At 39.9% G+C, this 72,089-nt stretch overlaps 1 protein-coding gene and 1 pseudogene across 2 annotated transcripts; one reads left to right on the forward strand and one right to left on the reverse strand.

The window, feature by feature from the left end:
- The first annotated feature begins 7,263 nt into the window (after positions 1-7,263).
- On the forward strand, positions 7,264-23,409 carry XKRX (XK related X-linked). 2 transcript variants are annotated; one of them, XM_057718770.1, is made up of 4 exons: positions 7,264-7,345; positions 8,698-8,763; positions 13,103-13,371; positions 19,833-23,409. In XM_057718770.1, the coding sequence occupies exons 2-4, from the start codon at positions 8,732-8,734 to the stop codon at positions 20,576-20,578; spliced, it is 1,047 nt and encodes a 348-aa protein (XP_057574753.1). In that variant the 5' UTR covers positions 7,264-7,345; positions 8,698-8,731; the 3' UTR covers positions 20,579-23,409. The 2 variants fall into 2 exon arrangements, with proteins under 2 accessions (XP_057574753.1, XP_057574752.1); XM_057718769.1 differs by having other exon boundaries at positions 7,264-8,763.
- Positions 23,410-31,821: 8,412 nt separating this feature from the next.
- Positions 31,822-33,260, reverse strand: LOC130841276 (cytochrome b-c1 complex subunit 2, mitochondrial-like; annotated as a pseudogene).
- Between the last annotated feature and the right edge of the window lie 38,829 nt (positions 33,261-72,089).

The raw sequence follows: 72,089 nt of genomic DNA on the forward strand, positions 1-72,089 counted from the left end.
TGTTTTTTTGATATTGAGCTGGATGAACTGTTTATACATTTTGGAGATTAATCCTTTGTCGGTTGATTCACTTGCAGATATTTTCTCCCATTCTGAGGGTTGTCTTTCCGTCTTGCTTATAGTTTCCTTTGCTGTGCAGAAGCTTTGAAGTTTCATTAGGTGCCACTTATTTATTTTTGTTTTTATTTCCATTACTCTAGGGGGTGGATCAAAAATGATCTTGCTGTGATTTATGTCGAAGAGTGTTCTTCCTATGTTTTCCTCCAGGAGTTTTATAGTGTCTGGCCTTACATTTAGGTCTTTAATCCATTTTGAGTTTATTTTTGTGTATGGTGTTAGGGAGTGTTCCGATTTCATTCTTTTACATGTAGCTGTCCAGTTTTCCCAGCACCACTTATTGAAGAGGCTGCCTTTTCTCCATTGTATATCCTTGCCTCCTTTGTCATAGATTAGTTGACCATAGTTGATCTCTGGGCTTCCTATCCTGTTCCATTGATCTATATTTCTGTTTGTGTGCCAGTACCATACTGTCTTCATCACTGTAGCCTTGTAGTATAGCCTGAAGTCAGGAAGCCTGATTCCACCAACTCCATCTTTCCTTCTCAAGATTGCTTTGGCTATTCAAGGTCTTTTGCATTTCCATACAAATCATAAAATTTCTTGTTCTAGTTCTGTGAAAAATGCCATTGGTAATTTGATAGGGATTGCATTGAATCTGTAAAAGGTATATGCTCTTGAAACCAGTTAAATACCAAAAGGATTGGGGTCAGACAGTAGAGACTTAATTGTTCAGAAAAAGAGTGATACCCTTCTGGGCTGGAGAGTTTAAGGATTTCAAGTCTTGTAGAGCAGATGAAACTTAGACTACAACTTGAAGGATATGTATAGTGTTTGGATAGGAGGAAAGAAGGCAGGAGGTCATTTCAGATGGGTAGGAGGGTGTGGGCAAAGGTTTTGAGTTAGAAATGCCTCTTATATGAGAAGTTTGAGGACAATGGCCTTTCTAGAATAGAGTATTCATATCAGGAGTTAGGTGGGTTGGGGCCAGGTCATGGACATCCTTGAGTGCTAGAACAAAGCATTTAGGCTTTGTCCACATAGGCCAGTTTGTTTGTTTTTATAAATTTATTTTTATTTATTTTTTTGGCTTTGTTGGGTCTGTTGCTGCGCACGGGCTTTCTCTAGTTGTGGCGAGCGGGGGCTACTCTTCTTTGCAGTGCATGGGCTTCTCATTGCGGAGGCTTCTCTTGTGGAGCACAGGCTGTAGGCACGCGGGCTTCAGTAGTTGTGGCTTGCTGCCTCTAGAGCACAAGATCAGTAGTTATGGCACACGGGCTTAGTTCCTCCGTGGCATGTGGGATCTTCCCGGTCCAGGTATCAAACCCGTGTCCCCTGCATTGGCAGGTGGATTCTTAACCACTGTGCCACCAGGGAAGCCCACATAGGCCAATGTTTTGCAAAGCCTGCTTAAAACACAGATCCCCAGGCCCCACCCTAGCCTACTAAACCAAATTTTCTGGGTTGCAGCTCAGGAAACCAGTATTATAAGTAAGCTCCGCAGGTGTGTATGATGCACATTCAAGTTTGAGGTCTATCAGATACGCAGAAAGGAGCCCTTGGAAGCTTTTTGATCAAATGAGTGACATGATGATAGAGGAATTATAGGAAGCTTGCTAAGGAGAGAAGCTGTAGGATATAGAAACTAGCTAAGGAAACCAGTTAGGTGACTGTTAAAGTAGTTCAGATATGAACTTCACAGATCCTGATCTTCTTTCTGGCTGGTATCCTTGGAATTGTTCAATCGATTCCTAATATTCAAATTTCCTATTCAAATCTTTTTTTTCACTTTTTACATAGAAGACTGTTTCATATCAGTACCTAAAGAGCTTCTTTATGGCTGCGTGGCTGCACAGTATTCCATAATTATTATAGATATACCAGAGTTTATTTAAGTAGTTCTTTGTTGGTGGACATTTAGGTAGTGTCCAACCTTTGGCTATTATAAACATGCTTACACATTTTATATTTCACTTGTGAGGGTATATCTCTAGGAGGAATTGGTTAGGGTACTTGGGTCATTGGCTTGTTCAGTTGCTTGGTGGCGATAAAACCACAGTACTATGTGTGAAATCAAAGATTCTAGGAGGCCTAGCCATGCCTAACTACACAGATGTCATGGGATGTTAAGCTAGACAGACTCTTGGAAATCCTAGAGAGGGCCAAGATCACACAGAGATTTAGAAGCAGGTCCAGGATTAAAACCCACAGTGTTTTATTCCAGTCCTACAACGTAGCTCTTTTTGCTACACCACACTGCTGTGGGTCAGAGAGATCTGGCATGGCCTGGTTTCTGTCCTGACAGGCAAGGCTGTGCATTATCTGGCCCACTGTGATCTCACTACCCTGTCTTTACGTGATTTCTCTTCCCAGGATCTGATTTTGCTAACCTAATTTACCCTACTTTTCCCTGATGCTCTGACTTCTCCCACTAATAATAACTCCATCTTTTTTTTAATAAGTTAGAACTGAAGTCCTTGACAATTGGGGGACCCTTTAGTAGTAAAGCCAAGTAGGAGAAGTAGGAGTACTGGGGAGGATATCTGGTAATGGCATAAGATTTACGATCTTATCCAAGCTTTCTACTCCTAGTTCATCCAGTGAGTCATTGTATAGTCTAGGGGGAGTCCCTTTCTCCTCTTGGCATGGCTGGAATATCTCCTTTCCTTGGCCATAAGACTGAGCACCTTAAGGTCCAATGAGTATATAATGTGCCCAGTAGGAAAGAATATGAAAGTGTGTGCGGATAGTTTAATTCTTACTGAATTGTGCTAGGGAGCAAACTACAGGTGATATTCTTTGTGGGCATCCCAAGGAAATCAAGGACTCATGTGTGGACTAACTCCTAAGTCTGTCTTCATTTTGGCTCAGGCCACAGAGGGGTCAACTGCTGCCAATATTTATGAAATATGCACTATGATGATGGATAAAATTGTTTTAGGAACAGATTGTAGAGCTATCCCTAGGACAGTTTTTCTCGAGTTATGATTCTCTGAGCACCTGCATTACTTGAAGGATGGGGCCCTGGAGTCTGCAAGTAGTCTTCTTCCCCAAATAATTCTTATATGAATGTAACTATGAGAGCTACTGCCTAAGGAATGGTAAATTGAGAGGATGGTTATTAGTCTTTGAATTTGGGGTGGCCTGTAAAATTAGTGAGAAGAGCTGACTAGCAATTCCAGGTAGTATATGGATATTTCATTTGAGAAGATATAAAGACTGGGTGAGGTGCCTCCTATGTGTTTCCACAGACTGTGCTTCTATTATAACCCTTGTCACACTGTATTGTAGTTGAATGTTTTTGTCCCTTCCCCTATAATCCAGAGGATCCTCAGTTGTGAGTAACAGAAATTGATTGGCTAATTGAAGCAGAAAATGCCTGTCTTGAAAGCATACTGAATAGCTCACAGAATCACAACTTGGACTGGAGAACCAGACTCAGGGCTATACAGCCAACCTCACAGCTGTCACCATTACTGCCACCATGCTAGCACCATTAGTGGGTTAAGTCAGGTCCTCGGAGATGCAGAAACCAAGCTGGGACTAAACATGCAGATTTATTGGGGAAAATGTCTGTAAGAGAACATAGGGAGGGAGCTGGAGGAAGCTGGGAGAGGTGTTAAACTGTAGTGTAAGTCTGACCTTTATTGATGAGAGAAGGAAAGAAGGAGGTTAGGTAGGAAGAGTCATAGACTGAAGTGCACTGCTAATAAATTTCGACCAAGCTGATTGGGAGTCCTGTTGCCAAAGTCACAGGCCATATAGTCCTGTGTCTCCCAGAAATGGGCCTGACTTAGTATCCCTGCTGTGCTCAGTCATTGGCTGGGAGCAGTGTGCCTTCAGAACAAAGCAGGAAATATTGGGGTAAATTTAAAGCACAGCAGCTGGGGCAAAGGTCAGTGACACACCCCACACTGGAAGAACCGAGAGACACATTTCCATGACTGTCTGAACTGGAGAAGATTGTCCACTTCTTTGGGTCACTGGCTCCCAATTCAAGGGATGGATCCTTGGATTGAGGGAGCCTAATCGCATGCCTGTGCCCCAACTACAAGGGGGCCCAGCTTCTTAGCAAGAGTCCTATGTCCTCTCCCTTAGATAAAGAGGTTCAAATGCTGTACAGCAACACCCTTAAAAGGACAAATGTCTGTTAAACTATTACACTCTGTGAACCCCTTGAGAGCAGAGATCTTTGTCTTACTCCTTGCTATTACAAATAAATGTTTATTGAAATAACTGAATGAGTGTGGCCAGCTGGTATTCAAATGATCTTGTGCAACACACACACACACACATACGTCAATTTAGCCATCAGAGAAATGCAAATCAAAAACCACTAGGATGGTTATAATGAAAAAAGATAACAAGTACTGTTGAGGATGTGGAGAAACACAGTGCTGATGGAAATCTAAAATGGTGCAGCCACTTTGGAAAATGGATGGTGAGGGAGTGGCTTGGAAAAGAATAATCAAAAGTCTTTGTCCTCAGGGAGCTTAGAGCAAAAAGAGAAGGCCCAGAGGATACCAGACTGATTGTACATTACATATCTTTTAAGGATTCTAACAGTCCAAACCGAGCATTCTATAGACAGAAGCCATTCTTCCATCCTAACTACTGATTCTCCAGGCCTTGCCCATCACCTCCCACCAGATACTGTTCTGTGACTGGACTATCAGCCACTTGCTGCACGTCTCCCTCCTTCCTCTCCTCTTCCCTCGTGGATGCCAGCTACCTCTTACGAGTCAGTTCTGGCTGCAGTGGCTTTTAAAGTTCAAACCTATCCCTGAGCCTTATATAGTTCAGAGGGGTTCTGAAAGATAATATGCCACGAGCTTTTGAGCCAAATGGCTTTTAGACCCGTTCTCTGTTCCTGCTGACTCGGGGGCTGGAGGTAGGGGGAGTAAGGAGTCAAATCTTGGGTCTCCCTTTCTTGCAGAACCAAACCCCTGAACACAGCCTAGCATTCAGGGGGAAGCCCAGGGGTATCGCCTCAGATGATCAGTCCTTGGGAGATCAGTGCTCTTAATGGGGAAGGGGTTCTCGGGTCCTCAGTGGTCTCTAGTCTTAAGAAGAGTAAAGGGCTGGAGTCTAGAGATTACCCAAAAGAGGAAAGAGAGTTGGACAGAAACAGGGCAAATTCTCAGTTTCTCCCAGCAGGGCAAAAGGAACAAGGAAATAAGAGACCAGAGGATTTAGTGACCTAAAGCACCAGAGAGTTCTAGGGCTGAAAATAGAGAAGCTGGTGGGTGAGGGGGATCAGATGGCAGGAGATTTACAGGTCTATACCAACCTTGGGGGAATCCCCCCCAAAATGTAACAGTAAATGCCTTCAAGGAGCTTATAGTAATTTAGTGGTGAAATAAAAATTAGTATACTTGAAATAATTTGTAATTTGGTGCTAAACTATGGGATTGACCAAAAAAAGTGCCATAGGAACTCTGAGAAGACACAGATCATGTGGGCTGACATCCACTGTGAGCTGAATGGCTGACTGAGGCAGTAGCTGTCCCACAGGACTTTATGCTCCAGCTACAGTGGCTACAGCTTTTAGAGATGAGTGTGCCTGAGCCTTGCAAGTTTTCTGGGAGGAAGCAGAGGGGAGGAAGCTTCATCATCTTCACCAGTTGTTAATCAATATCATCAACAAGAATCACAATAAACATTAATTGAGCATCCCTCCCTGAGTCTACGCTTCTGTTTAGGAGGCAGGGCAAACACAGAAAGAGTTAAAGGACTAGAGCAAGAGAGTATATGCCTGTAGCACAAAGACAGAGGGAAAAGTGAGAGCTGGGGAGGGGAGGGAAGGCTTCCTGGAGGAGGTAGTACTTGAACTGACCCTTGAAAGAAGATTAGGGTTTGGACTAATGGAGAAAAGAGTGAAGGGGGTTGTAAATGGCCTCAAAAAGGCACTGAGAGAGCAAGGCAAGTGTGATTAAGTGAGAAAACCTGCTGGACTGGAGCGAAGGGTGTGGCATGGTAACGTGGGCGATGAAGTTGGAGAGGAACATAGTGTGATGATTATAGAGAGCCTTAAATGTCAGACAGAGTCACACTGGAACAAAGGAAGGCAGTGTAGATTTGTATATTTGGGGAGTGACAAGGCCACAGGCAGGAAGGAGGAGAGGCTAAAAGAAAAACATGGAGATTCTATAATCTTCCTTGCTTGTCTCCCAGGTTAGGGTGGCCAACTCATCCCAACTCAGCAGAAAGAGGAGTTTGTCACCCTACTTGTGATCCATCTTGGGAACAGGTTCCAAAGAAGCCCCCAAGAAGTTCTGCACCATATACTGTTGGCAGAGAACCTTGTGCCTTTTAGAAAGTCCCAACCCTTCAACACTATGTGTGAAGTGTTAACCTGCCTTGTGGAATGGAAAGGAGGAAGGATCAGCCTGCTAACCCAGCTGCTAGCACAGGTGAAGACCAAGAGGGGCTGACTGCTTCAAAGGCAATAACCTTTAGAAGCTAATCTGTCCCTGAATCAGCCCTGGGGAAAGGAGGCAGCATTTGCAAGAATCTTAAAAACCAACACAACAGCAAGACAGCCTTTCTCGAGGCCATCCTTTTGGTGGCTGCTACTTGGCCACCCCTCACATAGATTCTTTTTACTGACTTCCTGCAGCAAAGGGAGACTGGCATAGGCTCTGCTACATTTATATTATTACCAGGAGGCAGATGTTTTTCTCTTTTTCCCTGGGGTTTAGAATTATGCAAATAAAGGCACAAAAACAAAAGCTCAGCGAGGTGGGGGAGGATTGCTCTTAAGAATCTAGGCAATTTTCAGAGCTGTTTAAGACACCTCTCTGTTTTTACTAACAGCTCTCTTGGCTCCTCTCCAGTCTATTTAGAATTTGGCACCTCCTCAGAACCTTCCAGCCAAAGACCTGAAAGTTCATTCTAAAGTTCGTATCCTGGCCTCATTTTGCAACTGGAGAAATCAAAGCATAGAATATGGGTTTGTGGGCTGACCTTGAGTCTTGACACTTCCTCTGTCTTTTTCTTTCTTCCTTCTGCTACATACAGTCTCTCTTGGAAAGGAAACCCTACGGCCCAATTGCCTCCCTGGTCTCTCCCAGCCCCACTGTGATAAAATCTGTAGGGCAATAGGACCTAGGGAGATTCAACCCTGAGGCCGAGAGAGACACACCTGCTTAACCGCGTGGGTTGAGCGAGCGTGGGAGCGAGCTAGTTAGGGAGGGCGGGGTAGAAGTGGAGTCTGCTGCTGTTGGGGAAGAGGAATGCTGTGGCTCGCTCCAGGATCCCGGGGTCGTGATGAGAAGTGCTTCTGAAGGTTGGCCCAAGCCCCTTTTTGTCGCGCCTCTATGCACTGAGCCTCTTTCATCTGCCCGCCCTGGATCTCGCAGGCTGGTTTTGTTTGGCCCCAGCTGTCTCTCCTATTTTGCCCACCCCGCCATCGGTGCCTTCGTTCTTGAAGCCACCGACCTCTCACAGCTGGAAGTGCGGGCCAGGCAGGACCCCTGCTACAGACAGCGCCCAAGAGTTTGGCGACATCCGGCCGGCCGGGTTGGCACCCCGCACTTCGTGTTTTTCGCTAGCAAAGTTTCTCGGTGGAAGAGAAGCCCCTCCAGCTTTCTCTTGATCCTGTAGCGGGCGCGCGCTCCGCTTCTCTCCCCTCCGCTTCTCTCCCCAGTGACCGCGCTCCGGAACGGGGTTGTGGCTTTGCTCCTGCTGCTGGCCTGGCTGCCTTGCGGGCGGAGCTTGGGGAATCCGAGGAGCCGGCGCGAGAACCCTCTACTAAGCGCGAGTCCGGAGAGAGCGCCGGCGAGCAGGCGAGCTAATAGCCACAGCCTAGCATTAGCTAGGGTGCCTGCACACTGAACTGAATCCCCGAAGGGACGCTCAGGCTGCGCCCCGTCTTCTGTCCTGGCTCAGTTCTCGGCTGACTTGAGAGAGCATACTGGTCAGGGCTCCTCGAAAGAAGCTGCTGAGTGTCGGTGCCCCCAACAGAGTGGCTACCCCCCTGCCTGGGGGGCTGCGAAAGGCAGAGCCGCCACAGAAACAGCTATTCCCATGGCTCTTGACGCGCCTGGCACTGGACCCCGGGCTGGGCGCTAAGATGCTTGCTTTTGTCTTGTCCAAGTTCCACAGCACGTATGTTGACGATTGGAATCCTGGGCCAATTAAGAGTCAAGTCTCAAAGTGGTACTCCTGGGCTCTTCATTCCAGACTCCAACACGTCTAATTTGAGACTAGAACAGAGCGGTCTCCTGCTCTAACTAGTGGATCTCCGTTCTGGAATTGGACTTGACAGTTCTCTTCACAAATACTTGGACTGCAGTGGCTATAAGGTTCTTTTGGGGGGTGGGGATGGGAGTGCTCTGAAGACCAGCCCACAACACTCAGGACCTCAACAATGGACCGAGTTTTTGAAATTCCTGAGGAGCCAAACGTGGAGCCGATATCCTCTCTGGAGGAAGATGTCATCCATGGGGCCAACCCCCGATTTACCTTTCCATTTGGCATCCTCTTCTCCACGTTCTTGTACTGTGGGGAGGCAGCATCTGCCTTGTACATGGTTAGAATCTATCGGAAGAATAGTGAAACCTACTGGATGACATACACCTTTTCCTTCTTTATGTTTTCATCCATTATGGTCCAGTTGACCCTCATTTTTGTCCACAGAGATCTTGCCAAAGACAAGCCGCTATCATTGTTTATGCATCTGATCCTCTTGGGACCTGTTATCAGGTGAGCAAATTTTAATCTTTTCCCTCCTCCCATACCCCCCAACTGTGCAGCGAAAGATGAATTTAGTATTTTTAAGACTGATACTGTGCCTCTAATCGAATTGATTCTCCCATTCCCTCCCACTCTTAGCTTCCCTGCCTATCATCCAAAATGTCTTATCTGCAGTTAAGTGCCACCACAATGAACATGTGGCATGTACCTGTGTTCCAAAACCTTGTATGGTGCCATTAATAAGACTTCATTTGAGAATGTTTGCTATCTGGATTTGGGTTGTGAAAATTGGTATAAGACCAATTGATGTGGTCACCTTGTGAACATAGGCCATAGCTTCAGAGTGTGTTATTTTGACTCTGCCTTTTAGGTGCTCTTTAAATTGGATGAGAGTTCCTTACCCCCTCCATCCCATCTCACGTTCAGTTTCTTTACCCTGAGCTTCTTGGGCTACTGCTACTGCCATTTTCAAATTTTCTGGAGTAATTTGACATCTGTAAAATATTTTAAGCCATTCGTGCCCATGTGGCACCCCAACCCATTGTAGTTTATTTTTCTCTGTCAGTTTATTGGTCTCCTGTTTATCTCTTTGTATCTTTTTGCAATAAAGGTACACAGTTAAAAGGGGACAAAGGAAGATAGTCTATCTCTCCCTCTGGATACTGTAGCGCAGTGTAATAGTATTGAGTCTTTCCACTCAGATTGCTTTGAAGGGACAAGAATGTGCCTAGGATAGGGATATAGGCATCTGCGTCAGAAGTCTTATCTGGATGCTATGGGATATTCAAAGTAGAGAGATGTTGCAAAACTTATGAGGTCAGTACGAAAGAATAGACCAAGTTTACCTTGATTTCAGGAGAGGCAGAAACTTGCAGTCAGCTGAGGAATATGGGTCAGAGTGCTGATGTTGTAATTGCAATGGGAAGATATTTCGTCCTTAGAGAAATAAACACAGTCTGAAACTAAGAATGGAACTCCCCCCTTAAAATTTTTTTTCATCAATATGTTTAAATGCGGAGGAATTGATTATGCTCCATCAGCGAAAATATGGGACATCAACAGAAACAGTGGCTTGGAATTCAGGAGACCTGGAATCTAGCCTGCCCTCTGTCATTGACTAGTTATATGGCCTTGGTGAAATCCCTGAAGATGCCTTGAGCCTCAGTTCCTTCATCTGTAAAATAAATGGATTGAAACAATAGGTAAATAAATACAAACGGATTGGGCTAGATCGTGGGTCTGAAACTCAAACACTTACAGGGGCCAGGCAGGTGTACTAAATGAGTGAAGCAAGCCAAGTATGAGCAAAAAGAGTAGTTTCATGTGTGATGATAAATAAAAATGAAGTCTCGGTGTTAGAGAAATGATGTAGAGTAGTGAGTACCGTGGCAATCTGGAGTCTGCAAGATCTGCCTAAATGAGGCAGCCGCTCTACAGCTCCAGCCCATTGTTTCCCTGTTGGAATTCAGACCCAGTATCACCAAGGCCCCAACCTTTCAGGAGAAGCTCCCAAGACAGGATTTTATGTGAAAGAGAATGATTTAACATTTTGACAACTGATTTTGGTAATTAAATAAAAGCACTGTCTGGGCCAGACAAGCCACAGCTGTTCGTCAGATGTGACTCAGCTGGCCTATGCAACCTCTGGGCTAGATAATCTAAAGATCCTTTCCAAAAAAAAAAAAAAAACAATTATACTCCAGTAAAGATGTATTTAAAAAAAGTATAAAATAAAATAAAGGTACTTTCCAGTTCTAAATCTTTGAAATTAAGCTGTGAAAGGAAGACCTCATCTCGAACTTGGAACCAAGATGTCATTTAGAGATGTCATTAGAGGAGCAAGGAAACCATTCTTCTCACCCTCTTCAAATGCAATATATTGAGTTAACAGATCAAGCACTCTTAAGATGCAAATTTCAGTAAGCACTGCCGCAGCTCCCCGTTTTGAATTCTCTCTTTGCTTTGTGGCCTCCCAAGCCATCTTTGATTTGGACAGTCCATATGGAGTGTTGAGTACTGTGTTTCATTTCTGTCTTTTAGCTTCCACTAGAAATGGTTGGAAGGCATTTATAATCTCAGTCAGCTGTCCCCACAGCAGGGAAAAAATAATTAAAAGCTCATAAATTATATCCTTGATAATGCTTATTTTCAAGGCAAATTACTTTTTATGTAGGTAGGAACTTGATTAGTTCTGTTAGGCACATGAAGGTGTTTGGAGGGCCTGGCTCCCTTGTATGAAATGCAAAGATACTTCTGGAAACGAAAATGTACTCTCATTTCCTGCCGCTTATAAGCATGGCAAACACGCTTACTTAAACCAGTAAATAGTCTTTAGAATGGAAGCATAAACAGAATTCTTCATGCCACCGCCTCCCCCAATATTTTATTCAGCAAAGCATTGATGGGCTTGAGTTAAAAATCTAAAATCTTTTGTTGGAAATGCACTTATGCATTTTTCCTGAATAAGAAGATAAAGTTGCTTTTTTTCCTTTTCTGTTCTCTCCTTCAATCTTTTTCTCTCCTGGATTTTAGAGTTTTCCCTACAACGTGGATGTTTCAAACTACATGCTTTAGGCTGGTGCACATGCAGCAATCTCCAAGGGATCCCGTGGGAGAGCGATACAAATGAACTTATATACAAAACAGAAACAGACTCAAGACTTAGAAAACAAACTTATGGTTACCAAAGGGGAAAGGGGGGTGGGGGAGGATAAATTGGGAGTTTGGGATTGACACAGATACACACTACTATATATAAAATAGATAACCAATAAGGCCCTACTGTATGGCACAGGGGACTCTGCTTAATATTCTGTAACAACCTAAATGGGAAAAGAATTTGAAAAAGAATAGATATATGCATATATATAACTGAATCACTTTGCTGTGCACCTGAAACTAACACAACATTGTAAATCAACTATAGTCCGATATAAAATAAAAATTTTTTGAAAAAGGGATCCTGTGGAGAATGGCAACCAGCACATGTTCCAGACTTTTCTATTGGGAGCCAAAGGCCTAGAGAGCATATAAATCTCTGAGCTTGTATTTGGTCTGTTTTTTTGTTAAATTACATTACCATTATTATTATCTTCTCCTCCCATCACTTCTCACTCTGTATTCTTTTCTTCCTTCTTACTCTTTCATTTACTCAGCAAATATTTATCGAATGCCCACTATGTGATAAGGGTGGTGGGTAAAATAAATACAACCCATGCCCTCAGCCTGTCAGGAAAGACGGCTTAATTTTCGACACAACCGTTCTTACTTATCATAAAAAATAGTTCACTTTTTCCATTCACTTCAGTGTGAGTGGGGGAAGTGGTAACTCAGGTGTTCCAAAACAAGATGTTCTAGTTGCTTCTCTTTTTACCACATCAGAACTGCTGAAGACTTCTGATTTATAGGGGAGATATGGGACATACAGCAGGAAATGTGGTCTTAGTATTATTTCAAGGGTCATAGGCTTTCATAAGGATGTTTTATGCTTTATAGAGAAAGAACGACGTTTAAAAAGCTATTGTTCTCAAACAGGTCAAGAGGACCCCAGAACAACTTTTAAGGATATCTTTTGAGGTTCCCTAGGTATATAGTACATTTGGTTCTGAGTTGTCAAGGTTTTTTCCAGATCCCCTCCAAGACTTTTTGGCTGAGACAGTGATAGTTGTGGGCTTTGTCTTGAAAAAGCAGAGCTCAAAAGCCCTGATTATGGAGCTGAAAGCTTTGAGTAAGGAATGCTTTACCTCAGGAACTTGAGGTGTTATGAAAACCAGAGCCTTTTGGAACCTTCATCATTTTCTCTCAACACATTACTAGTGTCTTTGTGTTCAAGCCATTTTTCTGTCACAGGCTTATTCTTTTTTTTTTTTTCTTTAAGAACTTTTATTAAGACACAATTGACATACAATAAACTGCATATATTTAAAGTGTAGAATTTGATATTTTTTCTTATTAGTAATGTATGTATGGCAATCCCAATCTCCCAATTCATTCCCCCCACCCCGCCCCGGCTTTCCCTGCTTGGTGTCCATATGTTTGTTCTCTACATCTGTGTCTCTATTTCTGTACAGGCTTATTCTTAAAAAGACAAAGCAATTTCTTAAGTCCTCAAATACTTCTGAATTGGTGTTCTTAGGTTGGTCAATGACCAACAGAACACAAAGGATTTAGACTCAAGTGACATGTAGAAGGCATCACCAACTCCTTGACTCATGAGAAATGAGTAGAACAAGAGATAAGGAATGGCAAAAAGCAGCACAGTCCTCCTGAATTACTTTTCCCCCCCTCGTTATAACTTTCCTTCCTAGGACAGCTTTAGTTAAGTTCCCATGATGCTTTACTTCTGCAGATGTTTGGAGGCCATGATTAAGTACTTCACACTGTGGAAGAAAGAGGGGCAGGAGGAGCCCTATGTCAGCCTCACCCGCAAGAAGATGCTAATAAATGGCGAGGAGGTGCTGACAGAATGGGAGGTGGGCCACTCCATCCGGACCTTGGCTATGCACCGCAATGCCTACAAGCGTATGTCACAGATCCAAGCCTTCCTGGGCTCAGTGCCCCAGCTGACCTATCAGCTCTATGTGACCCTGATCTCTGCAGAGGTCCCCTTGGGTAGAGGTGAGTGGGGTCAGGAGAGGGGAGGGCTCCACTGAAATCAGGGGGTCTTAGAAATCTAGACCTGAGCTGTGCAATATACCGGCCACCAGCTTCATGTGGCTATTTAAGTTAAAATGAAAAATGAAAAATTTACTTTCTCAGTCATACTAGCTACACTTCAAATGCTCAGTAGCTGTGTGTGCCTAGTGATTACTGTATTGGTATTATAGAACTTTCCACAGAAAGTTTTATTGGACAGCACCGATAGTCAACTTGGGGAGCCGGACATCTCAGGCCTGCCAGATTTCTTAGACTGGGGTAAGGTATTTAGACTAAAAATGCCACAAATAAACCCTCTCTGGGCCCAGAAGAAGTGAGTAATACCAGCAGCCAGTAGGACATTTTCCCCACCCACAATGTTTAAATTGTACTGAGGGTGTTTGGTCGGTTGGTTTTTGGTTTAGGGATGGCTACCTTTAAATAAGAGGTTCCCAAATATGAGGGCGAGTCAAAAATTATTCACACTCTCGCTGTAGAATTTATTTTAATTAACTTTTAGAAAAGACAAATACATTATTTTTTGACATAATCTCCTTGCTTTTCAATACACTTTGTCCATCTGTCAACAAGCTTTCGTATTCCCTCATTAAAAGATGTTTTAGGCTGAGCTGTGAGCCACAAATGCACCACTGTCTTTGCTTCATCAGAAGTGAGTCTTTGTCCTTGTAGGGCTGCTTTCAGGGGACCAAACAGGTGAAAGTCCAATGGAGCAACTTCTCTCTCCATTCATACACACTTCTTCATGACAAAACACTTTCTCCATACTGTGCACAAAGTCTTTGATAAATAATGGCACCAGGTACACCCTCAGACCACAAAAAAACAAATCACTGCACGCTGCTCTTCTTTCATGCAGATCACAATTGGGGCATCCATTTTTGCTCACACCGCAGTTACAAATGAACTGATGTAACTTGTTCTCACCTGCACAGCAGAGACTGGGGAGACAGTAGCCTTGAACGGAAAGTGCTGATGAGACAGTGCGGCCAACAGAAGTTTCAATATAACTGGAGTGCGGATAATATTTGACTCACCCTCATATTATGGATCATGAGAAAATATAATTACTGGATGAAAGCTCCTTTTTTTTTTAATTTTTTTTTTATTTTTTGGCACATGGGCTTAGTTGCTCCGCGGCATGTGGGATCTTCCTGGAGCTGGGATCGAACCCGTGACCTCTGCATTGGCAGGAGGATTCTTAACCACTGCACCACCTAGGAAGCCCCAAAAGCTCCTTTTAAAACTTACATTCCATACTCAGACCTGAATCAATCTGAGTGTGAGGAGGCCAGGAGTCTGTATTTTTAAACATACCCCAGTTAATTCTGATCAGCCACTTTTGGGAACCACTGATTTAATTGTTCCTTCCAACTCCAGTGGGGAGAAAGAAAAAGGGGTGTGGAATGAATATTGATGTGAGTCAGACCTAGTCCCAATTCTGACCTTCTCTGTGATCTTTAGAGGAAGTTACCAAAGAGGTCACTGTCTTAATTTCCCACTTGTAAAAAATCCTGAGATGATTAAGCCTCTAGCTTGGGCTGGAGCTGGTACAGCTCTGTGGTATTGCTTTGGACTATTTCCTTACTATTAGGTGGTGACCCTGCTTGGCAAAGCTCCATGTTTCAAATAAATATAAGGAGGAAATGTGCCCTTTTTTCCCTCTGCTAAGAATTGGTCATGAAGTTCTACTGGTCTTGAAGCTTTTTACATACCTAGAATTGACAGTGTGGGGAGAAAAATCTCTGGAAATGACGATGCTTTTCCATGAGAATTTTGCAGGTAATTAAATCGTCTAATTAAAATATGTATGCATTGTAAAAGTAATACATGCACAAACCGAAGGGCCTGCGGGTAATTGTATATGCACAGACTATTTCTAGAAAGATATACAAGAAACTACCTCTAGGGAGTGAAAATGAGAAGTCAGCTAGCTTTTAGCTTTTGCTTTATATTCTTTTATATGGTTTGAATTTCTTTTTACCATGGTCATGTATTACTATTTTTGGTCCTTATTTTTTTTAATTATAAAAATTAGACATGGTTATGGTAGAGATTCAAAACTGTACAGAATGTATGTAAAATGGGAGATGTAACCTCACTTCTCAAAGTAATCTGTATACCATTTAGTGTATATCCTTTCAGACTTCTCCATCCTTCCCTCCCTCCCTCCTTCCCTCCTTTCCTTCCTCCCTTCCTTCCTTCCCTCCCTCTTTCTTTTTTTTCTTTCTCTTTTTCTTTTTCTTTCTTTCTTTCTTTCTTTCTTTCTTTCTTTCTTTCTTTCTTTCTTTCTTTCTTTCTTTCTTTCTTTCTCTTTCTTTCTCTCTCTCTCTCTCTCTCTTTCTCTCTTTCTCTCTTTCTCTCTTTCTTTCTCTTTCATTATTTTAGAATTCCCTGTGCTATACAGCAGGTTCTCATTAGGTATCTATTTTATACGTAGTAGTGCAGACTTCTTTTTACTATGTAAATATACATACAACTTATGTGTATATATATTTGCTAAAAAGGGCTGTATTCAGCAGCATGTTTTTTTCAAAAGTATGCCAATATTTCTTCAACAGTTATTTATATTTATATATTAATGATAAATATCTATATATTTCCTTTATATGAATTGGACCATTCTTTCTTATTTCCCTAATCTTCTGTTGGTAGGATTAGAGTTTGTTTATAATTTTTCCATGCAAAAAAGTTTTTATCTGATTACAGTCTATGCTCCTATGAACCTCTTTATAAGTACCTGTGTACTGGAATGGGACTTTGTAGAATAATTTCTAAGTTGCTGGGAGAAAAGATATGCATGTTTAGAATTTTATCAGTACTGCCAGAAGGTTGTATGAATTTGTATTCCCACCAGCAGTGTATGAATGTGCCTGTTTCTTCATATCTTAAACTAAATATCTGTATAATTATAAAATAACTGTTTTAATAATTTGCTTTCTTTATGAGTAAAGCTGAGCATCATTTCATGTTCGGTCATTTGGTTCTTTAAATATCTTATTTATATGTTACTCACTTTTTCTAGTGTGTTGTTTGTCTTTTCCTTATAAATTTGGAGGAGCTATTTACTTATTCTGGCTATTAATCCTTTCTCTGCTGTGGATAAGTGTGTATGTATACATTTGTATAATGTTCTGTATGTGTGTACATACACACATTTTAAATGTGCATATACATGTCATGTAACAGATGTGCAACACACTACATGTAAGAGACAATATGCTTGTAGTATTTTCTGGCATTTTGAAGTATTAAATTTTTATGCATTCAAATTCTTTATTGCTTTTAGATCTTGTGCCTTTCTTACCAAGGCCTTTCACAGCTCACATCTGATAGAGCAATTTAGCCTGATCTTGCAATCAGAATGAATTTTCACAATTAATTTGTCAATTCACCCACCAGAAAACCAAACAAAGCAAAACAATAACAACGAAAGAAAAAACATTTTATTGAGACTGTGATTGGGATTGCAGTCAGTTATTCAGGTAATTTTGGAGGGAGTTTACATCTTTATAGAGTCAGTGAGTTTCATGTTAGAAGATAATTTAACTCTCCATTTCATTAAATATTTAAAAATCACTTTATTGAGGTATGATTGACAGACAAAAAGCTCTACCTATTTAATGTGTACAACTTGATGAGTTTGGAGATAGATATACATCCATGAAACATCACTACACTCTGTACCATAAATTTGTAAGACCTGTAGCAAGAAAATTGCAGTCAACCCTGGGTATCTGCAGGGGATTGTTTCCAGGATCCCCTGCGGATACCAAAATCTGCAGATGCTCAAATCCCTTACATAAAATGGTGTAGTATTTGCATATAACCTGTGTACATACTTTACATCATCTCTAGGTTACTTATAATACCTAATACAATGTAAATGCTATGTAAATAGTTACGAATATGATGTAAATGTTGTGTAGATAGTTGCCAGTGCATGGCAAATTCAAGTTTTGCTTTTTGGAACTTACTGGAATTTTTTTCTGAGTATTTCCTATCCATGGTTGGTTGAATCTGTGGTTGCAGAGGGCCAACTATATACAACTTTACTGAAGTACATTTCATGAAATGTTTTAAAATATACTTCAGTAAAATTGTATCATTTTCTTGTTAAAGGTTTTTCACATTTTTGTAAGGCTTATGTCTAGGTGGTCTATCAGTTTTGAAATCACCTGATTTCATAAGTGTCAGGGTAGCATGTAAAGTAAATGCATCTCCTGCACTTCTGGAAGTAGAGAATGGTGATGATGGTGATGATAGGAGCTAGCAGATAGCATTTACTATGTTCCAGGCATTTCTCTAATGTAATTATTTCATCTAAATCTTCACAACAACGCTATGAGATACTTGTTGTTATCCACATCTTACAAATGAGCAAACAGAGGCACCGAGAGGTTAAGCAAATGCCCCAAGGTCCCATAAGTAATAGATGGCAAAAAGGATTGGAATCCAGGACATCTGCCTTTAGAACCCGTGTTTCTAACTATATCACTAGACAAAGGATGTCAGGGAAGCTTTCTGCAAGGCCTTGTTTTCAATTCTTCGTGATTTCTCCTATTAAAAACTTTCTGACAATACCCTCTCTTTTAAGGTTTTGTAAACTACTTTTTGGTTTTAGTTTTCCTCATTTTCAGCCACCTTCCTGTCTGCTCCTTGCTACTCCTTTTCTTATTCCCTTTTCTCTGGGAGGCCATCTGGGTCAGCATAGATGAACAAATTCACTAGCAGCATTATGACCTCTTATGGCAAGAGTCTGTTTGTAGGGAGACAGATGGAAGGTGTTTTTACATTTATTGGAAGCATCAGGCTTTCTGCCTTTTCTTACACTACTATCAATAAATGAGTTCTAAATTTAAGGGAAAGCATCACCACACTTGGCTGGCTGTACATATGCCCTGATGTTCCAAACTCCACAAGGAGCATCAACTTTTGAGGATGGGACTGAGAGTGGTTTATAAAGCTAAGAGTATATCAGATCATTATGTTGTACACCTTAAGCTAATACAATGTTATATGTCAATTACATCTCAATAAAGCTGGAAAAAAATAAATAATAAAAATAAAGCGAAGAGTAGATGCTTTAAGAGAGTCTTCCATTCCAGTCTTTGAGACTCCAACCCTCTACTTAGAGCCGGAAAAGACCTCAGAAACAAAGCTGTGCTTCTTTTTGGGTTTCCATGGGAAGGTCTTTACTTCTCTTGCAGATGAAATTGACATTTCAATGGCTGTAGTTCCCTGCATCCAGTGTTTTTATGGGAACAGAAAGCTCCGGCTTTTCTTTTCAATGGGTGCACTCAGGCCTCTCACTCTCCTTGAGAGCACTAGATTTTTCTTAGTGATTGGTATCCTCTGACATAAAGAAAGGAAGAAAAGGAAAGGACCACCGTGTGACCTATAGTTGAGACTTAGGATAGAAGATTAGGGGGCATCATGATCCTTCAGGGCCCCTATCTAACACACAGTGGTATGGATGTTATGGGCTAGGAAATGGGATTCTTAAATTTTTAAACCACTCTGCAGAAGTTTGGGGATTTCTAAAGTATACCAAAGCATGGGGAAATTGGCATTGCTGATGAGTAATACAAGCAACTCTAGAATATCTCAGTGACCTAGGGGACTGAGGCACATAGATATTCAGTGAGTTGCACAAGGTCCCACACTGCTGAACTAAGGACTTCTAATTGTAGGTATGTCATGCTGCCTCTCTAAACTCAGAATTCGTCATTAATTCCACAAACATTTGTTGAGCACCTACTGTACTACAGGCAGTGTGCTAGGCTCTGGTGATACAGGAGTGAACAAAATAGACATGGTCCCTTCTGCTCTCATGGAATTTCCAGTATACATTTTACATTCTAGAAGCATACACAGGAAAAGATTAGTTCCTTAAAGAAGATGTTCATCAAAGCAGGGACTTCTATAACCAAAGGCATTCTCTCTGAGTCTCCTAAGACTGGATTGTTTTTCAGATCAAGTTCTTTCTGCATCCATGGTTTTCTCAGAAACTTGTTTCATCAGGTAGATGCTGCCTGTCCCTTTAGATGTACTTTTCTTGTCTTAGTGACCTCTCAATGCTAGTTCTGAGACCCACTTTTTAAAAAAGTTTATTTTGTATGTTTATATGATTATTAAAGTATTACCAGTACATGTTCACTTCTAATTTCATGGGAAATTTAGAAACTAGAAAAATGTAGAAAAAATTTAAAACTGCTACAATCCCTATCACACAAAAAAATTAGTTTATTTCCATTTTCTTTCTGTGTGTGCTGTTTGCTTACATAACTGTTCATTCATAGGTTTACTCTTAACTTGGGCCCTCAAGTCTTACCTATCATATCCCTGGACCTCTGGGTCAGAGTACAGACTTCACCAATATTGACCAATTGTCTATTTTTTTGTTTGTTTTTGTTTTCTTACAGCTGTGCTAATGGTCTTTTCCCTGATATCTGTCACCTATGGGGCTACCCTCTGCAATATGTTGGCTATCCAGATCAAGTACGATGAATACAAGATTCGCCTTGGGCCACTAGAAGTCCTGTGCATCACCATTTGGCGGACATTGGAGATCACCTCCCGCCTTGTGATTCTCGTGCTCTTTTCAGCCACCTTGAAATTGAAGGCTGTGCCCTTCTTATTGCTGAACTTCCTGATCATCTTCTTTGAGCCTTGGGTTAAGTTCTGGAGGAGTGGTGCCCAGATGCCCAGTAACATTGAGAAAAATTTCAGCCGGGTTGGCACCCTGGTGGTATTGATTTCTGTTACCACCCTCTATGCTGGCATCAACTTCTCTTGCTGGTCAGCTTTGCAGTTGAAGTTAGCAGACAGGGACCTTGTTGAGAAAGGTCAGAACTGGGGACATATGGGCCTGCACTATAGTGTGAGATTGGTAGAGAATGTGATCATGGTCTTGGTTTTTAAGTTCTTTGGAGTGAAAGTGTTACTGAATTACTGTCATTCCTTGATTGCCTTGCAGCTCATTATTGCCTATCTGATTTCCATTGGCTTCATGCTCCTTTTCTTCCAGTACTTGCACCCATTGCGCTCACTCTTCACCCACAATGTAGTGGACTACCTCTGCTGTGTCTGCTGCCACCGGCACCCTCGGGGCAGGGTTGAGAACTCAGAGCCATCCGTTGATGCTGAAGCAAGGGAAAGCACTGTCTGATTCTATCTGTTGGGTATTTGGGGATGGGTTGGGGGTTGCCAAGAACAACTGTGAAATTGAAGGAGGTGATGAGGCTCATGGGTGAGTACCCACCAGGACATCTTTATGAGTTTTATGTAAGCCTATCAGAAGAAAGAGCAGCCCCCAAATAGATTTGATTTCCTTAAGATTGACTGCTATGTTTGGATACCAAGGTAACCACTGGGTACCCGGAAGGGTCAGAGATATCATTCACATTCCTCCCACACAGGTCAGCTGTCTGGCTGCCCTATGAGATAACTTACCTCTATGCACCTAAGGCTCTCTGTGACCTTTAAGCTCTGCTCATTTGCTTGAGCATTACTGAGCTTTCTGTGGGCTGAACTGAATGGCCCAGAATCCCACCAGAATATATCCTGACTAATCAGAGGATGTGACTACTTACCAGCTATGGGTACCTCCCAGGAAACAGTCTAATGTGAAACATGTAACTGTGAACGTGGCTGGAGTCTTTTAATTCCAATGAGAAACACTGATTAAGCGGAAAGCCCCCACTATTAAAAGAGCTGCTCCCCAAATGAGTTAGCTCTCCATTAGGACTTTACTAGTGATCATTCATCAAGGATCTTTGTTTTCAATGGCCCTTCAAAGACATACTCTGAGGAGGGAGTACAGAGTAGGATTCCTTCAAGGCATAAAGCAGAATGACTCTTTATCTCAGGGACCTGCAGGGGCCTCCAGTGTGTTGAGTGGAGTGGTTGAATCAAAGCTCTCACTTCATGCCTCCTTATCAGGGATTCCCTCCAACCTGGCTTTTCTGTGCTCTTTGACCAACATTGATGGAAATCTCAGAGAAGCTGAACTGTGATTGAAAATGCTTCTAATGTGTGGAAGAAATGAAGATTGCTTTGTGTCTCCTACTATCCTGAGTATTCTGTTGATTTATTTTTTTTAGGGGAGAGAGATGTAGTAATAGCTAGGACATCACCTTTATGTTGCTTGGGGTTGGGAGAGTGGCTAACACTCCAAGGTAGAGTGGAGGCAGAGGGGGGAAACCAGGTCATGTTAAATCATCATCTGCCCACAGGATTTTATTTTCTAATAAGGAGCATGTCCTTATCAACCATCTGCTCATTCCCACACCTCCAGTGGGTGAATGCAGGTCTCCCTTCCTTATGTATCTTAATGTTTATATCTCATATGAGTTGGATATTTTGATGAGAATGTCAGCTGCATGTCTCTAAAGTCACCAAGGAATTGAAGTTACTGTGGCCACTGCCTATTGGGACCGAGTATCCCAGCATTTACCTAACTAATGCTTGCCTGTTACAGACCAGGAAAGTGAGAAAAAGTCCTAGTAGCATGTACCAGTTGTGCCCACCACGATGCTGTGAGGAATTGTTAACAGTCTAACCTAAGGCTTTTCATTCTCGTCCAGTTTTACTCTTGGGATCATGTTAAGAATTCATCTTTAGCCATTTCCCCTCCTCTTATCCAGTGTCAGGACATTATGGTGGAAGAGCTCCCTCTTCTAACTAGCAGGGCTATGAGCCAGAATTGTCCTAGTTCCTGACATGCCTAGTGTGGTTTTCCCATCTTCAACCACTGTTTGGGGCTAAAAGGATTGGATACTAATTTGGGGGAGAGTAAAGTGACTTGCTTTGGAGCAGTGGAGATTTCCTTTTTCAACCTAAGTCCCTCATTCCTCATCCTCATTTTTCATAATGGAGATGTAGGTTGTTATCATAAAAAGCACACACTGCTGTCCTCTGACTGTTATTCAGGTGAATCTGAAAGAAATAATCTACCAAACCTCCAGAAGAACACACTGCCTCTTTGGAATTCAAGCAAGAATTTCTCCCTAGTGGTTAATGTGCCTTCCATTAAGAGCAAGAGCAGTGTGGAACTATAATTTGGTCCATAAAAGCCATGTGAGTCAGCTACTTAAGGGTCAGGTGCTATGAGAACATAGAGACACACAGTGAGCAAGGCAAGCCAATTAGAGCTGGAGTGGAGATACACATGGCAGAAAAATGTGCCTCCCGCTGGACCAGGCATATTTTCCCCCACGTATCCTCTCCAGCCTCAGTGACTTAATATCCCAGGAATGCAGGGAGTTTAGGGTAAGGAGTGTGGACCAAGTTCCACCTGAAAAACCTGCTGCTCTTACCTACAGAGAAGAGACACTAGTGATACATTATACAAATGAAGCTTCAGAACCTCCTATAGGTGGTGGCCTTTCTGTTCCACAGCAATCTTACGGATACACACGAGATGAAGAAATTGTGGGATATAGGGGTAGCGCAGAGAAAAGTGCTCCTTTCCATCCGCAGACACTTCATTAATTGACTGCTCTCTTTTTACCTTCTGAAATCTTAAAGCCACACAGTGTACATTTGTAGGGGCAAGTCTAACTGAGTGGCAGAGGAGGCAGAAATGGGGCCAGCAAATGGGTCTTGGAGTGCAGAATCACAGTGTTTGGGGGCAAATGCTAGGCTGTTGTAACAACTATCCTCATGTCATTAGAAATTCAGTAGGCTAAGTATGGGCAAATGAACGTATTAAGGAAACGTATTAAATAAACTAATGGTTGTCAATTTCATTTGCTTCACAAATTCTTTAAAGACTATGGGCATAGAACCATGAGACACTGTAGGATAATTAAATACTAGCTAATATTTATGAACACTATATGCATTATTTCATTCAATCCTCACAACAACTCTTATGAGGGTAGGTACTGCTATTCCGCATTTTATACATGAAGATTCTAAGTCATAGAAAAGTGAAGTGACCTACCTAAGGTCACAGAGAGCGTCAGAGCCAAGATTCAGTCTTGATATACTCTTGATCTTGATGTAAACCTCTAAGTCCTCTTAAGTCCTTTGTGAAAATTATTTTAATATGTTAATGGTTTCAAGAATATTTTATGGGCTCTGGCTGGGTTCATATCAAGCATGCTTTCTCACAAACACTCCTTATCAAGGGGTACCACTCAGTTCACTCTAGGGAAGGGTTAAATCCTAAAAAGCCTAGGATGAAAACCGAGCAGGTGTTCACATGCACTTGTAGGCTGGGGACTGGGAGGGTTGGAGGGGAGGGGAAGGATGGTGAAGGGAATCATTTCCTTTCTAGTTTCAGGATTTTGTCTCCTGTGTGTTCTTAGACATATACTTTCCAGACCCTGGTTGTGGGAATAAAACTGGAGGGAGCAGTTCCCAGTCAGGTTTATATGAATACTTCCTCCAGAAATAACCAATCATAGCAGGGCAGTGCTGAAGCTCCTTCTCTTATACTTTCTCTTGCCAACACTGCTCTTACTCCTGCTGAGAAGCTGATTCCCAGAGCAGGCCAGGGGATAGGGATGGTACAGAATAATGCCCCTCTGGGAGCTGTCACAGTCCTGAGAGCCTAGGTCAACCTTGAATGCTCTTTCAGCTAGCCCCCTCATGCCTGCACCTCACAAGGTCACAGTCCCTAGCGTTACAGAATTGATTGCTACTTCCTGGGGTAGGGCGAGGTGGGCCGCTGTAGGGTTGGGTACTTCCCAAACATTCCATCTTAATCTGGGAGCCTCTGTCTATGAGAAATCTTTTAGTACAAAATCAGTTGACTCTGGGGATTTCCTAGGTGGTGCAGTGGTTGAGAATCGGCCTGCCAATGCAGGGGACATGGGTTTGATGCCTGCTCCGGGAAGATCCCACATGCTGCAGAGCCTCTAAGCCCGTGTGCCACAACTGTTGAGCCTGTGTGCCACAACTACTGAAGCCCGCGCACCTAGAGCCTGGACTCCACAACCAGAGAGGCCACCGAAATGAGAAGCCCGCGCACCACAATGAAGACTAGCCCACTTGCCACAACTAGAGAAAGCCCGTGTGCACCAATGAAGACCCAACACAGCCAATAAATAAATACATACATACTGTAAATTTATAAACAAAACAAAACACAGTCAGTCGACTCTGGACCCTCCAAAATATTTACCCAAGAGTGGAGATCCTCCTTCTCTAAAGCTTTTGCTATTGGGCTTTATTTCTGTTGGGAGGTGGTGATTTGAGCAATATCCTCCGAACTGAGAAGGAACTTTAAGACTGAAAAGTGAAGCAGGCAACTCCATAAAGTGCAATTAGGAAGTTTATTGTGGGTAACATATATAGACAGGATCAGGTACATAATGATCCAGAGGTATTCACAGCTGTGCTCTGTGCCCCCGAAAGCAGTGTGGGGGAGTTTAAAGAGGCCAGAGCTAAAAGTAGAATCTGGCTACCAAGGGAGAAGCAAGTATGCATGTATGGGAACCAGGGTTTTTCCTCCCCCACCCCAGGGGTCTCATTACCATTACCCATCTATGTCAGTAAAAGGTATTCTTTAGTTTTCATATCAGATGGAAGCAAGGGTAAAAGTTGATAGGGAACTTACCTGGCTTGGGTGCATTCCTAGTGAGTAGGCTAAAGCTCAGTCATGCAGAGAGGGGAGGGAGTAGGACTGCGAGCCTAAGATGGAGCTGCCAAAATGGAGTCAGAGTGGTTCAGCTGGAGTCAGTGCGGTTCAGCTGCACAATTACTATCTTCAGAGGGCACATAAGCCCATAATCATATCATGCCTTTCCTCCTGAAAGACTGGCACCATCAGTCACACACTTTAGACCTTAGGGCCTCTGGGGTGCACAGTGAAAGTATGTTATGGGCCTTGGCAACAAAGCATATACCATGTGAACCCGGAAAGTAGCAAGGCCGATCTGTGTGAGATATGAGAACTACCTGTGAAAACACATTTCCATGTGTGGAAATAACTACATTTGAATAGCACTTTATAATATTCAAGACATGCTTACACATGTTACCTCTCTTACCGACGTGTCATGGTTAGGACAAGCCCTCTGAGTTGTACACATGGATTTACATTGTTCTAATGGGAAGGATAAATTAGGAGGATGGGATTAATATATACATACTACTATATATAAAATAGATGAACAACAAGGTCCTACTATATAGCACAGGGAACTATACTCAATATCTTGTAATAACCTATATTGGAAAAGAATCTGAAAAAGAATATATATATATATGTGTGTGTGTGTGTGTACAACTGAATCACTTTGCTGTTCCCTTGAAGCTAACACAACACTGTAAATCAACTCTACTTCAGTTAAAAAAAGAAGCCTGTTAAGAAGGAGGATATAATAAGGACAAATAAATTTAGCCATGAGTGTATTAAATAAATAAATACAATAGCTAACTTTCAATTCAATTTATCAATTATTAAATTCTTATTTTGTGCCTGTAAAACCTATGCAGATACCTCAAAATGCTACACAGTTGCTGAAAGACAAGTGAATCCAAGATATTGAGTGTAAGTGATGTTGGAAATAAATAGGCACTCTCATATTACTGGTATGAGAGTAAAGTATTTGCACAAATTTTCAGAAGGCAGCTTGTCAGTATTTGTCAAAATTAAATGGGTATACTTTGTCTCAGAATTTTAACCTCTGAGAATTTTTCCTATGGAAACATAGCCACAATTGTGCAGAGAGATATGTACAAGAATGTTCATAACCATGGAAAATTGGTAACTTAAATTTCCATCTACAGGGAAATGATTAAATTCTGGCAATTCCATAATTGGAATACTGTCCAGTCATTAAGAAGAATGGGGCAGATGTATACGGCATGTGCTAAGTGAGAAGACAGGTGAAAAAAGCAAGTTGGAGAACAAAATATATAGGATAAGGTTACGAAGACAAAATTTGGAAAGAAGGGTATGATAGAAAGAATGATGCCCACCCCCTCCCACCCTACCCCAAAGATCTTCTTGTCCTAATTCTCAGACCCTGTGAATGTCATGTTACATGGCAAGGGAGAATTAAGGGGGAATTGAGGTTGCTAATCAGTTTGCCTTAAAATGGGAAGTTACCCTGGATTATCCGGGTGTGCTAGATATAATCATAAAGGTCCTTATAAGATTGAAAGTGATGTGAAGATGGAGGCAGAGATATTTAAAGATGTTATACTGTTGGCTTTAAGATGGAGGCAGGGGCCACAAACTGAGACATGCAGCTCTAGAACCTGTAAAAAGCAAGGAAATAGATTCTCCCATAGAAACTCCAGAAGGAGAAGGGCCCTGCTGACACTTTGATTTTGGCCCCATGAAACTGGTTTTGGATTTCTGTCAGAACTGTAAGAAAATGTTCTTCTTTCTTTGTTTTAAAAAAAAATAAAACTACCTAGTTTGTGGACATTTATTAAAGTGGCACTAGGAAACAAATACAAAGGGAAAAGATGATTACTTGATACTTTAATGTCACATTGAGAACATTTTCTGACAGGCCTAAGTGACATCTGACTCTCTAGGTCCAGAGGAGTGTAATTTAGCACAATTGATAGGGGTTTTGTCATTTTACAATTCTATAAGATTGATGCAATGACATTTTCTGTCCACCTAAAGAAGACACCATGATTTTGGTTTTTATTGCCCTTTTGGACATTAATCAGCTTTGATTCTAACTTGGCAATATTATTTTAGCATTCCTTTGTTTTTTAACTGACTATATATAAAATACCAGTTCTCACATCCTCTTTTGAGTTAACTTTGCCATCCTGCTGGTTTCCTCCTTCATGAGTTAAAATTAAACTTTGACACATGCTCACACTCTTTGTATAAAACTTTTTTTGAACATTTTGAGAATCATACTTTAACAATGATCCCATTTTTGTAAAAACAAAGCGAAAACAACAGTATGGCGGTGGGAGGAGCTGGAGGAAAATGCTCCAAACTCTTTATAGCAGTTCTCTGGTTGGGGAAGTGGGGGAGATGATTGGGGATTTCTTTTGTGTTAAGTAGTTTCCAGTATTTGAATTTTGTGATGTTTGTAAACTGAAAAATATATTACTTTAAAAAGTAAATATATGTAAAAAATTATTCACACACAGTGTCTGCTCCCAACAAGTTTAAGATCTGGTTGGAGAGGGAGAGATGTACTGCATACAACTAACTAGAAATATAAGACGAATTATGATAGGTGCCCATGAAGGAAGTGGGCTATCATCTAAAATTGAGTGCTTGTTAGATACCAAGTTTCATGTTGGATCGTTTACATCATTTTATTTCATCACAACAATCCTCTGAGGTAGATGCTATCTATCTCCATTTTTCAGATGAAGAAGCTGAAGCTGAGAGTGACTTGCCTAAGGTCACACAACTACTAAAGGAAAGAGGCAGAATTTGAATCCTGGCCTTTTTTTTATTCCAAAGCTCATATCCTTCCCATTCTACTATACTGCCTCCCATAGATGTTCGGTCCAATGGTCTGGACTGGGTAGGACTGAAGTCAGTGGGTATTTCACACTCAGCTTTGGCTCTTTAAATGGGGCAGGTGCATTCACAGAAGGGAACAAAGGATGCTTATCTCTAATACATACCCAAACTAGCCTATGGCTTAGCCAGCTCTACATAGTTTCCTGACCACCATGTGCTTCTCTGGTTTACCAGCCTCTACCTACCTCACTTGACTCTTCAATTTGCTCTTTCCCATTGGATTGGCTCACTGCAATCAGGACACAGAACAATTTCAACACCCCACATAATTTCCTTATACTACCCCTTTATAGTCACATCTGCCCCACACCCCTAACCCCTGTCAACCACTGATCTGTTCTCTTTCTCTATAGTTTTGTCTTTTTGAGAATGTCATACATATGGAATCATACAGTACACAACCTCTTGCATTGAGGGTTTTTGAGCAGAGGAGTGTAGTTAGGGCTATTTCAGGAAGACTACTTTGGTGTTGTGTGAAGGGTGGATTACACGAGGGTAAAACTAGATGTCAAGAGACTGGCTGCAAGAATTTAAACCATAGATGACCACTGAGTGAAGTAAGTTAGACAGAGAAAGAGAAATATCATATGATATCGCTTATATGCGGAATCTGAAAAGAAATGATACAAACGAACATATTTACAAAACAGAAATGGACTCACAGACTTAGAGAATGAATTTATGGTTACCAGAGGGGGAAGGGTGGAGGGAAGGGATAGTTAGGGAGTTTGGAATTGACATGTACACACTGCTATATTTAAAAAAGATAACCAGCAAGGACCTACTGTATAGCACAGGGAACTCTACTCAATGTTATGTGGCAGCCTGGATGGGAGGGGAGTCTAGGGGAGAATGGATACATGCATATGTATGGCTGAGTTGCTTTGCTGTGCACCTGAAACCATCACAACATTGTTAATCAGATGTACTCCAACATAAAATAAAAAGTTAAAAATATAAACTAGAGATAACCATATGTGATACATATTCATTAAAGAGCCAATGGTAATTAATCAAAGAGTTTTAGGGGAAAAATTAAACTAGGTCATGTTCACATATGTAATGCTTTGATATATTTTAGTTTCCATTGATTACTCAAAGCGTATAATAGTAACCACAGAGGCAAAAAACAAAACAAACAAAAACAGGCCACAAAAAGACACATACAGAATAGTCCAAATCCTTTTATTTTTAAAGACGTATGTATAGGTAGTAAAATGTCTGGAAGGTATATAAATATACACTAAGATCTTAATGTGTTATTTCTGCGTGATGGAATTAGAAGTGATAGTTTTCTTCTCTATAATAGTCTACATTTCCAAAAGCCATATTTCTTCTCCCCCCACTCCCACACCCCAACCCTGATGCCTGGAGAATAGGTAGGATATATACAGTTCTCTTTTCCTTGTAATACTTGGTATAATTCTAGGCACACGTTAGACAAAATAAATTTTATCATCACTTTATCAGTTATAGTTTCTAAGTTTCTAAGGAAAGAGTCAAGGTGCTGTAATGAAGTGCCTTGGCTAGGATCACACAACTAATTAAGGGTAAATCAGAATGGAATCTAGGGCTCATACCCTTAGGCTATATATTTTTTTTTAAATTTCTTATAAAAGTGTTCAAACATACATAAAAGAGATAATATAATATACTCTCATGTACCACCACCCAGCTTCAACAATTATCATTTTGCCATTCTTATTTCATCAAGCTTCCAATCATTGTTTCTTTTCATCTGGCTGGAGGATTTTAAAGAAAATTTTATAATAATTAATTTGGTGTGCAATCTATAACTAAGACATTAAGAAATACACGTAAGCAGTATGCCATCATCACATCCAACAAAATTAACAATAATTCGTTACTTTCAGTCCATATTCAAATTTTCTCAATTGTTTTCAAGATGCCTTTGTACTATTGGTTTGTTCTTATCAGGATCCAAACAATATCCATGCATTGCACTTGGGTAATAGGTCTCAAGTCTCTCTTATTTTGTAATAGTCCATACTCCCTTTTTTATGTCACTGATTTGTTGAAGAAACTGGGTCATTTTTTCTGTAGACTGTCATGCACTCTGGATTTGGGCAATTGCTTCCTTATGATATTAACTTGCTCTCCTGTCACCTATATTTCCTATGAACTATTAGATCTAGAGATTTGATTAGATTCAGCATCAATTTTTTGGCAAGGATACCTGATAGATGGTGCTAGTGCTTCCTACCATATCACTTTGTAAGATGCATTATGTCTGCATATCTCATTTTGATTGATGCTAAGGTCAATTAGTGAGTTTAGATGATGCCAGCTTATCTCTCCTATTATAAAGATCTCCATGAACCTTTGCCTAGATTATTATGGAATTGCAAAATGGTGATTTTCTGTATTAGAAAACTTCTAACAATTCTTCTGTATTTATTAGCTGGAATTCTATAAATAATAACTTTCATCAGCTATTTGCTTACTCTGAGACACCATTTATACAAGGAAATTCAGGATAAATGCTTCATTCGTTTTCTCTTTATTGGTTTTCTGAGTAAGAAGTTGTTGCCTTAGCAATCTCCAATGATGCTCAAAGGTATTTTGCTTTTAGCATCATTACGAATTTATGTATTTTTATACGTTTATTGTGCTTCTATCCAATGCAGGCATTATTCTTTGTTTAATAAACTTTTTATTTTAGACTAGTTTTAGATTTATAGAAAAGTTGCAAAGATAATACAGAGAGTTCTCATGTATCCCTCACACAGTTTCCCCTACTCTTAGTATCTTACATTACTATGGTACATTTGTCATAACTAAGAAGCCATTATTGATACATTGTTATTACTCAGATTGATACATCGTCTACACAGATTTTACTAGTTTTTCCCTAGCCCACACCCCCCTCCTTTTTTATTTACTAGTTTTTCCCTAGGGCCCCTTTTCTGTCCCAAGATCGCACCCAGGATACAACATGACATTTAACTGCCATGTCTCTTTAGCCTCCTCTGGTCTGTGACAGTTTCCCAGACTATCCTTATTTTTGATGGCCTAGACAGTTCTGAGAAGTACTGGTCAGGTAATTTGTAGAATTTGTGTATATTTTTCTCGTGATTAAACTGGAGTTATGTGTTCTTGGGAGGAAGACCAGAGAGATGAAGTGTTGTCATCATATAATATCAAGGATATATGCTAGCAACATGACTTGTCACTAATGATGCTAAACTTGATCACCTAGCTAAAGTAGTGTTTGCCAGGTTTTTCTGCTGTAATATTATCTGCCCCCCAACTCACTCCATACTCTAGTCTTTGGAAGCAAGTCACCAAGAGCAGCCCACACTCAAGAGGTGAGGAGTTAAGCTCCATCTCTTTGAGGAGGCATTGTCTACATAAAGTATTTGGAAATCATCTGTATGGGAGATTTGTTTATTCTCCCCAATTTATTTGTTCAATCTTTTACTTGCATCATGGATATTTATTTTATTCTTTGGGCTATAATCCAACCCTTCCTTCTTTCCTTCCTCCTTCTCTCTCTCTCTCTCTCATTCATTCATTCATTCATTCTGTGCCTTGCTACAATCTGGTGATAGTGAAAATCTAGGTTTCCACTCAGCCTTTGCTGGCATAGGTAGGGTGGGACCACATTTTTTTCTGTGATGTTTGGCTGGAATAGAGCAGTTGTTTAAAAGTTTTCTGTCTTGCTAGGCTGCCGCTTTCCTAGTCCATTGGCTAAAGACAGCAGACTTTTGTTGGAGTTTTTGTTTTGTTTTGCTTTGCTTTGGTCTGCACTCATTGGTGTTTCCAAATTGCTTGCTTTTTTTTTTTTTTAAACAGAATGTTTTATTGACTTTACGTCAGCTGGGAACAATCACCTGCCTTTACGCTTTATGATATTTCATCTCACTGGAAAAAAAGATAAATATTACATTAGAGACTTTTCACTTTCATGTCTTCGCTGCTCTGGACTGAGAAAATGTTCAGTTCTTTCCTGCAACATGTGTTTCAGTATTACAACTCATCAACGAAAGGTGTATGCACCAAATTTCCACTTGCTGCCATCGACTTCTGGCCAGAAACAAACTTCTTTGCAGCATTTATGACATCAGCATCAACTACCGAGTCAATGTCTTGAAGGACTGTGGATGGCGGCACGTACAAACCAGCAGCTAGAGCCTGGGACCCAACTTCATTCAGGAAACCCTCAGAAGACTCCACTGACATTAGGTACCCAGTTTTCAGCTTGTTCTTGGCAGCTTGGACATCTGTATTAGAAAGGTTTCCTTGAGCAATTGTTTTTACTTGGTTATAGGCAGCCTTGATAACATCTCCAGCAGCTGCAGCCTGCGAGACAGCGTAAATCCCAAAGAGTCCAGAATCTGAGTAACTGGCATTAAAAGCGGAAACATCAAATGGCTGGTGAGTTCCCTTGGCAACAGCCTGGTATAGAGAACTGGTGGCATTGCTGCCCCTCTTAACATGTGGTCCAGCACCGAGGACATGCTGGAGAACACTAAATGCATTTGCTTCTGCACTTCCTGTGGCAGCACTTTCTGCTACAAGAGCAGCATGGACGAGACTGTCTCCATTCTGTTCTCGAATTTCACCTCCACGGTACTTGGCCTTCGCACCAAATAAACCAAGCCCACCCCTTATGTTGAGAAACTGTTCAGCAACTTGCTTTAAAACAGGATGACAAAGCCATTCTTGCACTTGTAAAATGATTCTGTATGTATTCATGTAACTGATCTGGTGTCACTTTTCCAATCCTATAATCAGGACAATATAAGGAATTAGCCAAGGCATTTCGGTAAGCTGCAGCATGCAAATTTTCAATGACATGAGCCTGCGGATTCTGAAAAGCCACAGCTTTGTCAATCCTTAGCTGAGATTGAAGGGCAGCTACCTCCCAGCGACGAAATTCTGGTGCTGTGGTGACGTTGAGCAGGAACTCCATTAGAATATCAACATCATCCCGCAGGCATTCCACAGTATAAGCCATGTTTTCCCTGGTCGAAGTCACACTTAATTTACCACCAACTGCTTCAATTCCACGGGTTATCTTGAAAGATGAAGCTCCTTTTGTAGTCAAACTGGATGCAAGATGAAGCAAATGAGAGGTTCCTAAATTGTTAGAGTCCTCATATCTGCTGCCTGCTTTAATGAACAAACCAATTCTTGATGCAGGAGCGTAGTTTTCGAGAGAAGCAATCACTAAACCATTTGGTAATTTGGTAAACTCAAGGTCCTGAGGATGTAGAGGCACTCCTGCAGGGGCAGCTGTGGCTTTAGCTTTGGGAGCAACTTTGAGGGAATAAAATCTCGAGAGGGACCCGGCCCTGGTTATCAGCTTCATGGCTCAAGACTGCTCTGACCCACGGCCACCGCCGCCTTAGAGGAGAGCAAGATGGCCTCCAACTTGCTTGCTTTTTGAGATCCAAGTCTATGATATGTGATGCAAAAAGAAAATCCAGAGAACTCACCACTGTGTACTACCTTAGGTCCTGAGGTCTCTAGTCTGTCTGCCTTCTTATCTCCATCTTTCAGAGGCTTCTTATGTTTGCTTGTGTCCAGAGTTTTTAGCTCTACTTAGTGGGAGTAACAGGGAAAAGTATATCTACTCCATCTTCCCGGAAACTGAATTACAGCAATGAACTTTTGGACATTGATCTTATATCCTGCTGTCTCACTAAAGTCACTTATTAGTCCCCGGAGTTTTTTGTAAATTCTTTGCAGGTTTTCTACATAGTTTTACTCCCTCCATTCCAGTTAGCATGCTTTTAGAAAATTAAAAAAACTTTATATATTCTGATTCTTTAAATGCCATATCATTGCAAGTTTCTTTATCTTTTTCTTTTTTTGGTTTGTTTTTATATCAAGTTCATTTTTTACTGAAGTATATTTGATTTGCAATATTACATTAATTTCAGTGATTCAGTATTTTTACAGATTATGCTCCATTAAAAATTATTACAGGATAATGCCTATAATTCCCTGTGCTATACAATATAGCATTGCTGCTTATCTACTTTACACATAGTAACTTGTATCTCTGAATTCCATATCCCTAACCTGTCCCTCCCCAATTCCTCTCCTCACTGGTAACCACTAGTTTCTTTTCTATATCTATGAGTCTGGTTTTTTTTTGCTATAAACATTCACTTATATTACTTTTTAGATTCCAAGTATGATACCATACAGAATTTCTCTTTCTTTTTCTGACATTTCACTAAGCATAATACTCTCTAAGTCCATTCATATTCTTGCAAATGGAAAAATTTCATTCTTTTTTATGGCTGAGTAATATTCCATTATGTATGTGTACCACATCTTCTTTATCCATTTGTCTGTTAATGGACACTTAGGTTGCTTCCATGTCTTAGCTATTGTAAATATTGCTGCTATGAACATTGGGGTGCACATATCTTTTAAAATTAGTGCTTTTGGGACTTCCTAGGTGGTGCAGTGGTTAAGAATCAGCCTGCCAATGAAGGGGACACAGGTTTGAACCCTGCGCCAGGAGAATACCACATGCCACTGAGCAACTAAGCCCATGTGCCACAACTGTTGAGCCTGCAGTCTAGAGCCTGTGAGCCACAACTACTGAGCCCATGTGCCACAACTACTGAAGCCTGCATACTAAGAGCCTGTGCTCTGCAACAAGAGAAGCCACCACAATGAGAAGTCTGCACACCTCAACGAAGAGTAGTCCCCACTCACTGCAACTAGAGAAAGCCTGTGTGCAGCAACAAAGACCCAATGCAGACAATAAATAAATAAATAAATAAATAAATAAATAAAAAGTTAGTGCTTTTGTTTTTTCTGGGTATACACCCAGAATTGGAATTACTGGATCATGTGGTAATTCTATTTTTAGATTTTTGAGGAACATTCATACTTTTTTCCATAGTGGTTGCTTTTTTTTCTTTTGCCTTAGTAGACGGATCCAAAAAAATATTGCTATGATTTATGTCAGAAAGGGTTTTGCCTATGTTCTCTTCTATAAGTTTTATGATTTCAGGTATTACATTTAGGTCTTTAGTCTATTTTGAGTTTACTTTTGTATATGGTGTGAGGAAATGGTCTAATCTCATTCTTCTACATGTATTGATAGCTGCCTAGGTTTTCCAGCACCACTTATTGAAGAGACTGTCTTTCTCCATTGTATATTCTTGCTTCCTTTGTTGTAGACTAGCTGACCATAAGTGCATGAATTTATTTCTCAAAATAGACTAAAGACCTAAATGGGATCTCTATCCTGTTCCATTGATTTATGTGTCTGTTTTTGTGCCAGTACCATACTGTTTTGATTACTATAGCTTTGTAGTATAGTCTGAAGTCTGGGAGCATGATACCTCCAGCTCTGTTCTTGTTTCTCAAGATTATTTTGGCTATTCGAGGTCTTTTGTGTTTCCATACAAATTTAAAAATTTTTTGTTCTTGTTCTGTGAAAAATGGCATTGTATTTTGATTGGGATTGCATTGAAACTATAGATTGCCTTGCATAGTGTGGTCATTTTAACAACACTGATTCTTTGAATCCAAGAACACAGTGTATCTTTCCATCTGTTTGTGTTGTCTTCAGTTTCTTTCATCAGTATCTTATAGTTTTCCAAGTACACGTCTTTTGCCTCCTTAGGTAGGTTTATTCCTAGATATTTTATTCTTTTTGATATTATGGTAAATGGGATTGTTTTCTTAATTTCTCTTTTTTTAAAAAATTATTTATTTATTTGGCTGTGTGGGGTCTTTGTTGCTGCGTGCAGGCTTTCTCTAGTTGTGGTCAGCGGGGGCTACACCTTGTTGCAGTGCATGGGCTTCTCATTGTGGTGGCTTCTCTTGTGGCGTATGGGCTCTAGGTGTGCAGGTTTAGTAGTTGTGGCACATGGGCTCAGTAGTTGTGGTACATGGGCTTAGTTGCTCCATGGCATGTGGGATCTTCTGGTACCAGGGATCGAACCCATGTCTCCTGCATTGGCAGGCGGATTCTTAACCACTGCACCACCAGGGAAGTCCCCTTAATTTCTCATTTTGATACTTGCTTGTTAGTGTATAGAAATGCAACAGATTTCTGCATATTAATTTTGTATCCTGCAACTTTACTGAATTCATAGATGAGCTCTAATAGTTTTCTGGTGGCATCTTTAGGATTTTCTATGTATAGTATCATGTCACCTGAAAACAGTGACAGTTTTACTTCATCCTTTCCAATTTGGATTCCTTTTATTTCTTTTTCTTCTCTGATTGCTGTGGCTAGGACTTCCAATGCTATGTTAAATAAAAGTGGCAAGAGTGAGCATCCTTGTCTTGTTTCTGAATTTAGATGAAAGGCTTTCAGCTTTTCACCACTGAGTATGATATTAGCTATGGGTTTGTCATAAATGGTCTTTATTATGTTGAGATATGTTCCTTCTATACCCACTTTGATGAGAGTTTTTGTCACGAACAGATGTTGAATTTTGTCAAATGCTTTTTCTGTGTCTATGGACATGATCATATGATTTTTACCTTTCTTTTTGCTAATGTGGTGTATCATGTTGATTGATTTGTGAATATTGAACCATTCTGTGTCCCTGGAATAAGTCCCACTTGATCATGGTATATGATCCTTTTTATGTATTGTTATATTCAATTTGCTAATATTCTGTTGAGGATTTTGCATCTATATTCATCAAAGATATTGCCCTGTAATTTTCTTTTTTGGTAGTATCTTTGTCTGGTTTTGGTATTGTGGTAATGGTGACCTTGTAGAATGAATTTGGGAATAGTTGAATTTTTTGGAATAGTTTGAGAATGATAGGTATTAGCTCTTCTTTACATGTTTTGTAGAATTCCCCTGTGAAGTCATTGGTCCTGGAGTTTCGTTTGCTGAGAGTATTTTTTTAATTACAAATTCAATTTCACTGCTAGTAATGGGTCTATTCAAATTGTCTGTTTCTTCTTGGTTCAGTCTTGGCAGGTTGTATGTTTCTAGCTCAGGCTTGACCCTCAGGACTTCTGCTCAAGCAGCTTGTGATGAAACCCCATCCTTGATAAGGCACTGACAGTCATTGAGCAGAAGGGGAGTTCCACCTCATACCTAGTGCCAGCTCTAGCCCTTCCTTCTCTAGCCCCACCCCTACCAAGGTGATAGCCACCGGCACAGCCTGAGGAAAGAAAGGACTTAGGCCCATAGCAAATCCAGCCCTCTCACCAAAGACACTGGGCATAAGCAGTCTATAAAGATTTGCTCCCACATAAGAACACCTCTTCAAGACCACAATTGGTAACAGTTTCACCTAAATTCATAGAAACAGAGAAAGTTAAGCAAAATGGAAAGGCAAAGGAACTGGTCTCATTTGAAAGAGAAAACCCCCCAAAAATAAACGATGAAACAGAAATAAATAATTTACCAGATGAAAAATTCAAAACATTTATAATAAAAAATGTTAACTGCATTAGGGAAAATAATTGATGTAAACAATGATCATTTCAACAAGGAACTAGTAAATATAAAAGAAATCCAATCAGAAATGAAGAATTTAATATCTGAAATAAAAAAAACACACTAGAAGAAATGAATAGTAGACTGATACAAAAGAACACATAAGTGATCTGGAAGATAGAATAATGGAAATCACCCAATCAGAACAACAAAAATAAAAACAAATTTTAAAAATGAAAGCAATTTAAGAGCTCTCTAGGATAACATTAAGCATGTCAACATTCACATTATAGAGGTCCCAGAAGGAGAAGAGAGAGAGAAAGGGATCAAAAATCTATCTGAGGAAATTATGGCTGAAAACTTCCCAAACCTGAAGAAGGAAACAGATATTGAGGTACAGGAAGCACAGAGGGTCCCAAACAAGATGAACCCAAACAGACCCACACCAAGATATATCATAATTAAAATGGCAAAAGTTAAAGAGAGAATTCTAAAGGCAGCAAGAGAAAAACAGAGTCATGTCCAAGAGAACCCCCAGAAGGCTATCAGCTGATTTCTCTACAGAAACTTTGCAGGCCAGAAGGGAGTGGCATGATATATTCAAAGCGCTAAAAAGGAAAATCCTGCAACCTAGGGTACTCTACCCAGCAAGATTATCCTTTAGAATGGAAGGAGAGATAAAGAACTTCTCAGACAAGCAAAAACTAAAAGATAGTTCATTGATACTAAACCCACTCTAAAAGTTGAAGGATCTTCTTTAAACAGAAAAGAAGTAAGAATCTATAGGAAAGGGAAAATCCCACTAGGAAAAACAAATAAAAGTAAAACTAAATAACAACCACTTAAATAATTCAGTATGAAGATTAAAAGACAAAAAATTGTAAAAGCAACTATAACTAGAATAAATAGTTAAAGGATGAACATGAAAATGTGAAAAATGACATGAAAAAAACACAAAATGTGGGGGATGGGAGTAAAAATGTAGATATTTTAGAATATGTTTTCACTTAAATGATACCAGTTTAAAATAAGTAGATATGGTTATTGGTCAACATATATGAACCCCGTGGTAACCACAAATAAAAAACCTACAATATATACACAAAAACTAAAAAGAAAGGAAATATGCAGTTTCTTCCCTTTCATGTATTTGTCCTTTTAATTTTGCCTAAGATGTCCTTTGCTATAGGTAAAATGTTGAATTTTGTTTTTACTGCTAAACTTTATTTTTTAGAGGAGCTTTGGTGTCACAGCAAAATTGAGTGAAGGGTAGAGTTCCCATATACTCCTGTCCCAACACAAGCACAACCTCCCCCATATCAATATCCTGCACCAGAATGGTACATTTGTTATAATCTATAAACCTACCTTGACACATCTTTATCACCCAAAGTCCACAGTTTACATTAGGGTTCACCCTTGGTGTTGAACATTCTATGGGTTTTGACAAATGTATAATGACATGTATCACCATTGTAGTATCATATAGAATAATTTCACTGCCTTAAAAATCTTCTGTGTTCTGCCTGTTCACCCCTCTCTCCCCCTTAATCCCCAGCAACCACTAATATTTTTACTGTTTTCATAGTTTTGTCTTGCTCAGAATGTCATATAGATGGAATCATACAATATATAGCCTTTTCAAATTGTATTCTTTCACTTAGCAATATGTGCTTAATTTTCCTACATGTTTTTCCATGGCTTGATGGTTCATTTCTTTTTATCTATTAATCAATCAATCGATCTATCATCTACCTTTCCAGTGAATAATATTCTGGGTCAAGCCATTAAAAAGATATAACAATTGTAAATATTTACATGCCCAACATCACAGTACCTAAATATTTAAAGCAAAAACTAACAGAGCTAAAAGGAGAAATAAAAGGTAGTACAATGGTAGTTGGGGACTTTAATACTCCAGTCTCAACAATGGATAGATCATCCAGACAAACAATAAGGAAGCATCCGATTTGACAGGTCAAAATACACATTCACAATTCTTTGAGAATAAGGTCTATGTCATCATTTCCTCTGGCACAGCAACCTGCACCAGGAGTATAGGTTGTTATCTTCACAACTGCTGCCAATCTGGAGCGAGGGATAGCAAGCACACAATTTAAAATGCCACAGTCCTCTCACCATAATGCAGCATCTTCTTCATTAAGCTTTCCCTTGGTTGCTATGAGTTTTTACTGTGTTCCAGAGATCCCAGAAAGCTGATTCTGAAAGTTTGATAGCTTCTTAGTTGCTTTTGTGGAGGGATGGAACCCTGGAATTACCTACTTACTCCACCATTTTCGGTGACCTCCATTTTAAAAAAAATACTTTTTGTAAGGATGACAGTTCCACTTCTAAGCTCTTAATATGCCTGAGATAAAGCCAGATGTCCATTCATTAACTTTCATGCAGAAATTGTCTCATCATTGGCCAGTGGAATCCCCTTCAAAGTGGCTTGTTGTCCTTTTGACAGAATCCTAGTAATCTTTGATAGCTTCCTTGCTTTTTGCTACAAGATATCTCGGGCTCATCTTGCACATTTACTAACTCAGACCTGGATATATGTTGCCATTGAGTTGTCATTGCTCCTAGGCTTTTCACTGGACAGAGCTAGGAAAAATATTTTTAAAAACAAAAAATATGAGTTTGTAATGATATTTCCAATTCAAATTTAATAGTGCAGGGTTTTACCTAATTTCTTAATTTTGTACTTATATCTTTTTTCTCTTACCCTGATAATCTTGGTTTATAACTACATTAACATCATACTTATTCGCTTTATTCTAAATAAGCCAATAATAATTTTAAAATAACAATGCCAATATTATGATTAACAGTAAGACTACTGAAAGTGGTTTTAAGATTTCTTTTTCTTTTTTTTTGACCACACTGCATGGCTTGTGGAATCTTAGTTCCCTGACCAGGGATCAAACCCGTGCCCCCTGCAGTGGGAGCTGGAGAATTCCCATCTTTGTGGTTCATTTTGTTCTTAGATCATATATCGCTAAGGATGTACAGCCAAAATACTATCTTTTAAAGTCACTTGATGTGATTCTCTTCTTTGTGTGATTATGCCACCAACTTGATATACAGTGAGGTTCCTTTGTTTCAGTTTGTTTTCAGTTTTTAAGGATTGATTTTTATTTTCTTTTTGATTTAATTTTATTTTTTAATTATGCTTCCAACATGAAAACTAGATAACAAGGTACATTCAGAGAAGTTTAGCTTCTATTCCTATTACTGCACTCTTCTCTCTTTCTCCCAGTTTTTTTTAAGAGTTTGGTTTATACTATTGATGTTTCTTGTTGAAAAATATAAGCAAATATGTATATGTATTTCTATCCTTTTTGTACACAAAAGATGGCATACTACAGAAACTGTTCTCTACCTTGCTTTTCACCACTTAGTATATCCTGGAGGTCAATATATGAAGAGTATCTTCACCCCTTTTTGTAACTGTATATTCCATTTCGTGAATGTACTGGGTTTCTTTCAGTCTTTTGATATTACAAATAACGTCACAATGAATACATTGGAGATATGCCATTTTTGCATTTTTTTCCAATATGCCTTTGAAATAGTTTCTGGAAAGTGAGATTGTTTTATGTATGCACATCTAATTTTGCTAGATTTAGACAAATTCCTCTCCATAGGGGCTATACCATTTTCCATTCCCATCACCAGTGTGTGAGAGTTCAGTCCTCTTTATATCTCTCCACAGGGTCAGTGTGGATCAAATTGGTATCTCTGGTCTTCGTGGCACAGGAGACACTTCACCTTCCTTACCACTCATCCCACAGATACATACCAGAGCTTGCATCCCATTATTTTCCCTATTACATACCCTGTGCTAAAAACAATTGGGCTGCCTGGCAGTAATGAGGAACAAAGTAATGTGGCAAGCCTTGGAGCCATGTCACAAGCTGCCTGAGGCTGAAGTAGTTTCTGAAACATGTTAAACAGCCCTGACAGCCTGATTGCAGATGAGTCCACATTGTCTGCTGTCTATGCCAACCATGTGATCTTGTCTATGGCCCTGTGACTAAAGGGCATAGACCAGTACGTACAAGGCAGAATGGGACATTAGATGTGCATCATTATACTTCCCTGAAGTACTTGTTTTCTGTTCACTATTGTCAACTTTGAAATAAACCCATTGGAGGCATCCAAAAGACAAACACATCATTGTTATCGTTGTTGATATTTCTTTCATCTGAGGCACTTGTCTTCACTTCCATTCACTGCTTCTTCAAGCATCTCCTTGGAGCTCTTGCCATTATATGGCATGTCAGCAGGCTTAAGAACTGAAATATTGACATTTCATAAATGTGAAGAAAGTGTTTTCTAAATTATAACAGGCTGAGGCACCACCCCCCCGCCCCGCCAGCTTTGGCAACACTGTGAGGCAGAAAATGTTAATTACCAATGTTCTGAGGTTTTCTTTTCAAGACCTCCCCCTTATTCTTGTGTTCCCAGCCCTTCTTCAAGGTGCGCTCTTTCTAACCTCAAATATTCAGAGCCCTGGTGGTCTCTGCACCTATCAATAGCCTCTTGTGACCATATGTCATCACGTTCCTCTCCTGGAGAGTTTGTCCTCTAACTGTGAAAAGAAAGGCTCTGTCTTTGGCTAAAAGGGGTTCAGGCACCAGGGAGCATGGCAATGGCAGAATGAAGGGAGGATACAAACTTGAGAGTGAGACCTTTTCCTGAAATCATGTCATGCAAACATCATCTATTTCAGCCACTGCAGGGACCCTAACTTAGCAAGCTGAGAGAGGAACTGAAAGCACGATCTGATATAATGGCGAATTTTCAGTGTCCTATCAGTTACTTCTATCCATGGTACATGCTGGGTACTGCAGCTCATTAAAGCTTTTCTCCAGAGCGGACTTGATGTTTCAGTGGTAGTATAAAAGGCATGATCCAAAGGGTTCTGGAAAGACTCTGGGGCCAAAAAGATGTTTTCCACTAGACTTTTACTCTTCTGGAAATTTTCACTCTTATGTGAAAATATGTGTTTTAAATTATAAAAGCAGGAGGAAAAAGATGGTAGCGAAGTAGAAAGGACTGCAAAGATCCTTATGTCGGGACATAACTGGGTAGGACAGAGGAAAAAAAAGCAAAGGTGAAAGAGGAGGAGAAGAAAGGAAAGGGACAGGTCCTACACCCTGGGGCCGGGGGAGCTGAAACAGAGGAGAGGCTGCCGAAGTCAGGGAAACTCCCCTTATCTGATGGGGAAACCCCCTCTCCAATGGGGAATTTGATTGGGTCAGAAGGGAGGCATTAGGGACTGTCCAAAGAGGGTGAAGTGGCCGATCTGTGGCAGACGGGAAAGAGTGAGAAACACACAGAGGGTCTGTACCACAACTCTGCCTGTCCCAGACTGAGACATGGGTTCACAGCTGTACAGGGGGCCTGGGAGCTGGAACATGGGAATCAGAGAACTGGTTCAGGGTGAGAAGCATTGTTGGCTGTGGGGAGACAGCCTGAGGGGACAGAAGGGAAGAAATCCACAGTGGAGAATGCCTACCACGGAAAGCTGGGTGGCTATGGTGGCGGGGTGCTACTGCTGACTCACAATAGGGGGGAGGAGCCACTGTTGTAGACTCTCTTTCAGCACCTGCGACGAGCAAAGGAGGCCCCCCTGGGCCTGGCTGTCACAGTCAACAAGGGATAGAAAAAGCCCCCTGGCGGGGCCAGCCTTGTGTGCCTCCTACTGAGAGCCAGAAGAAGTCTACAGAGTGGGCCACCTCTGGATACACTCCACTTATACCCGAGCCCACCAGCTTCCCTCTGCAATTGGCACTGCTGCTGCCAGGGCTCCCGCAAGCCAACAAGGGCACTACTGCTGACTGACATGCAGGGGAAGGAGCCACAGTTGTAGCCTCTCTTTTGGCACCTGCAACGAACAAAGGGAGGGCCCCCTCTGGGCCTGGCTGTCACAGCTGACAAGGGATAGAGGAAGGCCCCTGGGGGGAGCTGGCCTGGTGTGCCCGCTGCCAAGAACCAGAAGAAGGCTGCAGAGAAGGACATCTCTGGAAACATTCCTATTACACCTGAGCCCAACAGCTTCCCTCTGTAATTGGCACCACCACCAGGGCTTCTGCAACCCAGGCTGGGCACAACTGTGGCTCACACATAGGGTAAGGAGCATCTCCTTCCCACTCTCTCCCCACACACCGGTGCCTACAGACAAACAATAAAGGAAGCTCTGCTGGTTGCAGAGTAATACAAAAAGCCCCCGAGGGCTTCCCATCAGGTGCCTTGCACCAGGCACCAGTAAAGAACCACACTAAGGCCAGATTTCCTGTACTCATGCCGCCAGCATCCCTGCTCATTTGGCGTCACCCCCAGGCTCCCACAATCCAAGCAGGGTGCTACTGTTGAGTCACACACAGGGAGAGGAGCCACTATCAAAGCCTCTCTCTCCCCACACACCTGCGTGTGCAGATGAACAATAAAGGAAACCCTCACTGAGGCAGGCCCAAAGAGCTCCAAGGCAGCCTCAGGACCAGACTCTGGCAGTTAGACCACATGCAGAAGCAGGGACAAAACCAAAGCTGAACACCAGGGACAGAGGGACTAAGGAAGAGGTTCTAAATTCTTTCCATCAGATATACATGCTGCAGATTAAATCCCCGTGATCAGCTTGGTAGACCTTATGTCTTTGGAATATCTGAGTAGACAATGAATGTTCTCACAAATAAAGGTCTAGCTCTGGCAGCTGCGGACAGTGGGAACAAGCACACACAGGAATTGGGCCATATCAGAGCCTAAGTGGACCCCATAGGTCCCACAGCAGGTCCAGAGTCCAACCCAGAGGCAGAAGAGGGCCTCTTGGGGAGGTGAAGGTGGCCTGAGGTTCAAGGCATGTATAAGGACATTTACAGCTGAGACCCCAAGGAATTATTATTACTAATTCTATTCATCTGATCCATTCTGTGGTCAGTTCTAGCCTTCTTTTCATTTTTTTTACTATCTTAGTCCTAAGGGATCTTCACGGTTTATAACATATTTTTAATTCTATTTTTTACTTTTATTTTTGTTTTTAGCCTTTTTATATATTTCTATTTCTAGCTAGCTTTTTTGTAGTGCTGCATTTATCTACCCATCTTCTCTTCTGCTTTATCTTTAATATATTTCTATTTTCTTTTCTTCTCTTTTCTCTCTTTTTTATATTTCCAGTCATACTACACTCTTCTGTTGCTCTATGTTCTATCCCTTTTTATTTTATTTTATCATATTATACTTTCGTAAATTTTTTTTTATAAATTTGCTTATTTATTTTATTGGCTGTGTTGAGTCTTTTTTGCTGTGCGCAGGCTTTCTTTTTAGTTGCAGTGAGTGGGGGATACACTTCATTGTGGTGTGCAGGCTCCTCATTGCCATGGCTTCTCTTGTTGCAGAGCACAGGCTCTAGGCACGTGGGCTTCAGTAGTTGCAGCACATGGGCTCAGTAGTTGTGGCTCACAGGCTCTAAAGCGCAGGCTCAATAGTTGTGGCACGTGCGCTTAGTTGCTTTGCGGCATGTGGGATCTTCCTGGAGCAGGGATCTAACCCATGTCCCCTGCACTGGCAGGCAGCTTCTCAACCACTGCACCGCCTAGGGAGCCCCATATTATACTTTCAATCATTATTATTGGTCTGCTCTGTTTCCTTGCTTTACTCCTCAAAAGACACACTGCTTTGGTTTTTGTTATTAGGTTTTCCCTTTATCTTAGTTTTAATTATAGTTGTTTGATTTTGTTTTGGTGATCTTCAGTCTACCTGGTTGTTCTCTTGCTCTTTGTTATGTTTGCTCCTGGTTTCTATTTGGTCCCTATTTTATTTGGTCCTAGTTTTCACAATTTCCCTGGTTTTTTTGTTTGTTTGTTTGTGTTTTTTGTTGTTGTTTTTCTTTTGAATTTTTGTTGATTTTCTCTTTAATTGATTGCATTCTGGGGTTCTTCTGTGAGGTTGTTCTACTGCTTTATGCTATATTGGGTTCTGTTTTTGTGTTTCCTGTGCATGTACATGTTTCCTTGATTCAGTATTTGTTTGTTTGACTTAACTTTTTACCATTAGTCTGGGGCTTGGACAGTCTTTTTTAATCCCCTTTACTGCCTGGACCAGCAACCTCTGGAGTCTGGATTCCTTGACAAGAAGTCAGGTCGGAGGCTCTGTAGAGGGAGCACCAAGTCCAGGACACACTAGACCACTAAAGAGTCCTCAGCCACAGGGAAGATTAACCACAGAGAATTCTCATGGAGGCCTCTATCAGAGTCTAAGGCCTGGCGTCACCCGACTGCCTGCAACTGCCAGTGCTGGATACCTCACACCAAACTACAAACAAGACAGGAACACAAACCCACCCATCAGCTCACAGACTACCTAAAGCCATATTAAGCTCACAGATACCCTAAAACACACCACCTGACATGGCCCTGCTCATCAGAGGGAAAAGACTCAGATCCACACACCAGAAAACAGGCAGCAGACTCTCCCATCAGGAAGCCTCCTCAAGACACTGGACCAACCGTACCACATGGGCCAGAGAACAGAAACAAGAGGAATTGCTATTAGGCAGCATAGGGAAAGAAGACAGCAAACACTATAAACGGCAAAATGAGAAAACAAAGAAACACCTTAGGGGCAAAGGAGCAAGATAGAAAACCCACAAGAGCAAATAAATGAAGAGGAAATAGGCAAATTGCCTGAAAAAGAATTCAGAGTAATGATAGTAAAGATGATCAAAAATCTCGAAAACAAAGTAGAGAAAATACAAGAAACATTTAATAAGGACCTAGAAGAACTAAAGAGCAAACAAACAGTAATGAACAACTCAATAACTGAAATTAAAAATACTCTATGGAAGATAGTCTCAGAGACTTTGGTGACAACATTAAGTGCACCAACATTTGAATCATAGGCATCCCAGAAGAAGAAGAAAAAGAGAAAGGGTCTGAAAAAATATTTGAAGCGGTTATAGCGGAAAACTTCCCCAGCATGGGAAAGTAAATAGTTAATCAAGTCCAAGAAATGCAGAGAGTCCCACACAGAATAAACCTAAGGAGAAACACACCGAGGCACATAGTAATCAAACTAATGAAACGTAAACACAAAGAAAAAATATTAAAAGCAGCAAGAGAAAAGCAACAAATAACATATAAGGCAAAAACCCATAGGGATAACAGCTGATCTTTCTGCAGAAACTCTGCAGGCCAGAAGGGAGTGTCAGGATATACTTAAAGTCTTGAAAGAGAAAAACGTACAGCCAAGAACTCTACCCAGCAAGAATCTCATTCGGATTCAATGAATAAATCAAAAGCTTTACAGACAAGCAAAAGTTAAGAGAATTCAGGATGACCAAACTAGTCTTACAACTATTGCTGAAGGAACTTCTCTAGGCAGGAAACACAAGAGAAGGAAAAGCCCTATAAAAACAAACCCCAAACAATTAAGAAAATGGTAATAGGAACACACATGTCAATAATACCTTAAATGTAAATGGATTAAATGTTCCCACCAAAAGACACAGACTGGCTAAATGGATACAAAAACAAGACCCTTATATATGCTGTCTACAAGAAACCCACTGCAGACCTAGGGACACATATAGGCTGAAAGTAAAGGGATGGAAAAAGATATTCCATTCAAATGGAAGTCAAAAGAAAGCCAGAGTAGCAATACTATATCAGAAAAATTAGACTTAGTAAAGACTATTACAAGAGACAAGGAAGGACACTACATAATGATTAAGGGATCCGTTCAAGAAGAAGATATAACAATTGTAAATATTTATGCACCCAACATAGGAGCACCTCAATACATAAGGTAAATGCTAACAGCCATAAAAGGGGAAATCAACAGTAACACAATAAGAATAGGAAACTTTAACACCCCACTTACACCAATGGACAGATCATCCAAACAGAAAATAAGGAAACACAAGCTTTAAATGACACATTAGACCATCTCGGCTTAATTGATATTTATAGGACATTCCATCCAAAAACGACAGAATACACTTTCTTCTCAAGTGCACATGGAATATTCTCCAGGATAGATCACATCTTGGGTCATGGGTCACAAATCAAGCCTCAGTAAATTCAAGAAAATTGAAATCATATCAAGCATCTTCTCTGAGCACAACGCCATGAGACTAGAGATCAATTACAGGAAAAAAAAAACTGTAAAAAATACAAACACATGGAGGCTAAACAATACATTGTTAAATAACCAAGAAATCACTGAAGAAATCAAAGAGGAAATAAAAAAATACCTAGAAACAAATGACAATGAAAACACAATGACCCAAAGCCTATGGGATGCAGCAAAAGCAGTTCTAAGAGGGAAGTTTATAGCAATACAATCCTACCTCAAGAAACAAGAAAAATCTCAAATAAACAACCTAACCTTACACCTAAAACAATTAGAGAAAGGAGAACAAAAAAGCCCCAAAGTGAGCAGAAGGAAAGAAATCATAAAGATCAGATCAGATCAGAAATAAACGAAAAAGAAATGAAGGAAACAGTAGCAAAGATCGATAAAACTAAAAGCTGGTTCTTTGAGAAGATAAACAAAATTGGTAAATCATTAGCCAGACTCATCAGGAAAAAAATGGAGAAGACACAATCAACAGTATCAGAAATGAAAAAGGAGATATAACAACAGACACCACAGAAACACAAAAGATGATGAGAGACTACTACAAGAAACTATATGCCAATAAGTTGGATAACCTGGAAGAAATGGATAAATTCTTAAAAAAGTACAATCTTCTAAGGCTGAATCAGGAAGAAATAGAAAATATGAACAGACCAATCACAACTACTGAAATTGAGACTGTGATTAAAAATCTCCCAACAAACAAAAACCCAGGGCCAGATGGCTTCTCAGGTAAATTCTATCAAACATTTAGAGAAGAGCTATCACCTGTCATTCTCAAACTCTTCCAAAAGGAGGAAGGAGGAGGAATACTCCCAAACTCATTCTATGAGACCACCATCACCCTGATACCAAAACCAGGCAAAGATGTCACACACAAAAAAGAACATTAAAGGCCAAAAACACTGGCGAATGGAAATGCAAAAATCCTCAACAAAATACTAGCAAACAGAATCCAACAAGACATTAAAAAGATCATACACCATGATCAAGTGGAGTTTATCCCTGGAATGCAAGGATTCTTCAATATATGCAAATCAATCAATGTGATACATCTTATTAACAAATTGAAGGGTAAAAACCATATGATCATCTCAATAGATGCAGAAAAAGCTTTTGACAAAGTTCAACATCCATTTATGATAAAAACTCTCCAGAAAATGGGCATAGAAGGAAGTTACCTCAACATAATAAAAGCCATATATGACAAACCAACAGCCAACATCATTCTAAATGGTGAAAAACTGAAAGAATTCCCTCTAAGAACAGGAACAAGACAAATGTGCCCACTCTCACCATTATTATTCAACATAGTTTTGGAAGTTTTAGCCACATTAATCAGAGAAGAAAATGAAAATAAAAGGAATCCAAATCGGAAAAGAAGTAAAATTGTCACTCTTTGCAGATGACATGATATTATATATACAAAACCCTAAAGATGCTACCAGAAAACTGCTAGCGGTAATTGATGAATTTAGTAAAGTAGTAGGATACAAAATTAATGCACAGAAATTTCTTGCATTCCTATACACTAACAATGAAAGAGAAGAAAGAGAAATTAAGGAAACACTCCCATTTACCATTGCAACAAAAAGAATAGAATACCTAGGAATAAACCTGCCTAAGGAGGCAAAAGCACCTATACACAGAAAACTATAAGACACTGATGAAAGATATCAAAGATGATACAAACAGGTGGAGGGACATAGCATGTTCTTGGATTGGAAGAATCAACATTGTAGAAATGACTATACTACTCAAAGCAATTTACAGATTCAACACAATCCCGATCAAATTACCAACGGCATTTTTCACAGAACTAGAACAAGAAATTTTATGATTTGTATGGAAATGCAAAAGACCCTGAATAGTCAAAGCAATCTATTGAGAAAGAAAGACAGAGCTGGAGGAATCAGGCTCCCTGACTTCAAACTATACTACAAGGCTACAGTGATCAAGGCAGTATGGTACTGGCACAAAAACAGAAATATACATCAATGGAACAGAAGAGAGAGCCCAGAGATAAACTCATGCACATATGGGCACCTTATCTTTGACAAAGGAGGCAAGAATATACAATGGAAAAAAGACAGCCTCTTCAGTAAGTGGTGCTGGTCAAATTGGGTAGCTACATGTTTGAGAACAAAATTAAAACACTTCCTAACACCACACACAAAAATAAACTCAAAATGGATTAAAGAGCTAAATGTAAGGCCAGACACTATAAAACTCTGAGAGGAAAACATAGGCAGAACACTCTATGACATACATCAAAGCAAGATCCTTTTTGACCCAACTCCTAGAATAAAGGAAATAAAATCAAAAATAAACAAATGGGACCTAATGAAACTTAAAAGCTTTTGCACAACAAAAGAAACCATAAACAAGACAAGAAGACAACCCTCATAGTGGGAGAAAATATTTGCCAATGAAGCAACTGACAAAGGATTAATCTCCAAAATATACAAGCAGCTCATGCAGCTTAATACCAAAAAAGCCAATAACCCAATTCAAAAATGGGTGGAAGACCTAAATAAACAGTTCTCCACAAAAGACATGCAGATGGCTAACAAACTCATGAAAAGATGCTCAACATCACTAATCATTAGAAAGATGCAAGTCAAAGCCACAATGAGATATCACCTCACACCAGTCAGAATGGCCATCTTCAAAAAATCTAGAAAAAATTAATGCTGGAGAGGGTGCGGAGAAAAGGGAACTATTTTGCACTGTTAGTGCGAATGCAAATTGGCACAGCCACTATGAAAAACAGTATGGAGGTTCCTTAAAAAACTAAAAATAGAACTACCATATGACCCAGCAATCCCACTACTGGGCATATACCCAGAGAAAACCATAATCCAAAAAGAAACATGTACCACAATGTTCATTGCAGCAGTGTTTACAATAGCCAGGACATGGAAGCAACCTAAATGTCCATCAAGAGAGGAATGAATAAAGAAGATGTGGCACATATATACAATGGAATATTTCTCAGTCATAAAAAAGAATGAAATAGAGTTATTTGTAATGAGGTGGATAGACCTAGAGTCTGTCATACAGAGCGAAGTAAGCCAGAAAGAGAAAAAGAAATACCGTATGCTAACTCATATATATGGAATCTAAAAAATTGGTACTGAAGAACCCAGTGACAGGGCAAGAATAAAGATGCAGATGTAGAGAATGGACTTGAGGACACGGGGCAGGGGGCAGGGGGGCAAATGGGAAGCCGGGACGAAGTGAGAGAATAGCATTGAGATATATACACTACCAAATGTAAAATGGATGGCTAGTGGGAAGCTGCTGTATAACAGAGAGATCAACTCGATGATGGGTGATGACTTAGAGAGCTGGGATAGGGAAGGTAGGAAGGAGTCACGGGAAGGAGGGTATATGGGGATATATGTATAAATACAGCTGATTCTCTGTTGTACAGCAAAAACTGGCACAACAGTGTAAAGCAATTATATTTCAATAAAGAGCTTAAGAAAAGTATAAAAGCGAAACATGTTTCAACTTAAAGATAGCATATTGAACATATGAATTTGGTTTTGCTCCTTCACTAAGCCCCATTTAAATGACAGTGAAAGTAAACCTCCAAGACTTGCAAAATAGTAACAAAAGGATTAGTATCCAGAATATGTGTGTTTAATATATAAAAAATGACAATGAAGGGATTTTTAAAAAAGGCAAAACCCACAAGAACCAAGCCAATAGGAAAGAAGATAGCATAGATCGTATTTTGAAAGCTGGAAAGTAAATGGTGAACTGGGTAATTTACTCAGCAGATCTGACAAAGTTGAACCTTATAACAATAGCGAGAAAAAAAAAATTTGTACTGTCTCCCAAAAGGGCTCAGGAATTGACAGCACTTTTGAAAGTGGGAATGAAGATGGGGCTAAAAACAGGGTGGTTGGTTGAAAGTCTGAGAAGAAAATCCCCAGAATCCATCATTCATTCCATGCATATAGCAACTGTCCTTTTTCCTGGCAAAAGATTGGAGATTTATTTTGTGGAAAAGGTAAAACAGAGGATCTCTGGACAGGAGGGATAGTAGATACAACTGAGGACAAAGGTATCCAACCAGAAATAGAGAGATTAAGTGAATGTTTACATACCAAACGCTGATATTTAGGCCTCTTCCCCACTCAGTTCCCAGAAAGCTTGTGGCCAGGTATGTATCCTCCAGATAGGAGACTGGAAGACTCTTCTCTGAAGAATCAGAAGAGCCCAAGAATAAAGACCTAAATGTATTGACATCAAGTGTTACCCAATGAAATGGCCTACATTATCCTACAGTGAGTGTCACAATTGACAAACACCAACTACAGGCTTTGAACTTCCAATTAGCTTTTTAGTTTTCCATTGTTAGTTATAATCAGATGGCCAAAGATCAGTACACATTTGAACAAAGTTTCTAATATGAAAGATAGTGGCCAACATAAACATGGCAAAAGTGGTTAATGTAAAGTTTTCAGTGTGTTTCCTCTACCCCAAAGCAGAGCTTGAGGTAAAGGCTTGCCTGCAGGTGATTTATTTTGGGAAGTAATCCCAGGAAACAAGAATGAAAGACCTGGGATAGTAAAACAGGGAAGGAAGGAAAGGATGCATTATCAAGTAGTCACTGCTGTTGGCGTCTGGGGTTCTATCTTGCCAGTACCTTCTGAAGAGCCTGTGTTGAACCTACCTCAAAATTATCCTCCTGAGATATGAAAAGGGAGAGCATTAATCTGCTGGCTCCCATCGCTCAGTGGTCAAGGATGTCAACTACCCTGCACTTCTGCGTTGTGTAGGCTGCAGTGCAGAGCTGATTTCCCCAAGCATAACTTTGTAGATTAGAAGAGCTCTAGGGTGTAAAGAAATTCTTAGTGCAGCTAAAGGGAGACACTGTCAGATTACTCCTGCAAAAAAAATGGTTGCCACAGCAATGGCTGGGCTAAATTGTGGGCTGAGAGAATGTGAAGCAATGAACACCAGGTGTCTGCTACATAGGGAGAATAAAAGACTTAAAAAGAACTATTTTTAATATCCCTAAAGTTAAGGAAAGCCATAAACAAGAATGGGTTGCACTTTTTTTAAAGGAAAAATCAGAATAACAAAGAGCTCTTTGGAAATAAAAATATGACAGCAGGAAAAATTCGATAAGAATTGAAGGTAAATTTGAAGGAATCTCCCAGAAAGGAGAGCAAAAAGACAAAGATTGAAATAGGAGAATGAATATTTGAAAATTAGAGGACCTGTCCAGCAGGTCCAATATCTGAATAGGAAGCATTCTAGTTAGAGAGAAGAGAAAATGAAGGGAATAAAATGTTTAATACAGTCAAGAAATTTCCCCAAAACTGAAGGTTTCCAGGTTGAAGTACCCTTGGCTGATGAAAATGGACCCACACCAAAACACAGCTTCATAAAATTTCTCAGTGTTGGGTTAAAAAGAAGACTTTACAAGCTCCCAGAGATAAAAACAGGTATAGTGGATCAGGAATCACAATGGCTTTGGATTTTTCAATATCAAATTGGAAAATAGGAAATGAGAAAAAATGCCTCCAAAATTCTGAAGAATAATTATTTTCAACCTAGGGTACCTAGCCAAGCTGTGAATCAAGTGTGAGGATAGAACAAATACATTTTCAGACAAGCAAGGTCTCAAAAATTTACCCCTCATACACCTCTTGAAACCAAGAAAGAAATCTCTTCAAACCTCTTGAAACCTCTATTTAAAAAAAATTTTTTTTCCTGAAGTATGGTTGATTTACAATGTTGTGCCAATATCTGCTGTACAGCAAAGTGACTCAGTTATACACATATTTACATTATTTTTTATATTCTTTTCCGTTATGGTTTATCACAGGATATTCAATATAGTTCCCTGTTTGAAACTTTTCTTAAACTAAGAAAGAGGAAGGACTTGGGTTAGTGGGGAGAGGATCCAAGGGAAGCGCCAGAAGAGGGTAAAGGTAGGTTCCAGGATGACAGCTGCACACCAAGAAGGAATAGAGGCCAGCTAGCTCATACAGGTCAGAAGACTTCAGGAGAGATATCTTCAAGATACCTGATACACTTAAACACATGGAGAGGAGCTGGAGGTAACTGATCAAGAGTTTAAAGTTGAATTCCTGCTAAGTACACAGAAAATTATTTAAAGAAAAAACAAAATAATTATGAGCTCTAGGAAAACACAAAAAGTGTGCAAGTAACGAAAAGTATTTGTGACACTTCACGGCTGTGAATAATGTTTCCTTGGTCACCATATTGTAAACATTGAATAGTGATCTAACCAAAATTATGATATGCCTATATTGGAAGAATGTAGGGATAGGAAGGGTCTTTGGGTGAATTAGGGGAGGCAGGGTGGGTGTAGGTAATGCCAGTAGACAATGTCAAAAACTTAAAATTCAAGAAGTAGCAATAAAATAATGTTATTTAGAGAACCAAGGTAAATACCAAAAGAATCAGCTAAAAGAGTTGAAAACTCTTGCCTCTGGGGAGTGGGAAATTATGGGGAAGGGCAAAGGGCACTGTTTTTCATAACAAAACTTGTAGAACTTTTATTTGTTTTTTTGTTTTTTAATATTTTTTGGCTGCACCACGTGGCATGTGGGATCTTAGTTCCCTAACAGGGATCGAACCCGCATTGGAAGCATGGAGGCTTAACCATTGGACCACCAGGGAAGCCCCCCCAAAACTTGTAGAACTTTTAAACTCTGTAAACTATGATAATGTATAACTTTGATAAAATTTAAAAAAATAAAATATAAAAGCAATGCATGCCCATTATAAAAACATAGAAAATTCAGAAAATAAAAAAATATAGCACAAAGAAACATTATTTATCAACTGCCACATTTAATATTTTGTTATATTTCCTTTCAGGCTTTTTACATGCCAAATTATACATTGTTGTGATTATTCTGATATCTTGGTTTTTTTCTCCATTAACTTCAAATCATACACATTTTCCTGTTACATTCTTTTAAATAGTAGTGTAGTGTTCCACTGTGTAGATATGCTATAATTGATTTGAATATTCTCTATTATTGAGCATTTAGATAATTTCCTTTTTTTTTTTTTTTTTGGCCACTCTAGATAATGCTGCAATGAACATCTTTATTCATTTTTTTTTCTGTACTTCAAATTGTGTCCCTAATATATTTTGAAGAATGGTACTCTTATGGACTAAATTGTATGTCTCCAAAATTCATATGTTGAAGCCCTAACCCCTGATGAGACTGTATTGGAGATAAGGCATATAAGTAGGTAATAAAGGTTGAGGTCAAAAGGATTGGGCCTTAATCTGATAGGGCTGGTGTCCCTGTCTGCCTGTCTCCCTCCCTTTCTCCTACTCTCCCTCTCTCCTCATCTCCATGCACACAGAGGAAAGGTAATGTGAGGAAACAGCTAGAAGATAGCTGTCTACAAGCCAGGAAGAGAGCTCTCACCAGAAACGAACCTGATGGTGACCTTGATCTTGGACTTCCAGCCTTCAGGACTGTGAGAAAATAAATTTCTGTTGTTTAAGCCACCCACTCTGTGCTATTTTCTTAAGGCAGCATGAACAAACCAATACACATACTTACTTTGTATTTTAAAGCACCCATATGAGAATATCGATGTCCCTGGGTAAGACTCACACAAGGGGCTTTTGTCACTCTTTCCTGCCCTTGTGCTAGTCATTCATGCTTTCTCATTTACAATGAAGTGAAATACTGGCACCTGGAGGTGGAAATTTAGCTGCAGCTAATGAAAGATTGGCAGAGCTTCTGAAAGTCAAAGAGATTCAGTAGTACTGACTTAATAAATGCCAAAACAAGAGTTAAGAATTATTTAGATTTATAGCAATGTTTTCTTCTTGCTCAGTGAGTTGTGTACATTGTTTATCAATAAGAGTGAACATTACTGGTCCTCTTCCTCTTCCAAATATATCCTAAATTTACCCTTTCTTCCTACCTCCACTGCTCTGACCCTAGACCAAGCCTCTCTGGTCACATCCATCTCTCCCATGATCTGTTCTTTGTACCACTACCAGAGTATACATATAAAAAAATGAAAACCAGATCACATCTCTTCCCTGCTCAAAACTGCTTTGTATCTATTCTATTTCTATTCTATCTATTCTCAGATACATATTTTCCCACTTTTCATCTCCTCTGAAAATGGGATGAATTTTACCATTAATGGTACATCATAGTTTAATTGAGAGCAATTTTTCTTTCTTGGTGCATAAGAGCTTGATGGATCTTACAACCTATGGACATCTTGGATTCATAGAATCAATGATTTAATGAAATGGTGTATCGGTCTAAAAAACAATCTTTTGAAATACTGGTCTAGGCTGGGGGCAGTGGAGGCAGGAAGAAGGGATGGGTTAGTGTATATTTTGAAGTGGAGAAAGAACAGGCAATGTTTATTCATATAGACAAACAATGTATTCAACTCTTAAATTAGTTTTAATCCACACTCTGGAGTGGTTAGTTAACATTTGAATTACCCTAATGAGATATATAGACTCAGGAGTGGTAAGTTAGCATTTGAAAGATCCTACTCAGGTGTCCTTACCCCAAAGGTAGTTACACCCCTGGATGTTCGCATTTTCCTATCTGAACCTGTGCTAAGGCAGGAATTCTTTTTTTTTTTTTTAAAGCTACATTGGGTCTTCATTGTTGCACGTGGGCTTTCTCTAGTTGTGGTGAGCAGGGGCTACTCTTCGTTGCAGTGAGCGGGCTTCTCAGTGTGGTGGCTTCCCTGTTGTGGAGCTCGGGCTCTAGGCATGTGGGCTTCAGTAGTTGCAGCACGCAGGCTCAGTAGTTGTGGCACACGGGCTTAGTTGCTCTGCGGCATGTGGGATCTTCCTGGAGCAGGGATCGAACCCGTGTCCCCTGCATTGGCAGGCAGATTCTTAACCACTAAAGCAGGAATTGTTACACTTTCTTTGTGCCATGGGCCCCTTTGGCCAACTGCTGAACCTGTTTCAGTCATGTTTTTAATGCACAACAAGATAAAACACATAGGATTACAATTAAAACCAATTGTGTTGAAATGCAATTATCAAAATATTAAAGATACAATTTTGACATATTAATATATATATTTATCAGCCCAGCAAATAACAAGCTTAGTATCAGGTCTAATAATCACCATAATTTTCAAATAGTGATGAGTTTAATGATCTTTTAGGATATTCGCAATAGCTATCATGTGATATGAAAGCATCTTTGATATGTGTTGGTGACAAAGTCATAGGTACTGCTAATAAGACTGTGGTTTTTTGACTACCTTCAGTTAGAAATTGATAAAAATAAAGGCATGTTTTTTTCCCATCAAAGTCCCAGACTCCCCTGGATTCTATCCACAGGACCCAAGCTTAGGAAACCTTGCACCACAGGCTCCACTTATCAGCATCAGAGATGTAACAAATATATTGCATTGGTGAAATGAATTGTGTTCAAAATATGTGAAGTGGCTAGAAATATTGTCCAGGTGCTTCCATCCTTGTGTGAATAGAATATAACAATCTCGCAAGCCAGCCCAACAGCTCAGTACTTTTAGGAGTGGCATTCTAGGCCTCAGATTCTGTGTGGTCCTATATCCTACTATGTGATAGCCAGCCTGCCACACAGTCCCCAGTGATTCTTTCCTTGTGTAGTTACTCCCTTCCCACACTGAATAGGGAGGAATATAACCACTGTAACATAACCAGTAGAATATTATGGAAATGACCAAATGTGACTCCCAAGGCTGGGTCAGCAAAGCTTCTGTCTTGTTTTGTCTTGGATCATTGCTCTGAGCTTGCACGTTATGAGAAATGGAGAGGGCCAGGGGGTAAGGAACTGAGATCTGCGAACAACTAACCCTAACTTGCTAGGCACATGAGTGAACCACCTTAGAAGAAGGTCTCCGGGCCCATTCAAGCCTTGAGATGACCGCAGCCCTAGCCAACATCTTGACTGCAACCTCGTGAGAGACTCTCAGCCAGAACCAGCCAACGAAGCTGCTCCCAGATTCCTGACACACAGAAACTGTGTGAGATAATAAATGTTTTGTGTTAAGGCACTAAATTTGGGGGTAATTTGTAGCACAGCAATAGATAACTAATATATACCACTTAATGGAAGATTTTCCTGCTCCACCCAGAAGACAGGCTGATCCTGTCACCGTATTATTAGACCACCTGTTTCAGGTAAATCTTTCATGCAAGCGACTTGCTGGAGTTCCTAAAGTCAGACAGAGAGTATGTACTTCACCCAATTTACAAGAAGAGGCTATGTGACTGTTCTGATTGCTAATTTTGATTGCTTCTGATTGCTAATAACCGTATTTGTCATAGAATTTAGTCTAACAATTACTTTCACTGTAATGTTCTACCTAGTAAGGAGGTTGTGGGAGAGGAGACCTATAGCCCTTGCTTACCTCTAATCTTCAGAGGCTCCCTAATTCTACGAAAAACAATGGGTCTAGGTCTATTTGCATCCCATTTGCAAAGGCCTGCAAGGCCCTAGATAATCTGAACTCATTTCTTACCCCATTCTCTCACTTGTCTCCAGCAACACTGGCTGTATTCATTTGCTAGGGCTGCCGTAACAAAGTACTGTACCTCACACTGAGTGTCTTCAGCAGAAGTTTGTTGTCTTGATGAGGAAATTGAAACTTCCATACTTGTAATTTCTTATTCTCTATCTTGCAAAGGCCTGCTCGCCACTCTCAGTTAAACAGTAAAATGAATTACTAAGAGTGATCAGATAAGGGAAGAATGTCTAGCTCTCAGGCACCCACCCCAAGCCTTTGTTTGAGACCCTTTGCTGCACATAGACTTGTTAAGTGACCTAACTTCAACCTGCAACCAATGTGAGAATGCAAATTGGGACCTTAGTCCTGATAGGAATGGAATGTCCGGCTCCTACAAGTTGCTGTTAGGACCCCCTACTATGTGTGTAACCCCTGGCAACTCCCGTGCTCTGTAACTGCCCGTGACCTATAGTAATTTGTAGCCAATCAGTTTGTACCAATTATAGCTGTATGTTTTAACCTATATAAGGAGAAGACTCCCCTGAAACGGGGCCCCAGAATTTTGGAGCGTTCGCTCGTCTGGGTCCGCCGGCTCAATAAACCTGAGTTCTCCAACTCTCTGAGTGTTGTGCTTGGTTTCTCGTGGGATCAGTTCTTTTCTGCAACAGTCTCACACTTCTGGAGGCTAGAAGTCCCGGTTCAAGACGTTGGCAGGGATTTTTCCTCTCAGAGCTGTGAAGAAGAATCTTTTCCATGCCTGTCCCCTAGCTTCTGGTGGTTAGCTGGCAACCTTGGGCGTTCCTCGGCTTATAGAACCATCACCCTGATCTCTGCTTTCATTTCCACACGGTGTTCTCTCTGCGTGCATGTCTGTGTTCAAATTCCCCCCTTTTATAAGGACATTAGTCATGTTAGAAGTCCACCCTACTCCAGTATGACTTCCTCTTAATGAATTACATCCAAATAAGGTTGCTTTCTAGGGTACTGGGGGTTCTGCATATAAATTTATTTATTTTTTTGGCCATGCCACACGGCCTGCAGGATCTTAGTTCCCCAACTAGGGATTGAACCCAGGCCCTTGGCAGTGAGAGCACCGAGTTCTAACCAGTGGACCACCAGGGTATTTCCCTGCATACGAATTTTTGAGGACACACATTTCAACCCATAACACTGGCCTTCGTGCTCTTCCTCTAGCACACCAAGCTCATTTCCACCTCAGGTCCTTTATATGTAATAGTTCTCCCTCTAGAACTCCAAAGAAGCATGACTGTCCCCTTCTCAGCACACAAATGTCATCTCATAGGTCATCTCCTCAAAGAAATCGTCCCTGATCATCCTATCTAAAATAGCCCCTCGACCACACACATCATTGTCTATTCCCCTCCCTGTTTCAATTTTCTTCATATGACTCATCATTACCTGAAATACATTTCTTTTTACTTTTTTTTAAATCTGTCTCTCCCACCAGAATATAAGTTCCATAAGGACAGGGAGCTTGTCCATCTTATTTGCTGCTGAATCATCAGCTCCTAACACAGTTACTGTTAGAGAGTAAATATTTAATAAATGTTTGTTGAGTGAACATTGAATGAGCAAATGCTCACTTTGCTGAGTCTCTGATTTAGTCTCTGGAAAGCCCAGTAGAATCAAGTTTTCCCTGAGAATATGGAACTTATCCCAAATTCCTCAAGCTATTTGTTTTCCCCCTTGGAAATGAACTAATTTATAATCCAATTATAAAACAGTAAAATAATATTTCTCCTCTTTCCCAAAGTTACGTGTTTTTCCTCTCTTTGTACTACCAGGAAGCCACCTGAGGGCAGCAAAAAATCAGAGTGAAGAGAGGTCAGTTCCAAGGCACAGGCACATTTTCAATCTTTCCTCAAAGATTGTCTACCACCTGCTCTGTCTCCAGTCTGGCTAGTTCTTTTTACTTCTAGTAGGCACACATGAATGGACCTAACTGGACTGACTACCTATTAGGAAAAATAGGGGATCCCATTTCATTGTATCAGCTTGCTCATAAAAGGCCAAGGAACTAAACTAACTTCCAACTGAGATTTCTAAATATAAGAGCCTTAAGTCAGAGCAATGACTACTACATTTTATTCCTTAAAGTTTTTTTTTTTTTTTAAGAGCAGTCCACTTTGAGATCTGACCTGCCACCTACCTCCCAGCTCTCAGCTGTATGACCTCTGACAGGTCCTAAGATAAAGTGGTATTTAAACAAAGTCTCTTTGGGTCTTTTGATTATTGTTTTCATATTTCCTTAACAATGAAAAGAGGGCTCTAACCCAGAATCTTTGATGTTTATTCACCTAAACTCAGGCTTTTCCTGTAATAAAAAAAGGGTGGGATTGTGTGTGCTTTGCACAATCTGGGAAGATTCAAGCAAGGGCTGGGGGTGGGGGTGGAAGGTTTAGTTTCTAAACTACTTCTTAAAGCAGCGGTCCCCAGCCTTTTTGGCACCAGGGACGGTTTTCAAGGAAGACAATTTTTCCAAGGACTGAGGTGGGGGGATGGTTTTGGGATGTTTCAAGTGCATTGCATTTATTGTGCACTTTATTTCTATTATTATTACATCAGCTCCACCTCAGATCTCAGGCCTTAAAACCCCGGGGGTTGGGGATCTTAAAGGACAAATCTTTGTTAAATAAAGGGAGGAAGGAATCTCATTAAACCATTCTGTGAGATCAATTCCCAACTTTTTTCCATTTAATATTTTTCCAAACCTGCTTAAGTGTTTGAGCCCTTGTGAGTTGCAGACTCTGTAGAGCAACACTTCTCAAATTTAATGTGCACATGAATCACCTGGTGATCCTGTTAAAATGAAAATTCTGGTTCAGTAGGTGTGGAGAGGGCATTATAGGTGGATCAAGCAGGTCTTCAGGCATTCATTTTGGCTTCACCTCCACCTCCAAACAATGCACCCCTGTTTTCCAAAGTCCTCTGCTGCAGTACCCCATTCTAACTACTCCTTATTGCCAGATGCCCTAGGGATCTGTCATAGGTCCCTTTCTCCCTGGATCCTGCCTTCTGTGAAAATATGTTATAGGTGATAGTGGGTTGATTTGTTACTTCCCTCTCTCTCCCTAGAGCAGAAGACCCACCCCCTACCCCTCCATCAACACAAGATAACAATGGAATTTAATCATAGCCTCTGGGAACATAGCTTTTTCCCAGAGGAATAATTCCAATGGTAAGAATTTCCTGCCCTATGACAGACTAACAAAAAGGCTATTTTTTTTTAATTATTTTTTTGGGGGTACACCAAGTTCAATCATCTGTTTTTATACACATATCCCAGTATTCCCTCCCTTCCTTGACTCCCCCCCAAAAAGGCTATTTTTTAGTGGGGTGGGGAAGAGGAATAACATTTTGAATTTCTCAAAAAATTATACAACATAGGAGACTGCCTGCCTGACATACTGTCTCCTCTACTTCTCATCTGTTTTGGTCTCATTAAAGGCAACATTTTGTTATTTTAGAAGTGGAACAATGAAACAGTCATATTACTATCCATTTCATATTTATGTACAAAGGAGTTGCAATTCCATAGCAGGAGAACCAACAGAGACCTGAGGTTCACATTGATGACAGTACATTATTTGGTGTTTACTGAAGATTAAAGGATCCTGATACTATTTGGCCAATATTTCACCCAATAATTTTTCTGTAATTTCTTCATTTTGGTAGAATTGAAACTAACTATCTAGAACTACTTATTTAAGCCTCAACCCACAGCACAAAATACTTTATAGGGCAGCTTATTCTCATGCTTGCTTATAGAAACAAAACTGGACTCCTCCAAAGATAAATTTTCTATACTAGATATGTAAATGATTGTCTGCTCTACCTGCACCATACCTATACTCTAAAGTCTTTCCTTCTCCTCCCCCTACCTCAGTGGCTATATCCTGCACTAATAATCACATTAATTGATTGGATGATCACATAACCCAAGGATAGTCAACCTCATCCAACAGAATGGCCAGGTACCACATCTGGCCTACAACATAAGAAAGGCTGGGCCAATCAATTTCTGTTCTCACCCAGTAACAGGGCAAGAATAAGGATGCAGATGCAGAGGATGGACTGGAGGACATGAGGTTGGGGGGGGCGGGGGCGAAGGGGAAGCTGGGATGAAGTGAGAGAGTATCATAGACATATATACACTACCAAATGTAAAATAAATAGCTAGTGGGAAGTTGCTGTATAACAAAGGGAGATCAACATGATGATGGGTGATGCCTTAGAGGGCCAGGACAGGGAGAGTGGGAGGGAGTCACGGGAGGGAGGGGATATGGGGATATATGTATACATACAGCTGATCCACTTTGGTGTACCTCAAAAGCTGGTACAAGAGTGTAAAGCAATTATATTCCAATAAAAAGCTTTAAAAAATTCTGTTCTCAGAAACATTGGTGAGGGAACAGTAAAGATATAGAGATGAGAGGGAAAGTAATCCGCAAAAAGAACAAAGATACACCTGAAAATAGGGCTTCTTTTTTCTTGCAGTTGGTTTCTGTTCTTTGAATTACAGGAGTGAGAAAAGAAGCAATAACAAAGGAAAAAACACTGTAGCCTGGGGGGATAAATGAATGGTGGATTGTGAAGTCGGTGTCTTCTGCATAAATAAAACATCCCTCCTCCTACACTGTGAGCTCTTTGAAGGAAGGGACTATGTCTTATTCATCTTTTTTTAAAAATCTATATATGTTTATTTTGTATTTTTTACTGGAGTATAATTGCTTTACAATGTTGTGTTAGTTTCTGCTGTACAGTGAAGTGAATCAGCTCTATGTATACATATATGCCCTCCCTCCTGGACCTCCCTCTCCTCCTCCATCCCACCCATCTAGGTCATCACAGAGAACTGAGCTGAGCTCCCTGTGCTATACAGCAGGTTTCCACTAGCTATCTACTTCACGAGATAATATATTTACGGATGTGTGGACACAGGGTGTGGGGGGGGAGGGGGGGATGAACTGGGAGATTAGGTTTGTCTTATTCACCTTTGACTTCCTCACACCTTGTCTAGAACAGGTATCCAATAAATATCAAATTCAATTTTTTATGATGCATGCAAGTCATCAAGATCCAATAGCATAGTTTGGTTGATCGCAACCTTTTCATCACCTAGGACTTCTCTCTTTATATTTCCCTCCATAGACCTTATATTTTGAAAAATATTGTCTAACTTGCATTAAGTAGTAATTATTTTTCTTACAAGGTGCCTGAACTTCATTAATTTTCAAATTGTAAAGTCCAAAAGAAAGTCCAGATTAGTTATTAGAATTAAAAAGAATTGAGCTAGGTTCTTGGGTAAAAATAAATATACTAATTGAATCCTACATAGATGACAAACAGATTAAAAATGAAATTTAAAATACCATTCAAAATATCAGGCAATAATAAATATGAACTCTTAGGAATAAGTATACATAAAAATATGCAAGATTTCCATGGTTAACTAATAATAGTTCATGAAAAGACATTTTAAAATACCACAATGCTGTGTCCCAGCCCTGGGGCTTAAGCTTGATCAGTTCACTTTTCCTCTCAGAAGAGATGCAGAAGCTTACTTCCACTACCTAAATAGATGTCCAAGGCTTATAGGTGTCAAGAACTGAAAGGTCAGGATTTTACCTTACTTACAAGCTAATAAGTGAGACTGTCTGTGCCATGGATGCTGGTAAAGACATAAGACTCCTGGATCGGAGACAAAGGATTTTATTACCCCTGACACAGCAAGCAGCATGAGTTTCATATTGGTTTGTGTGGGTTCCCCATGCCTCTCAAGAACCACAGGGGAGACATAAGCAGGGTAAGGGAGGGCCAGGCAGATGCTATATAGGGAATGGGTTTGCTTTGTGGCCGAGGAACACTTAGCTTGGGAACACTTATAGCAAGCAGAAACAAGGCCACTCTTTGTCTACAGAGAGATATTAACTCATCTCTTAAGGCTGCTCATTGCAATTACAACTGTGAGAAATGGCCTGGGTAAAGAGCAGGTCAGGACCTTGCATTCTTGGCAAACCCAGCAAGATTTGTAGGAGCATGAGAGACTTGAGGAGGAGTAGCTCCCCCAACAAGAGGTGTTTGTGGGTATTGTGGGGTAATATGTGCATGGAATAGGTGGTTGATGACAGAGCAAAGTCTTTTTTTAATTGAGGTACAATTGACATATAACATTATATTAGTTTTAGATGGATAACATGATTTGATATTTGTATGTATTGTCAAATGATCACTGCAATAAGTCTTGTTAACATAGGTTACCACATACAGTTAGAAATATCTTTTCTTGTGGTGAGGACTTTTAAGATATACTCTCTTAGCAACTTTCAAATATGTAATACAGTGTTAGTAACTATAATCACCATGCTGTACACTACATTTCCTAGAAAATTTTATTGTAAGTGAGATCGTGCAGCCACTGTAGAAAATTCAACATAGAATTACCATATGATCCAGCAATTTCACTCTTAGGTACATACCCAAAAGAATTGAAAACAGGTGTTCAAACAAAAATTTGTGCATAAATGTTCACAGCAGTACTATTTATAATAGCTAAAAGGTGGAAGTAACCCAAGTGTCCATCAATGGATGAATGGATAAACAAAATGTGGTATATTCATACAATGGAATATTATTCATTAAGGGAAAAAATGAAGTCCTCATGCATGCTGCAACATGGATGAACTTTGAAACCTTATGCTAAGTGAAAGAAGCCAATCACAAAAGTCACATACTGTAATGTTTCATTTATATGAAATGTCCAGAAAAGTCAACTCCATAGAGACAGAAAGAAGATATCAGAGAGCAGAAAGCAATTGCTGGGGACTAAGGGAAGGCAGGAATGGGGATTGGCTGCTTAATGGGCACAAGGTTTCCTTTCATGGTGACAAATATGTTCTGGAACTAAATACTGGTGGTGATTTGCACAACGTTGTAAATGTATTAAATGCCACTGCGTTTTTGCACTTTAAAATGGTTAAGATGGTGAATTTTAATGCTATGTGTATTTTACCAGGCACATACACAAATCTTATTGAACTCCAAGTATTGCTGCCTCCCATAGGATGGTCAGATGGTAAAGCGCTGGGCAGAATAGAGTCATGTTCTTGCCCATATGCAGACTGGAGGACCAATGGGCACATGCCCTGGGTGCAGGTATTGTTCTTTAGCATGGCTCGTCCCTTAGTGCACTCGACCAGCTATACATGTGGGGACAGCATTCTCGGATTGAGCCCTAGAGCATCTGGGCCATCTTCGCTAACCCATCCAGCAATTCTCTTCCTTGTGTCTCCCACTCCAAATCTTCCCTGGGTTTCAGGATACTTCCTTTCCATCCAAAGCCCAGTTTTGTTTTCTTTACCAAGAGACTTTGATGACCCATGGTAAAGAGCCCCAAACCAGAGTCCAAATCCTTAACAATCAAAAATCATTTTCTTAACAGCAAGAAAGGCTCATTCTTCAAAATTTACATAATCTCATCTTATACTCTGGAAGGGGGGGCCAAAATTTGCATACTGTTCTGAGAGAGTTCCCTTACACCTAGAATGAACTGAATATTTCTAATACAACAAAGGGAAGGGTTTTTTAAAAAGCAGTTGCATTTCCTTATTAAAAAGACCAATCATTTACATCTTGCTTTGCTTGCAAAAAAACAGTTCTAACTCATTTACCACACAGCACATGTTATGTTAATGGTTGGGGCTATAGACTATCAACCTTTAGCTCTGAAAACTTAAGGCTTTATTTTCTTTCTCAGGCAGACTAGGAAATTCAGAGCCTGTGAATACAGTCACAGGAATGTCATTTCTTGCCATCTGTATTAGCTTCCTATTGTTGCTGTAACATAGTGCTACAAACTTGATGGCTAAAAGCAACACATGTTTATTATCTTACAGTTTTAGATGTTAGAAATCTGCAATGGGTCTCAATAGGCTAAAATCAAGGTTTTGGCAGGGCTGCATTCCTTTCTGTAGGTTCTAGGAGAGAACCCATTTCCTTGCCTTTTTCTAGCTTCTAGAGGCTGCCTACATTCCTTGGCTCCTGGCCTTCTTCCTTCATCTGCAAAGCCAGCAACAGTGGGCTGTGTTCTCACATCACATCACTCTGACCTCTTCTTCTCCCTCCCTCTTCCACTTTTAAGGATCCCTGTGATTACCTCAGGACCATCTGCATAATCCATAATAATCTTCCTATTTTAAGATCAGCTGATTAGCAACCTTATTTCCATCTGCAAACTTAACTCCCCTTTTCCATGTGAGGTGACATATTCACAGGTTTCAGGGATTAGAATGTGGACATCTTTGGGGGGGCTATCATACTGCCTACCATACTATCACTTGACAATGTTTACTGAACACCTGCTGTGCATAGAGAGCTTCATGCTCTACCTTAGGGAGTCATCTGGGTGAGGCAGGACTTATTCAGAAAGCATTAAATAACAATAGAAGGCTTCACAGACCACAGGAGAGGTAAGAAGATAAGAGGAATTGCTACTATGAAAATTAGAAGGCAGTGTGATGTGATTGTTGAAGTATTCAGAGAAGACTTCCTGGAAGAAGCAGAACTTGTTCAATCAGTCTTAAAGAAAGGGCAAGACTTCCATATCATTTCAACAATATTGAAACATTGAACTGAGTTCAATGAGTTGAACGAGTTTTACATACTGTTAAATTAATTAATCAAGGAGGCCATTAGACTGAGGTGACTCTAATGCTTTGGTAGCTCATGTAAGCAAGTCAGAACCTATGCCTGTAAATGCTTCAATGTTAAGAAATAGAAACTTAAGGATAACCAATCACAAATAGACAACTAGGCTTTAAGCTATGGGCAAATAATTTCCTTTCTTTGCTTTCATACCTTTTCTATATAAGTCATTCCTCTAGCTCCTGTTGGTGGAATGCTCCTAACCACTTCCGGTCTGGTGCTGCCTTATTCAAATCAATTTCTGCTCAAACTCTTAATATTTTTATTATGCCTCAGTTTATCTGTAAACAATACTTCTTTATCTGTAAACATACTTCCAAATTCAACTTTCCAATATAACAGTTGTAAGACAAAAGTACTCACTGATATTCAAGTGATGTCTCCATAACACTTATCAGCTTAAAAAGCAATGTTATAAGCTCACTTGGTGCTCACCACAGCCCTGTGAGGGAAGTAGGGAGGACGGGGAAACACAAGAGCCTTGCCATCTTTAAGTCCCCAGGCTCCTTTCCAGGCCTAGGTCTGCTCCCCATGTTCCTTCTTCCTTGCAGCCACAGGAACACAGCCTGTTTTCTCTCCTTTTGGTGGCTGTCTTCCTAAGCCTAGCTGCAAGATGAGACATGGTCTCTCCACCTCCCCCACTTGTTTGCTGACATCGAAGCCAAGCATACAGCCTCATTTAATTTTAAGGTTTATCTGCTAACTACTAAAGCTAACAGACATAAGGGAGTGGCAAAGGTTCCATAATCTTATACAGTTCCTATAATTATGGCCTCTAAACTACAATTTCTGCTCCCTTTTACAAAGGTTAAAGGGAAGTACCACTGGGTTCGGGGCTTCTGCTTATATTTTCTCAGGGGTCATCATCATCAGAGTAGTAAGCAACTATGCAGTGCATTGTTCTAAACGCTTTGCGTATTTTAACTCATTTAACTCTCACAACAACCCATTTTATGGATAAGTAAAGTGAGGCAGACTTCAAATCCAGGTAGACCGGCTCTGGAATCTGTGTTCCTAACCATTATACCATACTGCCTCTCTGCTTCTTCCTCCCACCACCCTGCCTTCTGCCTATCAATGTAGGCTACTACTTGAACATTTACTTCATGAGGAACCAGAGCACCAAGTTATAGATGAAGAAACTGAGTCCTAGAAAAGTTAGACTTTTCCAAGGCAGGATTGGTAGTGAGTGGGGAGCTAGGAGTTAAACCCAGTTCCACGACACTCTGCTGTCTTTAAGAAAGGCTACTTTGTGAAGTCTGGTTCTGATCCAACATAGTGAAAAGAATTGATTTCAAATGATTCCACATGCATCAATCCCTTTTCTCATTATGTTTCATTTTTGAGAACTGTGATCAAGGCCAGATTAATACCTTTAGACTTTAAGGTCTAAAAAGAGAAGGATGCCAACACCACGCTCTATGGATTCAAGTGAAAAACAATTATAAACAGTAAAATAAATATAACAAAGTACCAATTTTCTCCATTATGACTACTAATTATTTTTTCTTTTGGAAATACCAACAAGCAAATTCTAAAAAGAATTCTTAAAGGGATTTTTCTGGATGTCCTAAGTATATGCTTAAACTATTATGTAATTCAGCACTGACTGTTACATATTAATTCCAGAAAAGGTGTACAAGAGTTATCACTGTAAAAGTATGTTTGGGACAAACAATGACAGAGACAAGTGATCAGGAAGGAGAGCAAGCAAGTCAGGGAAGGGCTCTGTGTTTGCAGTTTACAAAAATCCACCTACCACGGGTGGAATCAACTGTCTACAGGAAATCTTTCCAAAAGACTGAAACCTATTTATAGTATAACTGTGGATAAGTTACTGATGACATTTGAGTATTCCCTAGAGGTCTCCAGGAAGCAGCCAACCTCACACTTAAATAATGTCAGTCTATAAACCTGGGAAATGCAAATATTAAGACAATCTGGTGAAACAAAGATGGGGGGAAGCATTACAATGTGTAGAGCCAAATGAAGGAAAAATATTCTTGGAGAATTTACAAGAAAGGGAGTTTGATGCTAAGAAAATTTTAGTGTGTCCAGCATTGCCTGAGGAAGAGAGGCCTCAGATTTGGGTCATGAATATTTTAGTTGGATTAGCTGGTATAATCTTATTTTCAAAGGGCCCAACTGATCCTGCTGCTGTAGCTTAATAATAATATTCCATGAAGATCATCGAACTATCTTTGCTTAGATTTTATGCTCACCAACTTATTGATTGACTTCCTAGCACATTGGGAATGGGGAGTCCTCCAGCATGGCGTATATAATCCCTTAGGTAATACATAAATTATCATCTAAATTATAAGTCATTCTCTGTGAATCACAGGATCTCAAGATTGGAGGATACTTCAAAAACATTTAATTAACCATCCATCTAGTGCTGAAAGTCCCCCTATAACGACAAGGCACCGTTCATGTTTCCTCGAGCATCTCAAGTAACAGGAAATTTACTACCTCTTTACTTCTTTGAAAATCTCTGTTAGAACATTCTGCTTTATATTGAACAAAAATGTGTTACTTTAGAGCCTCCAGTCCTAGGTTGACTCCTTGTGTCCAAATACAAAACAAACTAAGCCTCCAAAAACAAGAAACCATAGATAAGCTCATAGCCCTGACAAATCTCTCTTCCAGGCCAAACTTTCCAAATTTTTAAAAGCCCCCGAATACAGGGTGGTTTCAAATCATTACATCATCCTGGTCACCCTCCCACAGACAGGCTTTAATTATTCTTTTAACCTGTGGTCTTAGGCATGGTCAAGTGTTTTTGTAAAATTTGCAAAAGTAAGATATCTTTATCACAAATGGTTAAGATGATCGTCTAATTTGACTCCTCCTTCTCCTCTGTCACAGTTCCTCTCCTGTCAAGCAACGCTGGAGTGACCATGTGAATTCTGGAATAGAGCTAAGGTGAATTTGCGTTGGTAGTATATTTAGTATGAATTTAGGAGAATTTACTTTATGTGATTCACTGATACTTTCATGTAAGTTAACTGATTGCTAGCTGTCTTAGTGTAGGAATGGCTTCCAGAAATACTCCTACCAATCACTGTACTAATTTCACACAGCATTGTGACACTAAGTTGCAGGTATGTTAGGCAGCTGAAGAAAGTGTTATGTTATTTTTATGATCTTCATGATATTGAAGAGATTTTACAGCTTTTTAAAATATAAAATGTGCTATACATTGAGCTGTACACTTACAATGGGGAAATTTTATGGTATGTAAATTATACCTCAATAAAGCTGTTAAAATGTGCTATGACTTCTTTTCTTATTTTAAATAAATATTCACTTTTGTGCCTAAAGTAAAATAAGAATATATAGCCAAATATCTACAAAAAGCTACACCAAACATCAGACTGAAGGGTGAAATGTTGAAAGAATCACCTTTGAGACTGGGAATTAGACAAGGGGATCACTATTACTATTTTTGCTCAACATTGTATTAGAAGTTCTATTGAGTGCAATAAGCCAAGACAAAAAATACAGTTGACTCTTGAACAACATGGAGGTTAGGGGTAACAACCCTCTGCCCAGTTGAAAATCTACATATAACTCATAGTCAGCCCTCTGTTTAGGGTCTGTGGTTCTTCCATATTTGTGGTTCTGCATCTGTTGATTCAACCAACTGGGGATCATGCAGTACTGTAATATTTACTATTGAAAAAAACCCACTTTTAAGTGGACCTATGCGTTTAAACTCATGTTGTTCAAGGGTCAACTGTAAAAGATTTAAGAATCAGGAAGAAAGAAAGAAAATTGTCATTATACCAGAAAAATGACTATATTTATAGAAAATGTAAAAGACTAAATATAGAAATATTATTAGAATTAACAAGTGCATTTAGCAACATTGTTGGATACAAAAGTCAATATGTAAAAACCAGTTGCACTTTTATATAATAACCACAATTAAAATTAAAAGATATAATTTCTAATTCTATAAAAATGTAAAGTACTTAGCAATAAATGTAACAAAGGAGGTGTAAGAAAGAGGAAGTTGAATCTAAAATTTATATGAAGGTGCAAAAGACCAAGGATATGCAAAGCACTCTTGAAAAACAAGTTGGGGAAACTTGCCCTATCAAATGTCAAGACATTATAAAACCATAGGAATTAAGGCTGTAGTATGGGGAAAACTAAATAGAGAGTTCAAGAACAAAAACCCATCCGTATACAGACATTTAATATATAATAGAACTGATATTTTAGATTGGTGAGGAGGGTGTACTTTTCAAAAATGGTGCTGGCACAATTAGTTTTTCATATGGAAAAATCATTAATTGGACCCCAACCTCATACCATACACACACACACAAAACCCAACTCCAGATGGATTCAAAACATAAATGTGAAAGGCAAAAGTATAAAACTTTTAGAAGAAAATATAAGAGAATATCTTAATGATCTCTGGGTAAGTGAAGGATCTCTAAAAGGAAACACAAAATGTATAAATCGCAAAGGAAAAGATGGTAAATCAGATTACATTAAAATTAAGAACTTCTACTTATCATAAAACACTATTAGGAGGGTGAAAAGACATGTTAAACATAAACAATCAAGGATTAATATCAGATTTTAAAGAGAACTCTAAGAATCTATAAGCCATAGAAAAACAAACCAATAGAAATATAGGCCAGATGGCAAAGTGGTCAAGATGGCAGAGTAGGAATACTCTGAGCTCGCCTCCTCGGATGGGCACACCAAAATTACAATTATTTATAGAGAAACTATTGATGAGAAAAACAAAAGACTAGCAGAAAGATCTTCTACAACTAAAGATATAAAGAAGCAAACATAATGAGATGGGACAAAAGTTGAAACATCAAGAAAAAGAAAAAGAAAAAAAGGAAGAAACAATTTCATACTATCACCTTTCCAAGAGGGGCTGAAGCCAGGTTGAACATTTTGATTTCCAAAACTTAGTCTTTTGGTGTAAGGTGGCAAAACAAGGATGCAGAGCCAAGCCACTGTGAAACCTACAGACACATTGAAGTGCTCGGGGAATACAATGTCTTTCCCACCATGTCAAAACTCCTGAAACCAATCTCCATATCCTCTGTAACCACACAATAAAGACTTGGGAAATCACACCAGAAAAAGAAAAAAAGAAAGAAAGAAAGAGAGAGAGAGAAGTAAGAAAGAAAGAAAGAAAGGAAGGAAGGAAGGAAGGAAGGAAGGAAGGAAGGAAGGAAGGAAGAAAGAAAGAAAGAAAAAGAAAGAAAGAAAGAAAGAAAGAAAGAAAGAAAGAAAGAAAGAAAGAAAGAAAGAAAGAAAGAAAGAAAGAAAAAGAAAGAGAAAGAAAGAAAAGGAAGAAGAAAGGAAGGAAGGAAGGAAAGAAGGAAGGAAGGAAGGAAGGAAGGAAGGAAAGGCCAAAAACTAGGCACTTCTCAAAGAAGAAAACTCACTCAAATGGCCAACAGTTGA

Source organism: Hippopotamus amphibius, chromosome X (assembly GCF_030028045.1).
Source record: "Hippopotamus amphibius kiboko isolate mHipAmp2 chromosome X, mHipAmp2.hap2, whole genome shotgun sequence".
Classification (NCBI taxonomy): domain Eukaryota; kingdom Metazoa; phylum Chordata; class Mammalia; order Artiodactyla; family Hippopotamidae; genus Hippopotamus; species Hippopotamus amphibius.

Coding starts and splice junctions, on each gene's coding strand:
- XKRX (XM_057718769.1), top strand. CDS start 8,429: ATGGACCGAGTTTTTGAAATTCCTGAGGAGCCAAACGTGGAGCCGATA. Junction 8,764..13,102: donor CTCTTGGGACCTGTTATCAG/GTGAGCAAATTT, acceptor TTACTTCTGCAG/ATGTTTGGAGGCCATGATTA. Junction 13,372..19,832: donor AGAGGTCCCCTTGGGTAGAG/GTGAGTGGGGTC, acceptor GTTTTCTTACAG/CTGTGCTAATGGTCTTTTCC.